We start from the raw sequence: 72,089 nt of genomic DNA, 5'->3' as shown, positions 1-72,089 counted from the left end.
TGAGTATGGCATAATCTTTCATTCCAGTCCTTACACAGCCTTAGCTAAACAAACAAAATCGTGAAGACGTTTCCCACTAAAAATCAAGCATTTAAAGTTCAATTAAGTCAACAACCAAATTATCCTTTCATTTTCACGGCTGAGCCTACCAATACATCTCAAATTACGTGTGTTCCCGTTTTATTTATCTCTTATTATATAATAATTTTGAAAAATACCCCCCGATTTTTCTATCATTTTCCATTATTTTGCAAAAATCTTAATTCAAGGAATATTAAACTTTTTAAATTTCAATTTCTCCCCCATCCCCACACTTGAGGCAAACATTGTCCTCAATGTTTAAAATTTAAGACATAAAATAGGGACGGTTTTAAAATTCACGTGACAATTTTCAAACCAGGCCTAATGTGATGGTGGTTATTACTAAATATACACAAATACAATTACACTTTTAACACAAAACTAATAAAACAAATAAGGTAACGAAATCACCTGATAGAAAATAAAACTCTCATGTGCAACTCTCGTGCCCTCGGTGATGCTCTCGGTGAACCTTACTTCATCAACTCTCAAAACAAAATCTGCAAACTCTCAAACATGTAGAAGCAAGCTTCTCACAAATGTTAAAAATATAACTCTTTTAAACCGTTTGCAAAACCATTAATTTTAAATTACCAACCGAGATTAATAAATTTCATAACCAAATTTGTTAAACGAGTAAAAATGTTAAAAGACCTAACTCACTTTCATAGAAATCACGGTTGCAATTAACGTATGCAACAAGCCCTTTAAACCCCCCGGTAGCCCGGGTGGACGAGTATGGTCTCGTGAGGGTTTATAATGAACTACACCCACAAAGTTCAACTACAAAATATACACAAGCAACCACCCACAAGAAGAAATCCCATCAAGTGTCCCATCCAAACCGCCCATAACAAAATAATAATAATAATAATATCAGTACAACCCATAAGATAATGAAAACATAATAAAAGAAAACCCAAAATATTGATCGGGACAGCTGCTTCCATCAACTCCTACTCCTCGTCAGACTCCTATCATCACCATCTCCACCAGCACCTGATCCTCCAGTACCTGCATAATAAAAATCACTCAACCCACACTGTCCATAACTGCCATACCAATATCCTCCAACACCAGCTCCATACCCACCAGATCCACCATATCCTCCTCCATACACATGTCCAGCATCAAACCCAGAACCCCCTATGTCAAAGCCACCAGTAGTAGGCGACTGCGGCGGCTGCAAAGTACCTGGCAGTGGAATATGTAGTGATCAAACATGGTTCTGAAATAACCCCGCGACTCATCCCTGTACTCTCTGAACTCGTCCTGATACCCATGCAAATCCTCCCGCATCTGCAACTGCTGCTGAAACATATAATCCAATGTCATGGGCTCGGGGTGCTGCTCCTGTGGTTGCCTTCTCTGTCGTGGTTGGGCGGGTGGCCTCTCTACACGCTGGCCCCGAAAACTACCCTCTGCTCTCAACTCCGCCATCCGCGGCGGATCACCATAAGTCATAATGCCCGCTTTTTGGGCATCGTCAAGTGTCACAACCTAAGTATATGGTCCCTCCATAAAATACTCTTCCAGATAACGTCCAAATACACCCAAAGACTGCACAATCCTCGTAATCATGGGCCCCAACGCCAATTGAGTCATGGCCGCACTCGCTCTCCGACCACCCCGATTAAATGAACTTAACAACAATGTAGCCAGATTCACATTCATACCTCCAATCATAGACATCAAACACATCAGATCAAGATTATTACATTTATCTTTCCCTGAATGTCGTCCCGTGAACATAGAAGCAACCACCCTGTGTAAATACTGGTGCAGTGGGTCCCGAATTTGTGAAGCAACAACACTACTCGAAGGAGCACCATCACCAATCGTACTCCAAAACGTAGCTAAATCATTCGTCGAAATCCACTGAGGCCGAGAAGCAGTTCACCCCGTGGTAAACCCCCTAATACTCTCCCGAAAATCGGGAGCCTCAACCTCATGCGGCGCATACAGACCCACAATTACCGCAAACCTGGGCACCGTAAACTGAAACAATTCTCTTCCCAACGAAAAACTAACCGCGTATGGTTCGTCAAAGTCTTTCGGATTGTACCTGAAAGTAGAGTAAAATTTGTAAACCAACTCCTCGTACTGCTTCTCCCCAAAGCTCAAAATATCTCTCCAACGTCCCGGTAACAACCTATTAAGTCTCGGAGCTTGACCAATAGTTTCCAACACCTCCCAATCAAACGTCCGGTGTCGGAATATCTCCAAATCACGAATCTGTCTAAGCAACTCATACTCGGGAGTACCAGGGAGAAATCGTAGAATGATGTGGTCCTCATCTTCTCCCCCAGTAATATCTTCGACCGCGGCCCCAAAAACCTCGATCTCAGGAACAGCGTATCTGATCGATGCGCGCGTGTACTGCTGAGAAGTGTTGTCAAACACATGCTGTTGTTTCGACCGTTTCCTTGACATCTGTAATTAAATATATCAAGTAAGTCCATGTCAATTGTCACAACGGGCGACAACCGTATAGCATTTCGGTCGCGGTTGTCCCCAATAATCTAATCATAACAAAAATTTTATTTTTTATTTTTTTTATAACTCAATGCAAAACAAATAGAGACTCAAACTAAATTCCTCAAAATCGCATGTGTAGGTCGTCACATAATCCTACCCGACAAGATAATCAACAAATCGACAAATGCTTGTCATTTCCAAAAACTTTTTACAACCTCCCTTTCCCGGAAAAATTCGTATTATTCAAAAACACACAACCTCACCGACACCTCGCAAAATACCATCTCAAACTCACAAACTTTTGATAAACTTATTCAAACCTCGACTCGAAAAGTCGCCAGAAAATTATTTCGGTGACCAAAAATCTTTCAAAAACACTTTCCCTTACCAAAAACCTTAACATTAATCTCAAAATCCCGACCATAACTTCAATACCCCGGTAATCCCGACCCGGAAACTTTCATCAATTGCCCGTAAATTTCGACAAGACCCGCAAACCCCAACCAAACATCAACCCACTAACATGCATTCCATACCCATAAACAATCTTTGTAATGCCCGATTCAAACCCGAAATAAACCAATTGCAAACAAATTTAAACACATACCTTTCAATCGGGCTAAATGTATTTGAAGAGAAAAGACAATGAAAGTGACGGTGGTGATGGTGGCGGCCGGCGACGGTGGTGATACGGGTGGTGGTGGCCGGATTGTAAATGTGTGGATAGGGTTAAGATAAAAAATCTATGGTGAAAGTGATGGGAGAATCGGATTTTTATAAAAAAAATTTCGTCAGATCAATCGCGAAGATGCAAGTTTGATCGTTGACTGTTTGACCATTGACTTTGACTAGTGTTTTGACTTTTTGGCATCTTCGCGATACGCGAAGATGCACTTTCCAGAAACCAAATTTTGTTTTTTATTATTTCAGCTTGAAAAAATGAATCTCTTGTGTGTTATTTGAGCTGATTTCCTCCGCCACCCGCTTCGGTCGCCACATACCAATCACGTACGTACCTGGGGCTCCCTCTAGCGACGTATGTACTCGCTTTCCCACACTCGATCCTTGCTCTACACTGAACGATTTGAGGAAAACTATTAGCTAACTAGACTCAATATACAAAAATAAAACTTACAAATGCTGGGTTACCTCCTGGTAAGCGCTGAATTGAATGTCTACAGCTCGACATTCCTTGGTTCTTTAATCAACCGAGTATGTCGGCTCGTCTGCCAAAAAGCAAACTTTTGACTCGTGTATCTCTTTGTATAAATTTGCATCCTCCAAGTAAGGCTTCAATCGATGACTATTCACTACTTACCTCAGATGATCATCAAAATCTTCAATCTCGACCTCTACAAACTTTCCAACTCTCTTGACTTGATAGGGTCCCGTCCACTTGCTCTTCAATTTGCCCGGGAAAAGCTTCAATCTCGAGTTATACAACCACACTCGTTGCCCTTCCTCAAACGTCCTTCTTCTTAGCTTAGCATCGTGAACCCTCTTCATCTTGTCTTTATATGCGAATGCACACTCATAAGCTTCATCTATCAACTCTTCCAACTCGCATATGTTCAATTTTCTTTGTGTACCTGCACACTCATAGTCTAGGTTAACATTCTTAACCGCCCATAGCGCACGATGGGCTAGCTCAACAGGTAAATGACAACCCTTCCAGTAAACCAACTGATATGGAGTGGTTCCGATAGGCGTTTTATAAGCGGTACGGTAAGCCCATAAAGCATAGTTTAGTTTATTAGACCAATCCTTCCGATCGGGCTTTACCGTCTTTTGTAAAATCTCTTTGATTTGCCTGTTAGAAACCTCCACTTACCCACTCGTTTGAGGGTGATATGGAGTGGCAATGAGATGGTTTACGCCATACCGTTTATGTAATTTGCCAAAATTAAAGTTTTTGAAATGTGAACCCCCATCGCAAATTATAACACGGGGGACACCAAAACGTGAAAAAATATTAGACTGGACAAACTTACAAACAACGGTATGGTCATTCGTCTTGGTGGCGATTGCTTCTACCCATTTAGACACATAATCGACCGCCACCAAGATATATAGATTACCAAATGAATTAGGAAACGGGCCCATGAAATCAATCCCCCAAACAAAGAAGATGTCGACAAGAGGATTGGTTGCATGGGCATCTCATCCCTCTTTGAAATACCCCCCATCTGTTGGCATCTAACACAATTTTTCACGAAAGCTCCTGCATCCTTAAAAATAGTAGGCCAATAGAATCCGCATGCAAGCACTTGATGCCCCGTCTTCTTGCCGCTGAAATGGCCTCCACAAGGTAAAGAGTGGGCATGATACAAAACACTCCGCATCTCCTCCTCCGGTGTGCACCGCCTCATTACTTGATCCGCTCCAACTTTGAACAAATCCGGATCTTCCCATGCATAGTGTTTTGCCTGCGAGAGAAAATGTTGCTTCTTCTTCTTCGGCCTAATCTTCGGAATTGTATTTGCAACAAGAAAATTAATAATGTCAGCATACCATGGCAAAGTTGAAACAGAAAACAATTGTTCATCCGGGAAAGACTCATTGATAGCCCTCTCGTCTTTCTCCTCTTCTTCTTGTCCCACAAGTCTCGACAAATGATCCGCTACCACATTTTCGCTTCCTTTCTTGTCGCGAATCTCCACATCAAACTCTTGGAGCAATAAAATCCACCTGATCAAGCGCGGCTTCGCGTCTTTCTTCTCCATCAAATATTTGACTGCGCTGTGATCTGAAAAAACAATTACCTTGCTCCCCCAAATGTAAGATCAAAACTTATTAAGTGCATATACTACCACGAGCAACTTTTTTTCCGTAGTGGTATAATTAACTTAAGCATCGAAAAGGGTTTTGCTTGCGTAATATATGGCAACGGGCTTCTTATCCACCCATGGACCCAACACGGCCCCGACCGTGTAGTCACTTGCGTCACACATGATTTCAAATGGAAGTGACCAATCAGGTGACAACAAGACCGGGGCTTCAAACAATTTGTTTTTAAGTACATTAAATGCATTAAGATACTCCTCGTTAAAAACAAATGGCTCATCTTTTAATAACAAATTACACAACGGCTTAGAGATGATACTAAAATTCTTAATGAACCGTCGGTAAAAACCGGCATCACCCAAAAATGCCCTTATCCCTTTTATATTAGTACGCGGTGGTAAATTAGATATAACTTGGATTTTCGCCCAGTCAACCTCAATCCCCCTACTTGATATGACATGTCCCAAAACCGTCCCCTCTTGAATCATAAAGTGGCTCTTTTCCCAACTTAAGACCAAATTCGTTTCCACACATCTTTTTAAAACTTTAGTTAATTCATTTAAGCATTTTTCAAAAGATGAACCGAAAATCGAAAAATCGTCCATAAAAATTTCAAGTGAATCCCCGACCATATCTGAAAAGATACTCATCATACACCTTTGAAAGGTGGCCGGGGCATTACACAAACCAAAAGGCATTCGACTAAATGCGAAAGTACCGTATGGACACGTAAGAGTGGTCTTATGTTGGTCATCGGGGTGAATAGCAATCTGATTGTACCCCGAATAGCCATCTAGGAAACAATAAAACTTCTGACCTGCGAGTTTCTCGATGATCTGGTCAATGAACGGCAAGGGGAAATGGTCCTTATATGTTGCCGCATTCAACTTTCTGTAGTCAACACAAATCCGCCACACGGTTACCGGTCGGGTGGCGATTTCCTCACCTCTCTCATTACGGGTTATCTGAATACCCGCCTTCTTTGGAACTGTTTGTGTTGGACTTACCCACGTGCTATATGAGATCGGGAAAATGATACCTGCATCCAGCCACTTCAAGACCTCCTTCTTTACTACCTCCCGCATGTTTGGATTCAACCTTCTTTGTGCATCATGAGCAGGTTTTGCCTCGGGATCGGTGATGATCTTGTGCATGACAATGGATGGGCTGATCCCTCTCAAATCTGCTATCGTCCAACCAATCGCCGCCTTATGCTCTTTTAGGACTTCCACCAACGCCTTCTCTTGCTCGTCTTCCAAATTTGCAGCGATGATGGCCGGTAAAGTCTCTCCTTCCCCCAGAAACACGTATTTCAGGTGTTTCGGGAGCTCCTTCAATTCAACAGCCGGCAGACTCTCCAATGATGGTCTTAAATGTGAATCAATGGTATCGGGTAACCGCTCCACTTGCTGAGACCATGGTGGTTTCCCAATACTCGCAGCATACAATTCCACTGCTTTCTCTTCTTCTTGCAACTGTAAGACATGCTCAGCGGTTCTCCTGCAACAAATAGCACACTCCTCTGTGGCATCATCCTCACTTTCGTGAGGGTTCAACCCGTCAATGACTTCAGCCGCGAAGCATTCGTCACTCACCAAAGGGTTAGACACGTTTGAAAACACATTAAGCCGAAGATTCTTATTACCAAAAGCCATGTCAACTACCCCAGTTCTACAGTTTATCAAAGCATTTTCGGTGGCCAAAAAGGGCCAACCGAGAATCACGTTCGGTTGCCGTTTCGGGTCAACCGTCACGTAGTCTAGAACCAGGAAGTCAACCGAGTAATAAAAATCTTCTATCATCACAATCACATCGGTCACGATTCCCCTAGGAAGCTTGAGTGTCAAGTCGGCCAACACCACGGTGGTGTCGGCTTTTCTAAGTGGACCAAAGTCGTACTGGTCATACAAGCTTCCCAGGAGAATACTCACCCCAGCCCCAAGATCTAACAACGCTCTAGTCATTTTAAAATCGCCCACTTGAATGGGTATAATTGGCGTTCCTGGATCTTGTAGCTTGGGTGGGAGGATACCCGTCAAAACCGAACTCACATTTGCAGTTAAGTCAACTTGTTTGGGCAACTTGTGAGTTCATTTTTGAGTACACAAGTCTTTTAAATATTTAGCATATGCAGGGACTTGTTTAATTGCATTTATGAGGGGTAAATTAATTTTTACTTGCTTAAATATTTCTCACATTTCCTCCTGCTGTGGGCCCCTCTTTCTAAGTGTTGATGAGGTTTCGGAGTTCACCAATGCCCGAGGGAACAAAACGGTTTTACTCGTTGAGCCCATCTCCTTGGCGGTTGGTGTTCCCGTCTTGGTTTTAGTTTCAATTTTTTTTATTTGATTAGATTTAGTTTTCGGTTCAATTTCAACCATCGTCACTTTTCCCATCTTCCCCCAAGTCCTCCACCACACCCTCAACAAAGGGTGGTGGAGACACCCTATTATTATATATCTTATCGCTACTAAGGGTACTTACCTGGCAGACATGGGCATTCTTACCACTCGAAGAGCTGCTACTCTGATGGCTCAGGTTCTTCAAAGTATCACTCGGCAACTTGGATGGATTTCTTTTCAAACTCGCCACTTCCTCAGCTAGCTGGCTCACCTGTTTATCCCTCGCAGCATTGGCTTTCTCTTGGAGCTCTAACCTTTGGTTTACACTTTTATTCTGAGCCTCCTGATCTGTCTTCATCTGCTTCAGAAAATCCATCATGTCCTTAATCGACTCCTCCTTGTTACCAGAAGAACTTCCTTGACCTTGTGTTGCCCCTTGACTTTGCTAACCCTGCTGATAACTCTTCTGATAAACCTTATTATAACCACCCGACTCTCTTTGATTATACCCGCTTTGACCGCTACCCCTTACATTCCCATATTGACGCTGATTCGACTGATAACCTGCTTTTTGGGAATTACCTTGAAAATTCGGGTTTTGTTGCGTGTTCGCGTGTCCGTAACTAAAGTTGGGATGGTTTCGAAGGCCCGGGTGATAGGTGTTTGAGTTCATAAATGCTTCATGAAAAGTCTCACCCGACCCCTGCTGAAAATTTCTGATGGAGTTTCGGGCCTCGGAAGTTCTCTGCGGTGTGTAATACTCGTCTAAGAATTGCTGAGCCAGGTCTTGCCACATATAGATACTTGCTGATGGTAAGGATAAGAACCATTGCTTTGCTAGATCTTTAAGGCTGAAATGGAACACGACTAGCTTGACTTCATCAGCAGTGAAACCTTGACTTGAGATGGTAGCACAAATTGCATTAAACTCACTCAGATGCAAGTACGGCTCTTCAGAAGCTTTCCCATGAAAAGAAGGCATCACGGTCAGGTTACTTTGACTTACTGAAAACGTTCTTCCTTCTCGGACCAGGATTACAATAGGAAGCGGGTTCGTGGCCACTTGTGGAATGAAGTGGCTTTGAACCCCCCGAACGGGCGGTGGAACAAATGCCCTCGGAACCCCATCATCGAACTCATATTCGGGAAACTGCGGCTTGGGAATCTCTTGTCGTCTTTGGGCTTGGCGGTTTCTCGGTTTTTGAACGGGAGGGGGTTGTTGTTGTGGTCTTCTATAATACTGACCCCCCCCCCCCGATCATCCTCCATCTCTTATTCATCCTCAAACTCATAAAAATCGTCAAATCCCCTCCGCCCATCATACTCGAACTCGACTCTATTGTGCGGTGGTTCAGACCTGATTGAACGATCATCTCTCATTTAATATCTTCTTTGAGCTCTCGGGTTTCGGTTTTGGTGAATGGGTGGGTTGAATGGTGGTAGGTCATGGATTGGTGGGTTTTGTGGGATATTTGGTGGAATGGGTTGTTCTCGATTGTATGGCGGGTTAAGGTTATCGGGTTGAAACACAGGTGGAACCGGGTAGGGGTTATCTTCTTGATGATTCATATCTTCTTCTTTCGGTCTTGAAGTTTCATCCCTTCTTTGTTTTGCTCGGTTTCTTCTCGCGGCTTTCTCAATCTCGAGATCAAACTGCAGCACCTCCTTGTCTCGAGCAAATCTCGTATGCATCAACCTAAGAAATTAACTGCACACCACAAACAAGCATACCCCGCGTAAAATCAACAAAGAAAGGGATTTAAACTAAATTACGCTAAATTTAAACTAAACTAAACTAGCACTAAGCGCGTTGAGTCCCCGGCAGCGACGCCATCTTGACGTAGGCTGTCGCGGTCTACTCAAAAACAATTAATTAAGACTTAAATACCTAAACTAGTACCGGTAAGTAAGGTCGTCTCCTCAGGGACTCAAGGAAAGTGCTAATTTAATATGACAAAATTAATTAATTAACTAAGGAAGACAAACAATGTCAAGCAGTTTTTTTTAGAAAAATATTAATTAAAACTAATTATTACTTAAAAAGATTGTAAACAATATTAATTAAAAAACATTCATTCTAGGTTCAGGTAATGTGCTAATCAACTTAATCCTAGTTTTAGTTGTCTTGATTGCGCAGTAATTACTAGACCTAGCAGTTTGATTGTGTGGCAAAATATACCCTAACCGAATTGTTGACACAATTGAACTCGATCTACCTAATTACCAATTTATATTTTATGAAAACTAATTAGGTGACAATAGTTGATGATTATAAATTCAATGACACAAGAGCCTAACCCTAAATGTTGATAAATAGAACCAAACAAGTAATGCACTAATCAATAATCGCAAATATAAATTGTTTAAACAATCAAGCACTAAGTTGAACAAGATAAAATCAATAAAAGCAAATCAAGTTCATAACATGAAGCATAATAAATCTGGTCTTAAGAGGATTTACACAAAACCCTAGCCTAGAATGAACAAAGGATTTAGTCGAGCATCGACATATCAATTAAACGACTTATCTTTATGAACATGCAAACCCGAGATGAACCGGAAGCCTTGGAATGGTAGGAAATCGCCCAACCCCACAGCCTCTTTTGCCTCTGGAAGTCGTTCTAAGACGAATGGGGAGGTTAAGGGGTTTATATAAGGCAAAACCTAAATTTTTGACCGACTTAAGCATCTTCGCGTATCGCAAAGATGTCCAGGCATGCTTCTTCGCGTATCGCGAAGGACAAAATAGTCGCGGCCGACATACTGCAACTTCGCGTATCGCGAAGTTGCCCTTCTTTGCATCTTCGCGTATCGCGAAGATGTAAAACTTCATATTTTTTATTTTTCTTTTCTTGAATGCCTCGTGATGTGTGCACGTCCAATCTCTCACTTCTCGATATTCATTCCAAGGCCGTAAATATCCTCGTTAAGCTTCATAGCCTCCAATGTCCTGAAACACGTAAACAATGCTTGAAGTACCAATGTTCATTTATTTATTTACCTAAATATAACTAATTAATATATAATAATAACTAACTTTTACCCAACCATCACGCATATGTCCCCAAAACATTTAGAAAAGTTGGTAAAATAGGGGAATGATAAACTCACCTTAGATTAATGACAAACGAATGTAAATACGAATAAGCGAGTTAATGAATAAGCGAGTCGTCCACTACACGTCAAACGATATAAACGATAAGAATCCGAAACTTTGAGATATGATAATATAAGTAAAAACGAACTCATTGCCGCTAGAATCAACACAAACGGACGTTTAGAACTCAAATTATGTTATATTTAAGATTTAAGCGAGCTGGTATTGACCAGAATCCGAACAGCGAGTCGGAAGTCCGGTTTTTGTTAGTAGCCTTAAAATTTCTTTATGAGAATAAAAATCTTCTGGACCGAACGTTGAATCCAACCAGAAGTATGAGAAAACGTTAAGTCAAACTAGTTGACTATTTTGTCCTTTAACGAGATTTAAACGATTTGACCAGTCATCACCCTTCAACCACCGAAATTGATTGAAGGTTATTGACTAGGGAATATATATATATATATATATATATATATATATATGAATGATTTCTTAGTTTACAACTTACTCGGAAAGTGAAAGGATCAACATATACGATGAGTCAAAGGTCGGTGCATAAGCAAAGTCAACCGAATAAGCGTGTATCTTCAACAATAATGCAAAAACCGAAGGATTTATGAGGAGCAGAGGCAAGTGACGGCTAGGTTTAGTATATTAGGGTATGAGGAAAGTTTATGATAGATATTATGAGGATTGTTTATATAGAAAACACTAAAACAAACCATATTTAATAAATTCACTCGTTTAGGAAACCGAATATGTATTTAATGACTAAATCAATGAAATAAGGTGTAGATTTCATGCATGATCAGTATTTTATGAATATGGACTTGTATTTTAGTTATAATAATTTTCTTGGACCTTAATTTACTTGATTTATGCCAAAAATAAGCGATTTGGATGCTAAAAACAAATTAGGAAACAAAATAAACTATTTAATGAGAAAATCTAGTACAATAACTATCAAAATTTGGCTTGGACACCAAGAAAACGAAATTAGACCAGCTATAACATTTCTTGGAGTTTAAGTTTTGTTAATTTAATCGAAAATTGGAAAATTAACAAAATTAGTCACTGTAGTTCCCGAAAATGCGATTTTTAGCCGTTTTAAACGATTTTAAAGGTTCTTAAGAATTATTTGGCATAATTGAAAGTTATAAAATTATAAAATAAGTTAAATACCAATAAATACAAGATTTAAATAATTAGAAAGATCCGAATTACGTTCCCGAATCGGTTTAAACTTAAATGAATACAAATACGAAAAATCCGAGATGTTACATTACGTCAATTAGAACTTGCTCGATCTGTTCAATTGCGACCTTATAATGCAATCGCATTCTCTAGTCCAATTTCCGTTTTTGTTTATGTATTCCTGATTTATCCACTAGTCAGTCTGGTTGGTTCTTTGCGCCTAGTTTTGGTGTAGCGTCTATATTTCGATTTATCCTCTTTTTTCAAGGATTTCATAACTGGACATTGAACCCATTTCATATGATGGGAGTTGTCGGTATATTGGGTGCTGCTTTGCTATGCGCTGTTCATGGTGCTATCGTAGAAAATACTTTATTTGAAGACGGTGATGGCGCAAATACATTTCGTGCTTTTAACCAAACTCAAGCTAAAGAAACTTATTCAATGGTTCCTGCTAATCGCTTTTGGTCCCAAATCTTTGGGGTTGTTTTTTTCAATAAACGTTGGTTACATTTCTTTATGCTATTTGTACCAGTAGCTTGTTTATGGATGAGTGCTCTTGGAGTAGTCGGTCTGACCTTAAACCCATGTGCCTATAACTTTGTTTCTCAAGAAATTCGCGTGAGAGAAAGGAAGGGCAATGAGGGCAATGGATTTAGGTCCACTCTTCCGAGAGGCCCGTAATTATTTAAGAAAATAATTATATATTATATATAATTTTGTTTAAAAAAAAGGCTTCAAAAGGACCGATTAGTTGGATGGAAAGAGTGGTAGACTATGGATTCAAAGGTCATAAGTTCAATTCTTATAAGTGGTGTTTTTTTTATTCCCACAAGTGGTATTCATTTTTTAAAGAAAAATTCTCACAAGTGATGTTCTTTATATATATATATATATATATATATATATATATATATATATATATAACTTTCATTTATGTTTTTTTATATGAGTAACTTTAGTAATGTGGCTCAATGGTAGAGCACTCACTTTATTAGTGAGAGGTAGAGGTTCAAACCTCACTATCACCAATTTATATGGGAGATACGAGGGATGACTCTGGCTTGCCAGGGCTCAAGTCCTGATCTCACCCGTTTTTACTGGCTCCTCGCTGTCGTGCCTGTTTGGCTGGCGTGGGGGTCGGGTTTTATCCGAGGAATCCCTCAATAAGTGGACCGCTAGGGGCTTCGTCCGTCCAAACTCGTGCCGGCTCGGGCTACCTTTAGCCAATGAGGGCCACGTACGGAGTACCCGGCATTACTTAGTTGGTCGTTCCAAAAAAAAAACTTTAGTAACTTGTTTATTATATATTTTTTTAGTCTGTTTTTGGCTTTTGAAAGATAACCATATTGGCAATATTGTCAAATTTTCTATCATATACATGAGAACGTGATTTTATGGGCTCGGTTTGTTACTTGTCCCGGGCCCTAATTTTTTAAAGATTCATGGATACGGCTCTGAGCATGCTTAGCCGCTATACCATATTTAAATTTCTCCTGTATAAGAGAAATTAAAGGGTAAGACTAATTATTATATAGCAAATTCTATAACCATCAAGAGGGTGTAAAATGAAAAGTGTTAGAATCACTCTAAATCAAGGTCGTAAAAGTCGTTAGGTGGCCGACTGAGGAGTTGGGTATACCTGTAATATTCGGGGAGGATTCGAAAATGGTAAATTTAAAGAAAATTAATTTTTGATAATATATATATGTCAAATATCATAAGTATATTGATATTTTTAACAAAATAAGTTAATATCAATATAAATAAGAGAAATAAATTTTAAAATACTAAATTATTCTAAAATTTATTAATCATTAACTAAAAAAAGTGATATTGTTTTTTTAATATTATAAAAATATGAATTATTTTTATTTTTTAGGTCAAAATGACCCAAGTTGACCAAATAGATGCGACTCCAGCTGAGCGTGACCAATTTGATCAATTCTTAGTAGTTAGGCGGAGTTAAAGAAACTCTTATCAACGTCATACCTTGTAGCAAGTACTCAGAAAATACTCGGCTTTGAGTACCTACTTTTACAACATTGCTCTAAACAGATGTCCTAGGTTTGAATCTAACTTATACACTATTTGTCCTTTTAATCCCCTTAAAGATCACATGTCAAGTGATGTGTTTTATCTTATCCTACTAGTTAACAAGGTATTGATGGAGATCGATAAGCATAATTTGATTCTCACGGTTAAGAAAAAGCTATAATGATAAATGATTGTATATAACTTGATTGGTTTGTATGTAATGGCGTTATTTCATTATTAAATGCCGTTATAATCATTCAAGTTGTTTGCGTATCCTCAGTTCCACCCTTCTATTTTGTGTGTTTGTGTGTTTTTTTTTCAAAACTTGTAGGGTATGTTTGATATGAGATAATGTAATGGATGTGGTAATGGAATGAACAAAGGAATTAAATGAATCATTACATTCCATTGTCATGTTTGGCTATCATGTAGGAATGAAATGATTCTTCACTTTATTATTATTTTTATTAGTAAATATTATTCTTGTTAATAATAATATTATTATTTACTAATAATAATAAACTGATAATATTTATTATTATTTACTAATTATTATTATTAGTAGAAAATAATAATAATATAATACGAATATTCATAATAACTAGTCTTTAAAACCCGCATGTTGCAACAAGGTTATTTAATCGAATAAAAATAATTGTAAAAACATTAAATGACGCATGCGCGTTGTGAAATATTAACTCACCAAATTTAAATATAATAATAATTCCAATATAATAATAGTTGTATTATAATATACAAATCAATAATAATATTAGTAATAATAATATACTATAATAATATTCACAATATGACAATCATTATAATATAATAATAATAACAATTATTTATTTATTTATTATTGTTGTTGTTGTTGTTGTTGGATCATTTCATTTCTTGAAGGAATGAAAAAAAAAACACTCTTTCTTAAAAGAATGAAAATCCTATAATCGAAAGGAGTTCCATTCCTTAAGGAATAACCCATTCTATTACCACATGACAACCAAACATGTTATAATTCATTTCATTTCATCCTCCATTCTTTCATACCAAACACTACCCTAAAGTCATTCTACTTTATAAACCTTACGTAGCTAACAATGAGCCGGAGATTTATTAAACAAAGGATATGGCTTGTCTCATTTTTAAAGATGAGTTCGAAACATGCTTTAAAAAAGTCACAAAATTCGCAATGAGCCTTAAGGTCTCCGATAATCAACTCTATCAAATCCTAATTGCGCCATACATCTTCGTTGCGGTTATGCGGGATGACCCGTGCAACCTCAGGGCTATCTTCAACACCTACCGGGTTAATAAAAACAGATGAAGATGACACCTTTTGATTTTGTTTTTGCTTGCCATAACAAGCGGTGGCGGTGGTGGTGGTGGAAGTGAAAAAAATTGGAGGTTTAGGTGAGTCGTGAGTGTAAAATGATTGTAAACCGTGAAGTTTTTTTTTTGTTGTTTTTGACTTGGATACTCAACCAAATGATCCAAAACCATTTTATACACTTGGAGGAGGTAAAAAAACGGGTTCCAACGGCTCTTTTGAGCTGATTAAATGCAACACCCCCTGTGGAACCGGTTATTTTCGGGTAGAAACCAGAACTGGTCAAAAACCTTCTTCACAACCACCAATCTTAGTGATTAACAAAAGACAGCAAGACAATTTGTTATTTAAAACTGAGCATCCAGTTGTCTTAAACAATCATAAAATTAATCAGTTATTCAAACACTTAAATTTGTAACCAGAGTAGGATTCAGGATCAAATAGGGCACATGTGTATGATGACAAATCCCACAACCACTACCATGTGCAAATGGAAAAAATGATAGCTGAATCCGCCAGTCACGCAATGAAATAAATTAATCATCCATAAATAATAATAATAATAATAGTAATAATAATCAATGTGCAATTACATGCGTCTATCCAACTCAATCACACCCATAACTCAATTTTGTCTTTTTTTTTGTCAAACTATAATGAACAGCCAACAAACAACTTCAAAATATCAAAAAAGAAACCAATAATGTGTACCCATTTTGGGCAGTAGAATCTATCACCAAATTGAACTCTGCATCAGACACGGAGAAGTAACGAGTCCCATATGGCGGCAATGGTGACGACAGCTGGAACCATGAGCTGGCTTCTGAGAACATTGAGGCTTGAAGATTGACTCTTCGCAGGTGCGGCTCGTGGAGGTGGTGGTAGAGGAGCGAGGTGCACGTGCAGCTTCATGCCACTGTAGCATGACCCTTTGCTACTAATGAAGTAGCGGTTGTGGGTGACATTGAGTTCCACTACATCTCTCCCGGCTCCTGTTGTGTAATTGTGCACCGGATGCTCTGCATTGCACGTTTCATAGTTGGTCTTGTTCACTTCGATTACATCGTTCTGGTTTCTGTCGTACACGAAAACTGCAAAAACCGAAATTAACAATAGCAACTAAGATCCAAAATATATCTAATGTGACAAGTAATACAATGCATAATATTCACAATTATATTTGGTTTTAACATATATAACATTTTATTATGTAATCCAATTCTCATATCAACTTAATGAAATCTAAAATCATATCTACAGTATTCATTGCACATTAATCGCATGAACAATAACCGAACCGTGAAACAAGCAGAGCCAAAAACCGACAAAACCGAACCAAAATTAACCAAAAATCAGTCATCGGTTATTTTTTGTACCCTAAGTTAACTGAAATTAACCGAACCAAGCCATTCATAATTTTATATATTTTTATATTTTTTGTATTTCTAGCTTTTATATATTAACCGAAAATCAGTTATTGGTTATTTTTTGTACCCTCAGTTAACTGAAATTAACCGAACCGAACCATTCATATTTTTATATATTTCTAGCTTTTATACCTCCATTTTATGTAATTCATGTTTTATACCACCATTTCATGTACTTCTAAGTAAAAAATTTAGCCCAAATTTGATTTTGTTTATTAACCAAACCAAAAACCGAAAAATTAGCCAAAAACTGATTGTATAATTTGGTTGCAGCTAATAACCGAACCGAACCGTGCACACCTCTACATCACATTTATCTTAAGAGAGAAAAGTAAGTAGCATAGTCTCAGAGTTTGAACAAAAGACTGTTTTCAGTATACCAACAAGACTATTATAATAACTTGTAATTGATTACTCAATAAGATAGTGAAAGATCCAGGGTTCCTATTAGTAGACTCTTTCCACAATTAACATATGCAGTTTGCAAAACCTAGAGAATAAATAATTATTAAACAATAAAAGATCTAGTAACAATTAGGTTCAAATGACAGATCTACGTGTAAGTAACAAAGCAAAACAGTAGATCTGAGAGATAGAAAGCAATACTTACAAAGCCAGTCGCCGAAGGTGAAGGTTTGGTTAGCGGCCCAAAGAGTGTAGTTAACGTTGGTAGTCCACCCCATGCTTCCGCCGACGATTAATCGTCTGGCGGAGACTTCCGGCAACATGATGACTAATGCAGCAACGAATGCGATAGCCACCGCCGTGGTAATGCTCCGCCCCATTGGAGTTTGTGCGTGTGACAATTAATTTCGAGGTGTTTCTAGAAATGTCTGGTAGTGTAATGTAATGTGATGCTCAATCTGCGGTTAGGTTTTATAGCACCAAAAGAGCGTCAACACAATTTATTTCAATAATAGTCGGTGCGCGTTTTTATTTTGTTTATCGTGTTTTTATTTATATCAGTTTCCTTCATATCGCGTCCCTACAATTTTATTAGTGGTTAGGGTTTATAATATTCATCTTTTTTTAGAGACGTTACTTGTATCATTTAAATATTGTAAACCCTAACCACTAATAAAATATTCTTTGTCTCGGTGGTAACTCTTTATAAGTTCCACAAGGTGCATCAATACAGGTAGTTAACAGTGTTGTAAAACTAGGCCTAGGTGGCCGAGTACTTGGCGCCTACGCGCTACTCGAAACTTCATTGCACCACTTTTCTTCTCCAAGGTCAAAAAAATCGAAATTGGCCCTATGCGGTCCAACTTGGACCTAAGCAGCCCAACTTGTTCTTAACAAAATTTTGACTTTTATTAAAAACACCCAATTTCTCCAAGATCCCACCATTGTGTTTTTCCCTTTTCGAACTAAAAAGCAACCTAACTCGCAACCACCATTGTTATCATCCGATTCAAAGTTCTAAACTTGCAAACCTCTTATTCAAGTTCCGTTGAGTTACGTCTTTCATCAATTTAGGCATGCTCTTGAACTGATATGTAAGTATTATTGATTGGTTTTGTATTTTTCGTTTGTATTTTGTTGAACATTTAGTAAACTTTTGATATTTGACACATATATAATCTCTGAAAATTTAATTTCTTTATAAAATACCATGTCCGAGTACTCCTCGAGTACACCACGCCTAGACCAAGGGCTCACAATTCTCTAGTCGACCGCCTGGAAGTGCTTAGCGACTTTTGCAACCTTGGTGGTTAATATAAGTAAAATAAGAGTCGCCCTATAAAAAATAAACTATTCCTTTTGCCCGTAGCTCGTGACTTTGTTTTTGCTAACAATTCAAAGACTCCCAAAGAGGCTTACATCTTGATTGGTTTCTAGCTCAAATGCTTCACAACGAAGTTAGGATGAAATATATTTTGTTTTGTGACGTCAAAATGTATTAGACCAAGTGTAGTGGGCGCTATGGAGGTGCAAAAAGCCCCTAAAGCGTCGGCGCCCCCAGGGCGCTATGGGGGCGTTTTGGGCTTCAAAACCTCTCCCACTTTTTGTACAAAATGCCCCAAAATTTTGAGGGTGGGGCCATTGAGCTAAGAACCAATAGAATTAAAGGAGGGGGCGCTTCCTCCTCCATCCATTACGTTTGGTCTTATGATATGATACCGGACTATATTTAAATTTCTATATTTATTATATTTAATATTTATATTGTGAGATACACCTAAGATGTTACAATAATTTTTCTTGTATTATTTTTTTTTTAACTTAGTAGAATACATTTTGCTCTTGAGTAATAAAAAGTAGTTCAACTGTATAGGGAAAAAGAGGTAACTTCTTTACCTTTGAAGCAGGTTTGTCAAGATCCTGATCTTATTTAAGATAATATTCTGTTACACAGGATGGCACCGAGATGAGAAGATTGCCTTGGGTTTTACGTTTGTGTTGTGTTTAATATTAAAGACCAATTGTTCTGACAAAATCATTAACTATTTTGAGTTTAAACTTGATAAAATAATGAGGTACAACTTATAGGAGATTAAATTACTAAAATAGGATATACCTTGTGTAATACACGGATGATTAAAAAAATAAAACAAAAAAAATTAATTTAAAAATATACGTAATAACATATCCTATAGATTCATAAGATATAAATAATCCTAAATAAAAATTTATAATTCATAAATACATAAAAACCTCATTTAGTACAACATTTAAAGTTGCATTTGTAACTTTGTTAATAATTCTACAAATGGTAATAATGTTATTTGGCATCTTAGGGGGTGTTTGTTTACCACTTTATGGAACCATTCGGATGCACCCATCTGAATCACACAGACATAAGGGTGTTTAGTTGTTTTAAATATGAGAAAATTCTTAAAAGAGCCCTTTAATAGTGAGAGATTTCAAATTTGTCAACTCAAAATCATTTTTCCAGATTTGTCCCTCCTTTAACGCATCGTCGACGACGTGTTAAGTAGTTCCGCCGACGAGATAGCTAACACATGGTCAACGACGCGTTAGGCATCCAAACACATAGTCAACGACGCGTTAGGCATCTAAACACATGATTAACGATGCGTTAGGCATCCAAACACATGGTCAACGATGTGTTAGGCATTGTTGACTTAGATTTTGAATGCCATTAAAGATGTGATAAACTTTTATGTAATGTTATAGTCATATATTGAATGATTAACATAACAAATTCATGAACTGCGTGTTTAGTTTCGCAATCTGTTGGTTAACTAACATCAAACAACTTTAAATTATCAAATTTGTTCTCCACTATATCATTTTATTGGTATAAATTTTCAATCAAGGGTGTTAACGGTATTGGGATACACCAAAAATGTCTCGTTATCTCAAACGGGTCGGAACAAATCCGAACTGTAAAGCAGCCGAACCATTTAGATAGCTGTAACAGGATACCAGAACCAAACCAATTACGTAGCTAAAACTGGAAATGAGAACCGAACTGGTTAGGTAGCTAAAACAAAAACAGAACCTTTTATGGCTTGGCGGGTTTGTATTTCCTTATCTAATTTATTTTGAAAATGGCCCATGTTAGCCCGAACCATATCATTAACGTTTCTAAATGAGCCGTTTTCGCCCGATCCATGTCGTTAATAATACATATATACAAACTATAACAAGATATTTGCAAATCATTAATACATATAATACATATATGTATCTGCAAATCGTTAATAATACATATATACAAACTATAATACATATAATATATAGATCCAAATCGTTAATAATACAAACTATAACAGGATATTTGCAGCACAATAAACCGATCAAAAAGAAAAAACATGCTGAAATTAATAATGCAAAATATACTTGTTATAAATGATATATGTTTGTAGGTTTATTGTTTATAAATGGGTGTCAACGTGCCAACACTCGTCTTTAAGCACGAAATCAAGTAATAAATTTTATAGAGTTAATATAAAAAATATGTTTATATATTTAAAGTGGTTTTATACTGTTTTTGGACAATTATAATCTGTCCAAACAAAACAGTACAGAAAATGCATGTTGCGGCCCATTTAAAGTGTCGGTACGCATTCATAAAACGTTTAAACGCACGTATATCTCTTAAACCGACCATAAACCTTTTATAATAGTTTTTATTTTTCATCATTTTAACATAAAAATAATATGTGAAAACTGTCCTGGCCCGTTTGGGTAGCAAAAACTCGTTTTCACACTTTTAAACGCGTTAAATGTGTAGTTAAACGTAAGCTTATGCAACTATTAACTGACCTGAAACCTTTTATAAGGGTTGTGGGGGGCCACATGGATTAAGTGGATCATCTCATTTGCATGCAAAGTAATGGGACAGTGGCCCGGAACCCATATGCGTCATTCGTGAAATTGTAGGAAGGACAGTGGCATACCTTTAGGTTCCAAAACAAGCAAAACAAACAGTGGCAACATTAATAAAATTTCAAGTCTCCCAAAACAAAACAAAACAAACTCATGCAACATATAATAGGATACTGGCATACCTTTAGGCTCCAGCTCTATCAAGTGTATATTGTATGAAGGACAAACAGTTTGGTAATAGGATAGTGGCATACTATGTTAGAGTTTAGAGGTGTCAATTTGGTTTGAGTCAAAAGTGTTTCCGAAGAAAATGTGTTCACTAGACATTTTAGGGAAAAAAAAATGTGTCGGTGAGTTCACGCGTTATAGTTACTTAATGTGCCTAAGCAGATTATTTTAGCTTATTAAATATGATTAAAAAAGTATATAATTAAAGTTATAATCTACATATACTTTTATGCATAAAAAATAGACTTTTGACATCTTTGATCTTATTTGGCCCGTTTCACTTTGACCCGTTTGAGGCAAATCACAACCCGAATCTACTCTTACCCAATGGCACTAGGTTGTAGGATTTATTATCTCATTTTTGTGTTTATAGAATTATAGTGGCGTGCGGGATACTATTGTTATGATTGAGGATGCTTGTATGTTATGTTCATTTTTGTGCTTGTAATATCCCCTAAGTTGTTGGTTGTTTACCTTCGTTGTGGTAATTTGTTTTTTTTAGAAATGGCCCAAAAAGAAATGGCACAAAAAAAGGGTAGGACCCGTTGGAGTCACGAGGGTATTGACAAAACATTTCTTGAAACATGTCTTCATGAAATAACACTCTATGGAGTTCAAAGAAGTAGCCTTAAACCAATATCATGGAAGAATGTAGCAGAGAAATTGAAAATAGAACACAACTTCATTGTGGATCAAAAACAAATGAAGAACCATTAATGATTATTTTAAATCAAAATTTGCTGCTTGGTCAAAGTTAAAAAACAAAACCGGCAACATTTATGATCCCGTAACAAACAGTTTTAACTTGTCGGAAGAATAATGGCAAATTGAGATAAAGGTATTTTCTTTGTATAAATAATAATTATTATTGCATTTCTATTAATCTTATAGTATTTTATAATATTTTTCACACAGACCAACAAAGTCGTAGAATCTTTGAGAAGTGTGCCACTTCTTTACCCCGAGCTTTGTATTCAGTTGTTTGAGGGCTCTACTTCAAATGGCTTTGACAGTTGGGGGCCATCTTCTACACTTCCTCGTCCTTCTGAGGAAGTGTCTACCCAAAATTTAAATGATATGGAGGATTTCGAATTCACTCAAATGGAACCCCTGACTCAAGATGTTAGTGAGGAGTCATCCGGTCGGTCTAGGGAAAAACGTAAAGTTAAGGAAACATTTAATTCAAAGCTAATAGAAGTTGGGGACCATATTACCAAGGTGGCAAAGATGTTGATTGAAAAACACAATCTTTCTAATGACATGGATGCATGCATGGAGAAATTGGAGACATTGGGATAGGGAGAGCTTGATGCCAAATATCAAACGGCGCTTTTGGTTTTTGGTGAAAGTGCTGATTTGAGGAAAGTGTGGCTACGAATTCCACCACACGTTTGTGAGCTATGGGTTAAGAATGCGGGATCGAAGCATGGATTGTTTTAATTTCACGTGTCATGGATAGGCTTTTTTTGGATCTTTTATGTTATGTATGATTTTCTTTGGATGTTATGTTAAGCTATGTAGGATTTTATTTGGATGTTATGTTACGTAGGATTTTGTAATGTGATGATGTTATGTTAGGATTATTTGGATGTTATCCTATGGATTTTATTCAAATGTTGGTAATTTTTATGACAGGTTGCCTATGGATTCGGACGATGAGATTATAGTGTTCATATTCCTTTGTTGGCATTGGCTAGGGTTAGCCTCAAGAAGACTTGAAAGGATAGGAGACCTGAATTCGGCATTGACCGGTCATGCATACATGCAAGAATTGTTGCATGGATCTTCTACGCAATGTTATGAGATGATGCGTCTTTCACGTGATGCATTTGTACTATTGTGCAATCATTTTAAGCAAAGAAGTTGGTTGCAAAGTAGTAGGTCAATAAGTTTGGAAGAAAAGATGGCTATGTTTTTTATTGTTATAGGACATAATGAGCGTTTTCGAGTGGTTAAACGAAGTTTTCAACACTCAACGGAAACGATCCATAGATGTTTTCATGAAGTCCTAAATGCAATGATGAATTTCGCAAGGGAAGTTATAATCCCAACATCTTCTAATGAATTCGCAAATACCTCAGAGCAACATAGAAAGCTAAAACAAATATTTCCTGGAGCAATAGGTGCGTTAGATGGAACTCTTATACATGCGGTTGTGCCTGCTGATCAACAAAATCGTTATAGAGGAAAAGGAAAAGGTGAATGCTTTCAAAATGTCTTAGCAATTTGTGATTTTGATATGATATTCACATTTGTATGGGCCGGATGGGAGGGCATTGCACATGATTCAAGAGTTTTAAAAGAAGTTACATTTAACCCAAGTTCTGGCTTCCCTTTCCCCCCACTAGGTAATTAATCATTCTTCAACTTTTATTATTAAATACACTATATTTTTTTTTGTAATAGTTTTGATACCAACGTTAGAGATAAATACTACCTTTGCGATGCCGAATACACAAACACTCGTGGATTTATGGCACCCTATCGTAATACAAGTTATTGGTTAGCCGATTTTCGACGGCAACGTGCGTTAACTAAGGAAGAAAGATTCAGTCATGCTCACGCACAACTCAGAAATGTTATTGAGCGCTCGTATGGTGTTTTGAAGGCTAGATTCCCAATTCTAAAGCAAATGGCTCCCTTTTCTTTTCCAATACAAAGAGACATAGTGATTGCTTGTTTCGCTGTCCATAATTTTATAAGGAAATGCAATATTCATGATCAGTTATTTATGGACTACGATGAGAACACTATCTTTTCTGATATACAAGGTGGAGAAAGTGATGGCCAGTTCGTTCACGACATAGAATGGGGTTCACAAGGCATTCAGTATATAACTACTTTGCGTGATGAGATTGCTACTCGACTAATTTCAAATTAATAAAATTAATTTTGTATGTGAAGTATTAACTTCTATTTGGATTTTCATTGATTTTGAAGTAATAATGTGTAATTTGGTTTGTATGTGATGTTTTGTATTTTCTTTTTATACTTATTTATCATTCGGGGTTTTAAACAAACAGATACATTTCATTCAACATAAATTAGTTCAGAGGGAAGATAGTCATTTTGTACAGTTATTCAGATGTCCAACCAAACAGACTTTAGCTTGTTCAGATCTTGCTGGCTCAGACTCTCTTAACCATTCAGACCTCTTTATGATTCAGTAATTACCAAACAGCCCAGTCGGCTACTAAAGTTGAATGACATATGAAAGAATGATTTTGTTTTAATAGTATAGATAGATGTTACTGGTAATTTAGATTCTAAGGCATCGAATTTTTTAAATTAGACACTTGATGAACCACTTTTAATTGAACTTGGTCATTTAACCTAGTTACTTATTTACTTCTTTTATCATATCAATATTAACACATTTTTAGCTTTTTCATTAACTTTACCATAAGTAAAGATTAGGACGGGTGAGTCTTAATGTCTGATCATATGCACCGCATGATCACAATGCACAAATGTGAATCAACACATGTCTTATACAAGATCATTTGCACCCACGGGTGTTTTTCTTTTGAAATGAGTATGTCGCATTGGTGTTGCCCATATTTCAGAACACGCACGTTCCCATAAGCAAACCTTAATGAAAACCTCATTACCATCGCACCAAAGTGATGATAGGATACATCCATGGATTACATGAAAGATTAATAGAGTTTAAGATCTTAAAAATAGATACCATTTAAGAATTACATGATATGACAAAAGGTGCTGATCTGGCGTTTGAGGTGGCTTCAAAGCTGGCATAGCTGCATTTTTTAAGAAATTAATAAAAAAAATAGGTTTAATAGATTATTATAAAACCCTATAATTGTTTAAATCTTGTATATATGTGATGACATGATTTGCCACATCATTATATCTACTACTAATACTAATACTAATACTACTAATAATAATAATTAAAAATAATAATAATAATAATTGTTACTCTACTTAACCTTTGTGCCATTACATTGTTTATCATAACAGCTTCTTTATTTTCTTCATAGTCTATTTTTAGAAAGAATTTGTGTTTTCACCTCAGTCAAATTCATTAATATTGAGATGAAAATACAGATTCACACTCAGTTCATAAAACACATTACATTTTACATGAAAATGAATTCAATCAAGTCTTCTCAGCAAGTACTCAACCTGCACTTCTTTTGTCAATGGCATGATCCACTCCCCATAAATATCAGCAACCAAACTCGGTTTTATTTTATAAACCGGCCCGGTAGCATCTTCACCGGACCCCACTGTCACTACTTGCCCGAAAGTCTTGGTTTTTGCTTCCACTCTCTTCTTTACCGTCTCTTCCACAGCCGGGTAGGTCAACTGGCTCATCAGCTTTTCCCTATCCTGCATGTGAAATTACCATTATACCCTTCATAATACCTAAAGGGGTTTTCATTATTTTATATAAAACACGCATAGAAACTCTTACATTTGCTTTGATGGCAGCTTCATAATCAGCTGGTGAAGCCCGGAATTTGGACTCGGCTACAAATTTACCGTAGTGAATTCTTCTAGACAGGGCCTGCAAATAGCATAAAGTGAAGTTCCATTTTATAAACATAAAAGACTATTCTTACAAGATTGGTGCAGTATTATAAACGCGTACCTGCAAGCACGTGTAGTCACACGTTGCGGCTAATCCACAATTACCATCATTTCCTTCCTTGACTAGGCGAGGGAGAAGATCTTTAAAGTATATATCCCATATCTTGCGGTTAATATTAATATCACGAGCACAAGGATGCAAGACCTATATGCATAACATATTAACATCAAAGAAAAAGAAACTGACCGAGTTGTAAACTAATATAACTATATAAAACCAATTACTTGTGGGTACTGCAAATGTGGCAATACAGGATCGGATAATTCATCTGGGAAAAACGGATGCTCGTCAGGGCTCTTGTATCTTCCAACCTGTTTAACAAAACAAGTGTTGTGCTTGTGCTGACATCAACATTTTTTTATAATAACTACCAAATTTTGGTATAAAATATAAAGGTATATTGGTTTTTATTAATCCCAGCTATCGCCTTTTGGCCGCCGTCGGTCCCAACTAACGACTTGGCTGCTGACGGTCCCAACTTTTAACGTATTTGTTCCCAACGGTCCGCTGTTAACAGAATCCTAACGCCGTAGTTGCAGGTCGCCGGAAAAATGTTTTTGACCGAAAAACTCATTTTTTTCTGGAAAACGCAACATTTTTTTCCCAAACATCTTTGGTAACTTTGTATCGGACCTATAGGAACCTTTTTCTAGTAAAATCCCCTATTATTGAGGTCGCCGGAACCCTAGAACCATCGTCGGAATGGTGCTCAAGTGGTGGTGGTTGGTTGGTTAGTGGTGAGTCAATTGTTGGTGGTGGCGGTGCTCGGGTGGTGTTTTCTGGGAAAAATGTGACTTTTCCGACAAAAACATTTTTCCGGCGACCTGCAACTAACGATGTTAGGATTCCGTTAGTCGCAGACTGTTGGGAACAAATACGTTAAAAGTTGGGACCGTCAGCAGCCAAAAGGAGATAGTTGGGATTAATAAAAACCAACATACCGAAATATTAAGTACCTGAGCATGGATCTTTTCGGTTTCTTTGATAATGAATTCGACTAAAGAACCCTTGAAGCCATCTATGAAGGAAGCATTGGGATCATACGTGTCGTGGTTGTAACAATATTGAGCTCTTTCCAAAAGGCTAAAAATAATGGTATCTTCTTGTTTAATTAGGGAGCTTCTTATGGCATCAAGAGAATAGATCTCGTTCTCGTCCACCTTGTTATCGTTTGTTGATCTACAACGACCAATCTATTTAGTGTGTCTAGAATAGGCTAATCAATGTTCTAGCTAGAGGAGGCAATCATGACCCATTGTTCAAAGTTCAAACAATAGGCGAATCTGGGTAAAACTAAATTGCATATGGGTTCATTTGGATCACCTTAAGTTGTTAGTCAATGAGTAACTATCATAAAACTTCTTTAACTTGAAAAAAAGGTCAAAATGGGTTAGCACCACCCAGATGCGAAGGTTAGTGTACCCCCACCCCTTTTTTGCGCTGTGGTGTAAAATTACCTGTTTTCGTCCCAAAATTTTTTTACGTAGTGTAAATTTACCCGTTTTCAACTTAAATTTTGAGCCCCCCCCCCCCGACGAACTCATCCAAGCTTCGCCACTGGCACCACCCACGACCATTGTTTGTCTTTGCCTACTTGTCGCCATCACCGACACTCCATCGCAATCAACACCACCAACACCGGCATTTTGCTTAAAACTCATTTTGACTCTAACCAAATTGGAATCTTCTCAATCTTCCCAGAAAATGCTAAGTATGGAACTCGAGCAAACTCAAGCACTCCGAGCAAGGTTTTTGCTTCCTCGAGCAAGATAACTTATCCGAGTAAGATACCCTTCAATGAATCTAAGTGTTAGTTTCGAGCAAACTACACTTCATCGAGCAAGGTTAGTTCTTCTATCAAGCATGGTTTTGTAACGAGCAAACCCTTGATAAGCCTTTGCTAAACTAAGTTCCCGAGTAACCCAGTGGGGTCGAGCAAGGATATAATAAAACAACTCATTTAAACCCGATTCCAATTTGAGCAGGCCCGTTTTGACCCCAACTAAATTGATATTGTTAACAGTTGATGAATCATATTAAAGTATCCATAAGAGTTGTAATTCATTGTTATTTGCAATCTACACATGAAACTTGCATTGAAATAAAAAAAGAAAAGAAAAATGAGAGAAAGAAAGGTACCCAAATGAAGCGTGACTGGTGCTGGTCAACCCTAAATTGGGCGTTTCCAACTTCCAGTTCTTCCACATTTGATTCAGGCAAGGTTAGTCTACAAGAAAGAAAGATTTTAATTAATAGGAGCCACGAGACGAATGAATATAATTATAATTGGCATATCTAAATCCTATAAATTAATGATTGATTCTTTTTTTTTTTTTTTTTTAAGGCCAAGAACCATGGAATGCTTATGTGACCCAACGGCAAAAGGTAACCGCTGGCTGGCCTAACCCAGTCATACGGAGCCTTTGAGCGCCTCCAGTTTATCTCCAGTTCCGGAGAAAACCCGCCTATCCGAAGGCCCACGGAGAAAACCCTCCAATTTTTCACAAACAAGCCTCATGGGCTTGGTACCAACGCTTTACCCACTACGTTCTCACGCTAGGCTTCACTCAAAGTAAATGCGATAATTCTTTATTTACACTACATCATCATCAGCGGCCTACCCTCTACTTTATGCATATGGTAATTTACTCATCACATCCAGTAACATTTTGTTGGATCACTTGTTGAAAGGTCTTGCAAATGAATTTACTATGAAAGATCTTGGACCACTTAACTATTTTTTGGGCATCAATATCTCACGGGATGGGGACATAATGTTTTCGTCTCAACACGCCTATGCCATGGATATTATTAAGTGAGGTAGTGTGCAGACTTGCAAACCGGTAGCCACTTCTGTCGACATGAACCCCAAACTTGGAATCTATGCCAGTTTACCATTTGAGGATCCGACTCTTTATAAAAGCTTAGTCGGGATACTACAATATTTAACCTTTATAAACCAGATATTACTTATGCAGTACAACATATATGCATTCATGCATATGCATGCTCCATGCTCTGATCATTGGGGCGCCTTGAAACGCACCATCAGGTATATCAAGGGCACGATCTCGTATGGTCTTACACTCACCAAAATACGGATCTGTCACTTTTGGCGTACACAGACGCGGATTGCGTCAGCTGTCCGGACACCCAATCATCTACATCGGGGTTATTGTGTTTACTTTGGTAACAGTTTAATCTCCTGGTCCTCCAAACACCAGCCAACCATCTCTCATTCAAGTGCAGAAGCCGAATACTGTGGGGTCGCTAATGTTGTCATTGAAATTTGTTGGCTCTGGAATTTGCTCTTGGAGCTCCGGTGTCCTTTATCTCGGGCCACTCTCATCTATTGTGACAACTTTAGTGCTATATATTTATCGAGTAATCCAGTTCAACATCAACGAACCAAACATATTGAACTTGATACTCTCTTTGTTCACAAACAAGTTCAACGAGGTAAAGTTAGAATTCTTCATATGCCTATTTGCTACCAGATTGCAGACATCTTCACCAAGGGTATCCCACGAGCTCTATTCGAAGACTTTCAGAACAACCTAAGCATCTGTTCGCCTCCTGCTTCGAATGCTGGGGTGTAATAGGAATAAAATATTTACTTAGAATATTTGTTCATATCTTGTATTATATTAGGAGATATTGCTTTATATACTTGTGATACATGTTGTAATTATATAAGGAGATAATGAATGAGAAGAGGTGATCGAATTAATTCTTTTAGTAATGGTCTGACCCCTTTATAAAAGGATAATTTGGTGTAGTTTCATAATCGAATTCATAGTTCAAATTCGCGGAAAATATGGCATTCTTTAAAAAAAAATTTGTCTTAATATCTTATTATTGATTTCGCTAAACAATGAAATACTTTAATTTAAAAGCGGCCTAATCACACATTGGTTATCAAGGAAAATGAAATTCAAGACCTACAAAATAGCGGTGTGTTTTATGAACTAATGAAAAGTTGCATTGTGGGACCACAGAGACAGTTCAGGGTGTGTTGCGAGGATAGATTCTTTGATGGGTTTTGTGGTTGGGTATTGGGTTGTTGCCCGTTCTACACTAAATGTTCTTGGGCTTATGGGCCAGAAGATAGTTTGGTAATTTATGGCCCAATGCAACTCTTCAACGGTTCTACACTTCTAGTTGAGTGAAGTCACTTGATGTATAATAATTGTTGTCCATAATTGATAATGAAGTTATTTGGTAGCATTATTAATGATACATTGAATTTTAAGCTTTTGAATAGACACTATAACTGTATAAGCTGTAGCTTATTAATTAATAGAAGAAAAACTTAAAAAGAAAAAAACTATTGTAATAAATTACATCATTATTCAAGGGGTATATGGTTGAACGTACACATTTATCTTATTTGTCGCATCTTACTCCTTACAAAGTTAAATCAAAACTTATTATATTCCACCCAAAAATTTTTGAACGAGTTTCTTTTTTAAAACAAATGTTCACACACACTTTATTTAAAAAAATAAGAATATTTTTTAACTAAATAAAAAAAACGTCTATTTTTATTATAAAAAATATAAAATATTTTCCAAAAAAAATTAAGAACATTTTGATGAAATTTCTTTAGCTATACTCCTGAATTTAGAGTATCGCTTAACGATGACGACGACGATACTCATGCAAAGCAGGAAATGCCAAATCGTCCAATGGGGAGGGAAATTTTCAAATCAATGGCCAAACTAAAGGGTAAAGGCATGTTTTAATCGGGTTATGATACAAGCAAGTTAAGACTCGCTGAAGACCCAACTGAAGAGGTATGCACCCGCCTTAACATCGAGCGGGGCGGATCAACCCACAAGATATAGACAAGAGGCTTGAAATCAGGATGTCATGAAGACACAAAGCCAAAACCTATGCGCGTGGCGCATATCACATATGTTCACGTCACATATGTTCACGTCACATATGCTCACGCATCATATATGCTCACGCATATCACATCTGCGCGTGGCGCATATCACATATGCTCACGCATATTACATATGCTTGCGCATATCACATCTGCGCATGAAACATCTGCGCGTGAGAATAAAGAGAAGACCTCGCGCATCCCCAGGATAGGCGCATATCACACATGCACATAATCAACCACGTCCTTATCCAAGTCAGGATAAGGACAACCATGATTGTGCTCATCAGACAACCTTCCAGAAGGTATCCTTTAAGGAATAAAGAATATGCTGATGTTGACAGCTGCCAATGAAGGGTGGACAACTCAGCAAAGCCCACGTGCTACCACGTGATTGCACATGGGTCAGGTGAAATACCTTGGTCAGAGAATATTCAATGAAAAAGCACCAGGTGTCCTAAGGACACGTGGCGCGAAGCAATAGGAGGAGGCCAAAAAGGCCCTAATTGAGTCTGAGCCCAATCATTGGAAACCCTAATACTATAAATACCACACCACCTCCACAAGGGGAGGTAAGCAAGAAAATATATTCTAAGTCCTTACTCACTTTCAGATTATTATTATCTTCTCCTACAATATCTTATTCTCACACCGGAGGGTTACACCAAAGAGGACCCCTTTGTCCCTTTCTGAGGGGTAAGTTCACGGTGCTGCTCGTTTTGTAGGTGGAAGAACTCATATTCCGGAAAACCATCGGTGATATAGCACACTCATACCCGAGGAAAGTTGATCGTATACTAGTAAATCGATCCACGTTTCTTCACCAACCTAGACAACCTAGGTGAAGAAGAAGATGATCAAGGGTTTTGATAAATTGTGCACTATTTTGGTTCTAATTTTATTTCCCTGATTTAAGTTTAGCTATGTATTTTTTTCTAATCTAATGCATGATTATTTATTTTGTTATATTTTTGTTTAATCAATTATTTTTATTTAATTATTTAAATTAACTCTGAAATAAAAAGAACATATTTTTTTAAATAAAAAAAAATTAATCGTGATATGAAAATAATAAGGTTGCATGTTGGAAGGATGAGCTGCAGTGTTGCAGATAGTCTTGGGGCTGTTTGGTAGCTTCTTAATGGTCATTAAGAGACTAACTCTTAATGGTTCATAGCTTCATAATGAACAAGAGGTAGCCTTAAATCTGAATGGTTAAGAGGTAACCATTAAAGTTACCTCTTAATCTTTAAGAGCAAACAACCTCTTAAAAGGTGTGAGTGAACTCAAATTGACCACACTTTTATCTTTTATGCCATTTTAAGCTTCAAACCCTAAAATTGTAGTTAAACCTTTAAACTTTAAGTTTTTTCTTAAAATACAATGTTTATGAAATTTTGAATTTAATGTTTTGACGTGCTTATTTTTATAACTTTTATTTATTTATTTTTGCTTAATCTTAAAAAAGACCAACAAACCGAACATGTGTCGAGATACATTTGGGCATGTTACAACTTTATTTTTGGGTTTTAATTTTTAATTGTTATAGCGAGTAGTGGTAACATACCGGCCTTATAACAGATTATATTATAATATATTAAATTTTAATTTTTAAATCCTTATAACAATATTTACATACCGTACCTGCAAGTTCAATTTAGTTACACAAATGATACCACATAACCTCCACTTACATACACAATTAACCACACATATATATTTCCATATGATGCCCAACAATTTTCATTTAGTTTTAAAATTAATCCCACAACTTTTTAATACAGTGACTCATAAGTTTCATTAATTACACAATTATCACACAACTTTTTAATATGATAACCCTAAAGTTCTATTAAGTTTACACAAACAAACCCTGCAGCTTTCTTAATATGATGTGAGCTGATATCGCAATGCTCAAATTTAAAGCGACTAGTTTATATAAGTTTTCAACCACTTTATTTATTTTAAACTAGAAAGGCCCATCATTGTTCATACAAAACTCAAAATTGTTTCTATGCGACCATGTATATCATGTCACTCGCGCCTAAACTTGGCCTTGTTTACTCACAAACAATCTAGTATCAATCATACCATAACAATGGTGACCTACATAGCTACTCTCTAAACCACATTATATTCAACCCAAATTATAGTATGATCAAGTTTGAAAAAAAAATTATTGACTTTAAAAAACTAATAAGTTAAAAATAAATGTTTATTTTTAGTTTTTTAATAAGGTTAAAAATCTATCTTTTAAAAAACCCAAATTCTGACTTTTTGAAAAAGCTAACAAATCAATGAATTATTTTTAAACTCAATTTCAAACATGCACTATCCACTATATATTGATTGTAAATAACAAGATATTTCACCCGGCGCATTGCACCAGGGTAGTTGGTAAAACCAACGTTGTAACCCGGACGTTGGTAAAACCCGAGTATTAAGACGGTGAGTTAATGCAAATTGGTCGGTATTGGATATGTTCGTTATGGTATAAACACCGGTGGTAAAATTTGAGTGTTAAAAACCCAAAAAAAAATTAATTTATCAAATTAACATATAAAAAGATTAATATATAAAAAAACATAATATTTAAAAGTGTGTTTATTTAGTTGGCAAACCCGGGCACTGGAAAAACTTAGACGTTGTCGGTTCCAGGTATTGAGGCGGTAAATCGACACAAATTCGGTTGATTCTGATTACGTTCATTACGGTATTGGAGCTACAAAACAAAGAAATTTATAAAAAATAAGGTGGACCAATGGCCAATTTTTTTATTTTTATTTGGGGGGGGGGCTGGTTGGCAAGCTTATGCGCTGGTAAAACCTGAGCGTTGAGACACGAATTCGTTTGGTTTCCGTCAGCTTCGTTATAGCACTGAAACTAAAAAACAGTTAACGTTTTGTCGGTTTCTTATACTATACGTTTGTTATGATAACTGAACTAAATAAAACAAAAAGAAATCACAAATTAATACGGTGCCGTCAAATGCCCAATAGAGCACCAGTAACACCAAAGTTTTTATTTATTTATTTTAAATTAATTCCATATTCCCAAAAACTCTAGAAAAATTTAAAATCAAGAAATCATTAAATTGGTAATGACGGTAAACAAGATCAGAAGGAATCAAGATCTGTTGAAAGATAGATACATAAATATGTAGGGATCTGCATCTTTCTCTTTCCACATATATTTGTTTATTTATTATTTCCAAACCCAAAATCAATTCCAAAATTCTTTTCTCTCTCTAGATATAGATTATATTATTTTATTATATATAATAACTAGTTTTAGAGCCCGTGTTACAGACGAGATAATTCAAATTATAAAATTATAAGTCAAACAAATAATTACATAGCATATATGAAAAAAAAATGTATTATATCTATACTTGTATCTATACAATGTGTACATAAATTGATTTTATTTATATCATAAAATGGTTTTTTTAAATGAACTTAATAAAAAAATTTCCGTGCAAAATCGTACCCGAGAATGCTTCTTTCTATTGAAAAATTCATTATCGATGTCATATATGCATAATTGAAAGAATTTTGGTTATGAACCAATTTCGAAAATAGGACTTCTCATACGATAGTAGTTCTAACCACTCAGCCTAAATACAAAAGAGACGTTACATTTATTGATATATTTATCAATTTACCACCCATCTAAAGAAAGTAGGATATTAAATTGTAACAATGGATGTTCTTCAAAAACTATGTTTTTCTGAGCTACACCATAAAAAAGATTTTGATAAGTTTCAGAGGGCTTCTCGACTTTGTCATAACGACAACATAAAAAATAACATGTTAACTCATTCAATTTTGTGAATATTTTGTTTCATTTGAGCATAGTTTTGTATGACATGCTTCCCATATAACGTTCTGATCATCATTTGAGAATATTTTGTTTCATGGATTACTTTGAGTACATGACTTTGAAGCTTGAAGCCACTGAAGACAAATACTATAATTATGTTCCAATAATTGTGGAGGAACAAAAAGAAGATGAAAACGGCCCGTTATCAAAACGAACAGCAAGAAAGGCACAAGGAAGACGGGGAAGACAAAGGAAAGATTTTCAAAAAGATATCCTGCCGAGTATCGTTTCGTTATCGAGGCGGGAAGTGACCAAAGATCTTCAAACATTTGAAGAGGCGCTTTCTGCTATTGGTGTTTGTTGGCAGTCTACTTCTGGTAAAAGGAAAGCTGCTGCTAGAAATGGTAAAGTCAGGTGGCGGTTGGTGGATGAATCCTCGTGCAGGCGGTCGCCGCCAACGGCAGGTGGCGGTGGCGGTGGCGAGGAGAGGGTTATGTCGTTGGAGAAAAGTCTTGAAGGGTGGGGGAGGAGGACGCGCAGACTACCGAGGCAAAGATGTCAAAACGGTGGTAATCATAATCAGTCTCTTGCTTTGAAATGCTGAGTAGAGATGTTTGTGCATAATTAAATAGACCTTTTATATAATGTCTCATCTGCAACTTATGAAACTTGTCACAAGCAAAGTAAACATAATCAGAATGGTAGTGGTAGTGGTAGTGATAGTTATGAAGCTTCTTGCATTTATGATGTGTTTAAAGAGCATATTATTCTAATAGAATGGTGTTTTGTAGAGGTTGTAAAAAGTAAACACTACCAAAAATGTGAAGACGGGTTTGGGTCAAAACCGAGAATCGTCAAGTATCGGTCAACATGGCCGAGCGGTAATTTCAAATATGATCTAGACCACATGAAAAGAGTCAGGTTTTGACTTTTGAGTTAACTGGTAACTTATTAACTTAATGAAAAGTTATAAGGAGATAAAATAAGCATTGACAAGACAATTAGACAAACAATGGTGGTTTAAGCAACATAAATGATTTTATATATTGACAAATAAAAACAGTAGAAACATGTTTATTTAATGATCACAAAATATTAAAAAATTAATTTTAATGTTGGCAAAAAGGTCCTACCGGGAGTTGAACCCAGGTCGCTGGATTCAAAGTCCAGAGTGCTAACCACTACACCATAGAACCTGTTTCTTTATAAAATTCATGAAATATTTAATAAATAATACAACCTTAATGGACTTGTTTATAGGAACTCTGAAAGTGTGTCTACAGTCAGCGCATTAAATTTAAGGATTCAGCTTGATTTCTTATTTAGTTGAGTTGACTTGCTATATATTTTTAAGCTCATTTTATATTTGGCATACTTGAAGTATCTTTTATAAATTGCTATATTTTTATACAAAAAAGTCAAAAGCTGTTTATAAATATAAACACTGTTATAAACTAGGTTTGTTAAATAGCTAACAGTCATACGATAGGCACAACCAATATATCTGTTTTTTTTTCAATTTGCAAATATTATCTAGTATTAACTTCACTTATAATGTTATAAAAAAAATATATTAACTTAGTAGAAAAAGAATATCATTTTCGTTTTTGATGTAACTAACATTTTATTATGGATTCAATTTAAGTATTTATAATTTATAGCGGTAGTCCGTGGCAACCATAAAATGAGCACACTAATCACTAATCAGGTGATCATTGACAGGATCCACCAAAGGGTATGTGGTAAAAATGGCATGACGGTATCATAACGTGTAAAATGATGTTTTTCTCTATGAGGTTGATGAGACTATTATTCAGAAGGATTAAAAAGATTAAATTCATCTGTAGTATATTATATATAAGCCAATAAAATTATTCTTTCTATTTTAAATATATTACTTGTGTGCATTAGAAATGTATTCAAAGTATCACAGAAAAGACAATATTATGAATATATTTAAACACCTAAATCAGATGTAAATAGTCAGATTTTGGGGGTTTTGAGTTTTGAGGAGTTTAACCCACTTAATAATACATTATGTTTGGGTGACATGTCAATTGCGTTTGATAGACATGTCATGTTTAGGTTCAGTCAAAACTTTTACATCAACCTGTTGAAAATAAAAATATATTCTTAAATCAAATAACTTATAAGTTTAACTTGCCAACTCGTTTACGACCCGCATGACATATTTGCAACTTTCTTACATGTTTATGGCACATTAACTTATATGTAACCTGTTTAACTTGTTTTTTATATAATTACAAACCGTCTACAAAAAAGCAACCCATTTATGACTCATTTAACTTATTTATATAGTTGTATTATAATCCATTTACAACCCAACAATCGTGTGTTCGGATTACATGATGTAAGTTCTATATTAAATTTAGGTTAAAGTTGTTGTATTTGACATAAGTTTTAACTTTTAACAAGTTAACCCATCAACCGATTTAACTGGGAACTTCCAATAACTAGATATTAAAGCCAAATATCACGTGGCTTTCATGAACCGCATCACGTATTGCATCTCAAATTCTCAATTGTGAGTTTTGTAGGCCCACTTGACACTTGGTGGGTTTCCATCCATCAACTGAACCAGTCTGTCATTTTCTTTTTTGTTTGTTGAAAGTGACTTCAAACAAAATCCAATAATAGAGTATACTAAAAGCTTCGAAATAAAAAGAAAATGTTGTTATTGAAGAAACACGGATTCAAACCGTAATAGAATTATATCTGTATTTTAACCGGCTAAAAGGTTATGAAATGAGATTAGGTTAATTGAGTCAAAGCTAACGGTTTTACGTCCTGTAAAACAAACCACTCGTTACAAGAAGAATAAGATGGGGGTCTTCTCGTAATCACCATCCGACGTGAGAATAAGTATTGTTCTTCTAGAGGGAGAAATCATTTTAGTGATTGATGTAATATTAGAATTGTGAATGAATATCTCATAATGGTTGAGAATGTATTTATAGCCGAAGGTGGGAGAAGATGATTGGCTAACTTGTCACTATCTAAAAGATGCTTACATTTACCCGGAGGGACACGTGGCTTATTCTGATAGATCATTGCAGCATGGCCATGTGCTAGGCCGTTAGAGAGTGTCCAGTTCTTCCTTCTTCATTGGTTATGCTATTACATGCTACTTGTTAAGGAAGTAAATGTCATTATCAAGGAATCTTTTGGTTAATAATTGTTTCGCCTTGCAAAATGTGAAGTCACCTTTCCTCTTGCCCGCGGGTGTCCTCGGCGAGCTTCTAGAAAGGTTATTTTGCAAATATTTGTTCTTCCGTCTGCGGGTGTATCCCGCAGCCTGCCAAGACTTGTCTTTTCTTCTCGCGGATTCTGGAAGAATGTTTAGACTCTGTTTCTTGGCAGATGTCTCCCGCGGGTAATCATATGAGTTAGTGCTGAGCACCGTTCGGTTCGGTTCGGTTATTAGGCGAATCCCAAATCGAAACCGAAGTAATCAGTTATTTGAATATGCAAACCGTTTGGTTTTCGATTTTCCGGTTTTTTGTTTTTCGGTTTTCGGTTATTTTCGGTTTTTTTTCAATTATGTGTTGACATTGCAAAAATAAAAAATAAAAAATGCATATTTTAAGTTTGTATAAGAATGTGCTAGAGTACCGCAGTCCACATATATATTGAACTAGCTTTTGAACCCGTGTATTACACGGGATTTGCCAAATAATAAAAATAAATAGGGTCTGCTATTTGAAATAAATGAACAACATTAAAGCTAAGAAGAAAATAAAATATATGATACAAATAATAAGAAGTTTAGAATATCAAATTTACAAATTCAAAAAAATATTTTTATATACAACATTTGACAAAATTGTTTTGACCATTTACTCATGAATAGTTATAATGAATAAGATGAGAGATTAGAGAATTAGAAGTGAAATTAAAACCCATTTTCAAAATTGTGTTGGCTCATGACCCATGGATAGGTTGGATAAATAAGATGAATATTTAAAAAATTAAAAAGGAAATTATAACCTATTTGCAAAAATTATTTTGACCCATGACCCATGGATAGATAGGATGATTGAGATGAGAGATTAGAGAATTAGAAAAAGAATTATAACCCATTTGTCAAAATAGTTTTGTCTCATAACCTATTGATAGGTGGGATGAGTGAGAAGAGAGATTATGCCAAGAATGAATGTGAGATTGCCACATCATCCTTATTATTTTCTTTTATTAGTATATAGTTAGATAAGTAGATTAGATTCAAAAAAACAAAAATAATCACGTGTTACGTGAAACTATACGAATACAAAGTTGCTAAATAGAGAAAAAGTGTTAAAAGTTTAGTCCCGATCTTCATTCATCATCTTATATATCTTAAAAGTTTAGTCTATTTCTCATCATCATGATAATCTTTATCATCATCAATCGGTTCGGTTTGGTTTTTTTTGGTTTTTTAAAAATGGATAACCAAATTGAAACCGAAATTTCGTTTTTTCAAAAAAACAAAAAATTAACCGTCGGTCAATGCTTCGGTTTGGTTTTTTCGATAATTCGGCTTCGATTCGGTTAATTCGGTTTTCTACTCACCCCTAATATGAGTGACCGCGGGATGTTAAATGAGCTAATGGTTCTTTATTGGTCCTTTCATGACCCTATCTCTATAGTTACGCACCAAAATATTTAGAGTAAAGTGCCAAAATCGTCCCTGTGGTTTGGTCACTTTTGCGATTTTCATCCAAAAATTCTTTTTTGTGCAACTAGACCATTGAAGTTTCCCACATGTTGTCAATTACGTTCAAATCGCTAAGTCTGTTAGTTTACATGATTAACTCAAGGGTAAAACAGTCTCTTTAAATTTTTTATTATTTTATTAAATTTTTAAACTTCTCTCTTTGTTTGTACAAGCATTGACTTTGTTTCCTTCCTCTAAACCCCCAACTGACTTTCTTTATGTCTTCAACCATTTCACATTTATTCTTTTTGTTTCCAACATTTAACTCACGATAACCTTTTCTGAACAAAATATTTGGGGGATATAGAAAGTGATTCAATTTGATGATAGTTGGTTAGTTATATCTACATGGATTTGGTTTCAGAGTTTTGGAAATCAATTTGATCTGTGAACACGAATTTTATGGACAATCAATTATTATTCTTACATCATTGAATCAGTAATATTACAAGAGAAATGATAAAAAAAAAAAAAATATAATTATGAAAATTTATATGTTATAGTTTGGTTTTTAAGTTTGAGAAATTGCACATTTGAAAAACAAGATTTGCCATTTTTTTTACCAGTAAAAGTTCAAAAGCTTGCTAATACATGTTATATTAAAACCCAAATTGTGTTCCTTTCACGTCATACTGGGTGAGGTGTTCAGTGTTCTTCTCGCGCTAGCACCGCCACTCCGCCACCTTCCCAGTTGTTGCCACCATACTCCACTCTTAAACGGGACTGGATTATTTGAAGAGTAATTTTCTTATTTGTATATGTAATATAATTGGCACAATTTTAATCGGGCCATATAACGGATTAAATGAACCTAAGTACTTGACGTTGACTACTTGTAATATATTGTTGTGATTATTATATACTCAAAGGTCGTCTTAATATTGTATTGTGTAATAATTATTTCTGGTTATATCTTGCAATATTGCTTACTTTATGATATTTTATAAAGTGAGCGGCAAAAAAAGGTCCTACCGGGAGTCGAACCCAGGTCGCTGGATTCAAAGTCCAGAGTGCTAACCACTACACTATAGAACCTGTTTTGTTTGACTTTTCTATAAATAATCTGATAAGAACGATAAAAACGGAGAACTTTTCTTTACATTCTTAGCTTAGCCATATATACGAGAAAATATAATTATGACACACGGCACTAACATTTTGTTAAGAAATCAAGTTGACTCGTTAATTCAGTAAGGTTCTTATGATCTAATCAAACTGATATAGCTTAATTGGTTATAACTAACTAAATCATCTGAATTAGTTAAGTTAGTTTAAAGAATTATTTGTGTTTTCGAATGCCTAAGGATGTAACCAACGCTTTATCATGTGAAAACAAATCCATGTATTTTAATAGAGGTATATAGTTTTGTTCGTATGCGTTATGTCACTATACTTTGCAAGCTTTTTTACATGTGTATTAAGGGTGGAAATTTCTAGGTCCATGCGTCCAGCAATTGGTTTAAACCGAATCATAAATGCGTGTTTCGGTCATTAGAAATCATAGTCAATTGGTTCACAAAAGGTGATTTGTTTTTTGTTTGATTGAATAAGCTTTAAAAGAGAATTTGAAGCTGTGGCCATTTTTCGCCTAAAAAGCATAGGAAAAAATGACAAGGCAACACATGTTCGCGCTGGCGTGCATGGATTTAAGACGCTAGATATTTGTGTCTATTTACGTTCACAAGTTTCTGGCAACCATACAAATAAATTTAGAGTTTTGAGTAGCCATAAAAGTGTCGGGAGGTTTATAACAAATGACATATAAACGATGAATGATAAGGTATGTTATGAGCATGTGAATGATGTATATGCTTAATAATGTGATTAAAGCTATGAATGATCACATGCATGTGTATGGTTTATAATGGTCTTCACGGGTATATCATTCATCATTATCCTTAACAATCCACTGGTTTACATGAATGATGGCAGTGTTCATGTGTTAGATTTAACTAGTGGCGGATTCAGGATTTTTATCTAAAGGGTCCTATTTTTTCGGTGTTTAGATTTTTTCAAATCGACGTTGTTCGAGTTGGGTCAAGGCGATTAACTTAATAAAAAACAATATTATAATAAAAAAAATATATGACCATTCTTCATTAGAAAATATGCATAATTTTTGAGTTTGTGTCAAGTTTAACCCGTGAACCAGTAAACACGATTTGTGTGTGGGGTAATGGGCGGTTGATAACATTTCTTTTCATATATTTTTTAGGAATAGAATAAAGCATCATAGCGATAAGACGCTATGAACTTTATCTATAGTCATGCAAAATTGTTAAATTTGCATCAATTATATGGGCTGCTTCTGAGATTATAAGATTGCTAAAATTATTGTATCGAATTAATGAGTTCACGGAATTAAAAAAATAAAATAAAAAGCTACTTGTTCTTTTGTGTTCCAATTTTTGCAAATAAATTAGTAGTGGGTCAATTACTCAATTTGGGCTTGGGCTGAAATCAAGTTTGATGCCATTTGAAATGAAAAAATAAGAATATTAAAAAAAAATTTAAGGCTTGAAACTATGATCTTTCACAAAAAAGACCTAAGGTTTTATCACTACAAAACATTAGTACTAATACTACGAGTTTCATCTACTAATTTTTATGGTGTTTCTTAAAAACTTTATTGTACCGCATCTAATAAACTTTTAAAAAACATTGAGGGTCCCAGATCCTCTCTATATGGGTCCTCCCATGGGTTTAACCATGAAATATGTCATGGGATGAAGAGCGTGACACTTATATATTAATAAGAATAATGGTTTTATAAATATTTGTATAAGATTGTATGGAATGCTGTGAATCAGTTGTGTTAAAAGAGGTGAACATTGTATATAACGTTTTTTCTGTGAATATTTATAAACGTGCATTGTTTGATTATGATGTAATGAATGCTTTTTAAAAAGATTGAACTATAGTCTTATCATCAGAAGCTGACGTTTTTAGCATGTATTTTAGGGTGATCTATAGTAGGAAGATATATAAGATTATAATAACCACAGTCACTCTATTATTATTATACAATGAACGAAGGGAACAAAATATGACATTCATAATGTGTTCCCGAGTTCATTTGACGAGATAAATGAAATGAAATATTTTTCATTCCTTTTTATTCTTTGTTATTTTATTTCCTTTTAATTCCTTCCATTTTGGAAGGAAAGAAATCATTCATCGTTTACTCTTTATTTCTCACATCTTTCATTTCTTTTCTTTTCCTTTATTTACTTTAATGAAACGCCAGAACACACATTTTGTTCTTTCCTTCCTTAAATGAAACTCGGGAACACAACAATTCCTTTCCATCATTTCCTTTTCTTTCCCTTCTTAAATGAAACTCGGGAACAGAGCGTCAGTTTAAGTTTTGTCTTACATAGTTAACCATTGTAAGTTTGACTAAGCATTTAAAGTCTTTCGTTGTCTGATGCGTAATTTTAATAAAATCCTCATGCCTAATTTTCAGGGTGTGACACCAGGTGCATTAAAAATTCAAACTCTTTAATATATTTCAATTAATTTAATTTCTAGTTCAATATCAGGCTAATTCAAGGTTATGTTCTCTTTTTGGATAAATTGTATTCTTTCAAAAAAAAAAGTAAAAAAAAATCACCAAAAAAAAACGTATGAAATAATTTCTTCTATTCAATCCGGGTAAGATTTCTTCAGGCGTGGTCCGCCTGGAAAACGAAAAGACCTGATGTCACACCCCGACTAGCACAATGCGGAAGCGTAAAAGGGGAATGTAACAGACACATCTGGTATCAACACATTGTTTATAAGGAAACATTATAAACTAATTTACAATATATTACATTTCTTTGATCTATCATTGTTTTACAGTCTAGGTGATACAAACAAAACTAGTTCGTTAACTATACGTCCTTACTACTAACGCCCTTGCTTCTATTCACATAGCATTAACCACACACTTCAGGCAAGTAACAGATCACCAAATTACTCCGATTTAGGTACACCTGAAAAGCAGTTTAAAACGGGTCAACTACTAGAGTTGGTGAGTTTCACGAGTTTCAAGAAAACAGTAATGAGTATTTACAAGTCAACACTTGTAATCATGAAATAAATATGTATGTATGTAAATGATGTAATTATGCTAAGTTACAGTGAAGCCTTGACTGTATGTGCTGCGTGCATCCATTTCCCACGCTCCATCAACCACTGTGGCCCCTTTCCGCCCACAACATGCCCCGGTAGCTATGTCTAACACTACATAGCCTGTTTGTATAAATATGGTCATGTGCAAACGACGCTATGTGACACGGCAACCAGGCCGATTCCGTTTGGGTTTGTCAAACCAATAGTACTATTCACAAGCTACCGGCTCGAAGTTAATCACTGTGATCGTGGGGACTTTCGTGTGTTAGCACTTAGATAATTCACATCAATACATGTTTCAGGTATGTATATGTAATCAAACATGCTTTTCACCCCAAAAGTTCGTAAAACAGTTTAAAAGTGGGGTCATGAAACTCACGGTTTAGTAGATAATCAGTACTGTATCAGCTTGTGGTTTGTTCGGTCCGCTATCAGTAATTCCTATAATCAATATTATAATAATATTAATATATTAATATTATTATAATCTCAATACTAAACTGGGCTGTATAACTAATCTGGGTGTAGCTGGAACGCCCAGAAAGTGGCAATAGGCTTAGGTTGTGATGTTGTTCAATGACTAATACTTAAAACCGAACTTGGCTCAGATTCCCGTTTTCCCAGCTGGGCCAAATTGTTCGTTTACGCGTTCAGAAAATAGTTATGGGGAAATAAGCTTGGGTAAAGGTATTGGTTAGCAAAATGATTAAGTTATAAAGAAGGATCACCTATTAGGGTCCCGGATTAGCCACGGGACTCGTTTCCGTTTATTCAGTTTGATTTGAGAAGAAACGCGCACAATCCACCCGGATTGTCCAGGTTTCTCATAGAAAAGTTCATTTTCACTTAATTAGTCCAAAAATATGATTTTTGATCACTCTTGGTGTTTTGGTATTCCCGCAGGTTCGTTAGTCGCGAACTTGCCGGTTTTTATAAAAACAGAATTTGTTTAATCTTTAAATTAGCATAATTAATTAACCGTTAATCATTAAATTATGAAAATTTAGCCACTTATCAATTAAAATATGTAGATTTTTATAAAAATATTTCTGGAATTATTTACTGATTTATTAATTTATAAAAATTCATTTTATCAGCTATATTTCGCCTGAAAATCGTCCGTTTACCCCAAACAATTTCCAAGAATTCCACAAAAATTCCCGAATGCTCAAATCATGTCCCAAATCAACCTGTATCAATTTAAAAATGTAAAAGTTCGTGCGATATTCTTTTCGGCCTAAATTCGGCTATAAAAATTCACACAAACGCATATAAACAAAACACCTTTAAACTTCTCCAAATAATCCCAAAATTCATATGTGATCAAAATACATCAAATCTGAGTTCCCAGAAAATTTTCATAATTTTTGAAGTATTTTAGATATTTTTCCCAAATAAACGTCCCAATTCGGTAATAAATTCGTCAAATATTCTCGGATGGTCAAAAAATTACCAAATTTGAACAGGGACTCAATGACATGGTCCCTGATGTCCCTGAAAAATTTCAAGGCCTAAAAATATGCACATCACAACCTTAACCTAAACAGCCCGTAAGCGAGTGTTTCGGCATTACCTTAGCGGGTTTGGCTCGTTTCCGACTTTCTAATCAAGTTTTCAGGTTCTTGTGCTTCTAAGAAAGCTAGGTACAAGTCCTATATCACAAACCAAACAATTTTTCATCAACATAACAGCCCTTAACTTAGGGTTTCGGCTAGTGCACAAAAACGAACTTTTGAACCGTAAAAACGCCGTTTCAACCCTTTAATCCGTGTTTATGGCAAAAAAAAACTATCAAAACAGGTTCCTTACCATGTGTATGATCAAAACATGTTAATGGACCATTTTTAGGATTTTTACACTGTTATGAATGATTTTTAGTAATCAAGACATGTTTTTATGGTATTAAACGAGTTTAAACAAGACAAAAATCGATTATTTAAGAACTCTTTACCTTGTTTCTTGCTGGTTTCTGGCTGGAGCAGAACTTGTGTCCAGAGTTTTCAAGAAATGATGTTAGAAATATCTTGTATCTAGTTTATATGTGAAAGGAAAAAATAAGGGGGTGGGGTGGCGGCTGCGGCCGGAACCCATGGGCCTCCCCTTTGGGCTGTTTTGGCCCAATAACCTGGTTTCTCAAGCTCAAATACGAAAAGCTCGGTCCAAATTTAGTTCGGGTTCGGTTTTTGGCGCGAAAAACTTATGGGTGCGTTAAACAGCGCGAAAACGAGTGTTTTTCGGCTAGTTTTGTGTAAAATTATAAAAACATACTATATGTTTGCAAAAATCAAAAATATTTTCACGGATCGCTTAAAACATTTCAAGTAAGTGTTTGGTAAGTCTTTTTCGGCTTAACGGATGATACAATGCTTGGTTTGTAACTATCTTTTGCGTTTAAATATATAGCGGGTAGTTAAACGAGCATATTTTCGTTTAACTTGTTTGCTATCAAACTAAGACCATTTTTCTAATATTTTAGCTTGTATAGATCGTATATCACTTATAGATGGCCCCCCGAGATATCTGGGTCATAACCCGACCCGTTCGGTTAATCGTTCGTTTGTTACGCAAAAGGCGTTTATTTGCTTAATCGGTAAATGCGTACTGAGGTGTACCTTGTTTTGGCTCAAATGTCACACTTGACCTGTAACTAGTGTTCCAAAATTCCTGACTAGGCATCGATTAATCCCTGATTAATCTCTAGTACCCACCCCACTGATTAGTTTTGCGCTAGTCGGCCAGTTAATCGGTCAATGGTCAAATCCGGCCAAAATCGTGATTAATCGGATTTAGTCGGCGTTTTCTGGCAAGGTTCCGCCCAAAATTGGCGGTTTCGACGAGATTCAGGCTAAATTTAACACTTTTCAATGAGATTCTGGCCAATTTCCGGCCAAAATGTATATGCGTACATGTAAAACTGAAAATTAAATATAAAAATGTGTATGCATATAAAACTAAAAAATATACACTAAAGTCCAATTCGATTAATCCTGTCTAATTAATCGCTAGTACTCACCCCACCCGCCCGACTAGCGACAGCGAGTTCTACAACGGTGTATGATGCCATATTTGAATAGTGAGTAATATTTGAAGGAGCGTACTGCAATTTATGGTTGTTAATTTGTTATCATCTCCTCTTATCATCATCATCATCACCACCGTCACAACCACTGCCACCCGCCACCGTCGCCACCATGAGCTCGTGTAAACTCCTCCTGTACCGATACTCTCTGTCTTTTCTCGAGTTGACTACAACACGCAGCATCCACACTTGTACTCACCTTCTCTCTCGCACTCCAGGTAAACAAATGCCTAATTCATCTCCATTATTATTATTTTATTATTATTATTATTATTATTATTATTATTGTGTCCGACCGTACACACGCAAACATTTCAATTCAAATCCCTAGGGTTTAAGCTTAAATCCTACCGTCACTCTCACTCCACAAGATCATTCAGCTCCGTTCCAGCTGCCGTTGCCGTCAACGATAGTTATGTACATCCAGAAGAAGATAATAATGAAATTAAACCACAACAACAACGTACGGTTGGAGATTTGATTTGGAGAACCTCAAACGACGACGTTTCAAGCTTCATGAAGATGGAACGGAGGACCGAGCCACAATCGAGCACCCGGTTTCCGTATCTGGATAAGTTTAAAACCGGAGACACGTTTTTGAGTAGTCGAGAGGTGTTGGATGCGGTTGAGTCTTCGTTGATGGAGCTTCGGAAGGAGCGGTTTAGGAATGTTGTGAATAATCGGACTTACAATGTGTGTCTGGTGGTGGAAGGTTTGTCGGATGCCGGCAATGTTTCGGCTGTGTTTCGTTCGGCGGACGCGTTGGGGTTTCAGTCGGTTCATGTGATTTCGCTAGACTGCAGCAAAAGGTGTTAACCTGATCTGAGGTGACTTTAACCTTTGATTTTGTCCATATCGATTGGATTAATCAGATATCGTACGATTGTTGATTGTGTTTATCAGTTTGATGAACGAGGTGTTAATCGCTTGATTTGAACATTTAGGTATAGAGAGCATCGGCATGTTAGTATGGGAGCAGAGAAATGGCTGGACATCGAGCTTTGGGATAACACTGAAAAGTGCTTTGAAGTTTTGAAGTCACGTGGTTATCGCATCGCTACAACACACGTCGGAATGGAGACGGTACATGTTATTATATGAAATGCTTTTGCAGACTTTTAGTGTTAAATTATGGTGAATATGTGTGACCTATTGACTATGTTCAGGTTTCTGTTTATGATATGGATTGGTCGTGCCCCACTGCTATAGTCGTTGGAAATGAGGGCAGGTAAGCAATTGATGTGTTTTGTTAAAGATTATCAGATAATTTGATCATAGTTGTGATGATTGTAATACTTATTATGCAGGGGGATTAGTGAAGAAGCTTTGAAATTGTCAGATATGCATTGTAGTATTCCAATGAAAGGAATGGTGGACTCGTTCAACGTCTCTGTTGCTTCAGGGATCCTCATGCACCATGCAGTCTGCGATAGAACTAGAAGGCTGGTAAGAATCTTGAAAAGTTTTAAACTTGATTTTAGCACATTGATTTCTTGATTGTTACATGTTACAATTTATGGTGGTTTTGATGTTTTTTTTTTATATGAAGGGTGGTCATGGTGATCTAACATCAGAAGAAAAGCAAATATTACTGGCTGAGTTTTCTCTACGACATAGCAGGAGTTCAATAAGCATTGCTCATGAGTACGCCAAGCGAAAGATCACAGCTTTACCCAAGCTTTAAGCATATCATTTGGATAATTGTCAAACGGTACGCTGTTTTTGAGCTTCTTGTTGAACTTTGTAGTTTGAAATGGTGCTCGAATGTACCTTTTTGTGACCCGATATATATCAAAGAAAACACATTATATATTCCCTTTTAAGATCAAACTTAGTCATAACTTCTGTAATGTAAATTAAACATTTTTCAACTCGATTAGACTAATAAATACAAAAAGGATATACAATTCAAAAAAATATTTTACAACTTGATTATACTAATAAATACAAAAAGGATATAAAATTAAAAAAAAGGCTCTCTCATCAATGAGGGGCATCGTACCATCTGGTGTTTGAATCGAAGATTTAGAGCTGCTTTGCATACTCATATCTTCATCATGGTGCTTCCTTTGTTGTGACTTCACAAATTCTTCAATTTTATGCTTCAGTTCTGTGTCTGGAATCAGCATACCGGGTGTAGATGTGATCGATTGAATGGATCCGTCTGCAATTTAATATAAACATTACAAAAACATCATAAATTGTAACAATTAATGAGATAATGTTTTGTATAAACAAGCATAAAGATAAAAATGTTACTGCATCGCTGAGAAGATGCCTCTGAATCACTGGTTGGCCAACTATGATTCTTGACGATGATAAGATGACTGGATTTTCATAAGTGTGTACTTGCAGTTTTAGAATTTACAGCACCCATAAGACGATCGTGATTTTATAAAACTTTGTACATCAAACACTGTAATAACAAACCAAATTACCTGGATTGGATCAAAGCAACTGCTTTGGCCGAAACCCGTATTTTTCAGGATCCTTTAAGCTTAATGATTTCCTTTGTGGGCCCACAAGGTGTAACAGGAAGTAATTTAACATGCTGGCAACTCTCTCAACCTGAAAAAAAAATCTACAGTAAGAAAACAAGAATATAATTCCGGGCTCAAAAGATAGTTTACCAATTCGGGTAGCAGAAAGGGAGCTGTAATTTGCTCCGTGGTGAAAGCAAACATGCTCATGTCAATCCTGATAATCTATATTCAAAATTAACCATCATTTAATTAACTCATAATCATAAAAAACATATATCTATTAAATACGTGTATATGTGAAAGAACAAACATTTTCTTGAGTGTGGAAAAGTCTAGTTCTCTCCTGTCTCTCTTGAGCAGGTATTTGTTCCCATTCAACAGTGTTGGACACTTTCGAGGCTTCTGGGAATACCTTTTTACGAGGTTTCTGGGAGCAATGCACGAGGATGATGTGGCCACTTTCAGGGGCAATCTAGCTAAAGATGTTCTTGGAGCAATTACAATTTAAGGGTTATGGACTCGTATCATATTAATCGTTTAAACGCTGCTTCCAAAACTAGCTTATGTAAAGCATGTCTATGGTCATCCCATCGCACATTCAAAGTCTAGAGGTTCGTCCACATAAACATGCAATACTCTCTCTTTGGCCATGTCAGTGCAACTTTCTCTCTTTAACCATGTCGGAGATAGTGGGCTGAAAAATCCAGCGTTGCAAGCACTCTGAGATTTCGTTTAAGGACTTAAATTGTACCTTTTATTTTAACTTTTGAATTTGTGTTAAGATTTGTTGAAGTGTTTTGATACGAGCCCACTCAAGACTAGTCTAGATCCTATCAATCTGGACCCAGCGCCCGACCCAATCCTAATCCGTTAGGCGCTGGCTTGAACCATTCAAAACATTTAAATTCTAAAGTCCTTTTCGTTATCTAGTTTCTTTATCTTTATTCTTTTTTCTTTAAGTTATTAAAAAAAACTCCTTTAAGTATGTTTATTTGAGATTTGAAAAGGAGCTACTATTTTAGGGTTGGTTTGGAAGTATTATTCACTTGTATGTTCTTGTTTATTTCCTTCCAATGATCCGATTTCATTCATAGACAGCCAGACATCATGTTTCCTCTTACATATGATTTTTTTAATATGAAATGCCAGATCATAGATTGTATATCATATATATAGTTATTATTTCCTCTTTAGAACGCTAACTCACACACTCATTAATTATACTATTATGTCTATCATGATATTTGAACCCTCTACATTGGGAGGAACACTAGTATGTATATACATTGATATCACCAGGTTAGAAGCTCTTTTAATATAATTACTTCACTTTTCTTAAATGAAATATTTTTCTTTTGACACCTTTTATGTGGTTTTTAAAATTTACGCTTTTTATATTTCATTTATAAATTTAATGTTTAATATCGCTTTTGTGTATTTCTATTACTATATATTTCTAATAGTTTGACCAATTGACAATATTTCACCAAGTATTGTATTTGACCACTGTCATTACACATTGTCTAATTCTAAAATCTTTCTTACAATATGGCTTGTAGTTCTTTCTCTTTGAAGGTTTGAATCATTTTCCTTAATGGGCATGTGGTTTTTTGCAAGTTTGGTTCATTTTCCTTAACAGGCGTGCAATTTTTTGCAAGTTCGGTTCCTTTTCCATAACGGACATGTAATTTTTACAGGGGTCGTTTGTTTGGCTTGATTAACAATCTATCTACTGTGTTTGAGGTTACAAGAGACTGCAAAATAGGGAAGAGTAGTGAAGCTGGTTGTGGAAAATGTAGCAAAGAAAAATTCGACACGTGCGAGAAGTATGAGATTAACCCCATTAATTAAAACATGATAAACAAATCAACCCTAAAACATTGTGTTTATTAATCGGTTAGACACGACACCCCAGAACCTAACTATTTTAGCGTTAATCTTAAACAATGACAACAAATTTTATGCAGGCATTCTTATCTCTAGCACACGGAAAAGATCTTCAAAAGATGTCGAAAGACTCAAGTCGAAACCAATGCATCTGTTTTATTTTACCCCAAAAACATATAACTGCCACTACACATTGAGCTTGCATTTGCTTCCAATCAACCTTTTATAACATAACCAATATAACTAGCAAATCATCTTTTTATATCCATCGACAACCAATACAATAGTTCACGAGAGAGTATCACGTTTAATAAGAATATGTAACAATCTTGGACTAAAAAAGATGTTGAAAACGCAGCTCATTTGCACATATGCCCATCTTACAGTCGTTGCAAAACTAGTAGTCCACATTCCACAATCACCTACCTGTTCAAGAAACATCAACCACAACAACATGTTATCAGTTTTGAATATTTGGCAAAAACTGATTCTTATTATCTAACAATCAAGAGTCAAAATGATTATGATTGATATTAAATGTGTAGCAAATTAGTAAAAAAATTACCTGAATGAACTGTTAGTATATCAAATCAATCAAATTCCGACGGCTCTTCCGAATCAGACAAGGGCAAAAGCGTACAAACACCAAGAACGTGTCCATTAAGGCACACATAATACTCAATACAATCTTCATACGCACCCAACCGACAGCTGGCACTTTGTGGGATCATCTTAGCCTGCAGCATACTCCATAACTTCCCTTTGCAATAAGGGCAAAACTCTGTAGGGTGAAATTTAGCACCCCTTCTTATAAGCATCTTACGCACCTTCGATGTGGCAAATGACTTAAATACCCCTCTAAAAAAACCCACATCCCCTTCGTCTCCTTGGTCTAAATGCTCACATGGGTCAGATACATACAAAATATCGGACCGACAGTTTGGCAACAGAAAGCTTTTCCCAGAAGTTCTAGAAAATCGAGTCCTGTAAGCAAAGTGACCAGGAATGTAAATCTTGTTAAACAAACCGTCTTTTTTGCAACCCGAGCAGTAAATAAGAAGCTTCCCGAGTGCACTCCAGTTTCCATCAACACTGTGGCTGCCACTCGATTGAAGATCTTGCATCATTTTAGGGGCCCGTGTTCTACAAAACTCCTTCCAGAGGACTCGTTTCACAATATCATCAAACCATTTGCAGACACAAGAAAGTGCAGCGATTATTTTGGGATTCCAGTTTAAGTGTTGAAGAAGTAGAAAGATCACATCTTCACTTAAATGTCCTTTTGTGCACATACAGCTTGCAGAGTGTATGCATCTGTACTGTTTGGTTATTATCATTGTCTGCACAAGGTGAAAAGTTGAGATTCCATAAAACAATTAGATAAATTAGAACATATAACATACTTGCAGAGTAAACAAAAAGCACTCATTTATAGAACAAATTCACATATATTTGCACTTAAGTCACAAGCATGATGCAATAATACAACCAACAGTATCATACTTCATGACATAATAGCATAGTTGTAAAAATCCCGACTAGGCGCCGATCAGTCCCCCGACTAGGGCTGTTCAAAAAGCTCGAGGCTCGAAGCTCAGGCTCGTGGCTCGCTCGAGAAAAGCTGGAATAAAACTAGCTATAAAAAGTTGATTTTAAACATCCTGAGCTGATTTGGATCATTTTTGTAACCGAGCCAAAATCGACCCAGGCTCGGCTCGATTTTAAGCTCGTTTAACTTCAAAATCGAGCTAGAGCCTAGCTAAGTTGCCTCGTTTAATTTCAAGCCTGAGCTCAAAACCACCCTGGCTCGATTCGTGAAACAGCCCCACCCCCGAACCTCACCAACTAGTCGCCGATTAATCAACATTTGGTCAAAATCATGCAAAATTGAAATATTTATGTATAAAATTTGGTTATATATATACATATATATATCAATCAATCAATCAATCAATCATGCCCAGTAAAATCCCACCGACAGCAAAGCTATAAGTAGGGTCTGGGGAGGGTGGGATGTAGGCACACCGTACCTCTATCCAAAGGAATAAAGAGGTGGCTTCCAGAGAGACCCTCGGCTCTAAGTACATGTGTATGAAGCAAAATAAAGGGAATCAAAATTTAACAGTTATATAAAAACTACTACTAATTATAGTAATATTAATAATAAGATCACAGTTTAACAGCTATATAAAAGCTAATAATAATTATAATAATAATGATAATATATGTAAGGGAAATACCATTATGGTATGTGACCTAAATAAGTTAAGTCTAAGCCCTAAGGTATTCAATTCTCTCTAAAAATCGTTAACTTTAATTCTACTTCTCCACGAATTCCTATCCTCAACCATGTCCTCGGAGAGGTTTAGGTCTATCAAAACATGCCTAATCCTCTCATCCCAAGTCAATTTCGGTAGTCCTCTACCCCTCCTCCCCTCTATAGTAATGTTTTCTACGGATCTAACAGGATTCGTCGCCTGTCTTCTCTTTACATGTCCAAGCCATCTCAATCTCCACTCTCTTATCTTGAAATATTACATATAAATACCGACCAACTAGCAGCCAGCGATTTCTACAACAGTACGTAATAATAGTCAACAACGTACGGTTTGGTTTTGGTTAATTCAAAGCTCGGTTATATTATAGACGGTTGCAACACGAATATAAATTTGGAAAAACAAAAACACACAAGGTTCGGTTCGGTTTCAGTTAAATGTCAGTTAACGAACACACATTAACCATAACCGTAACTGTATTGTGGGTTAACCATATATTTACTTAACCATAACCGATCGATAAGCACAAATAATGTACAACCTAAATAAAAAACCAGAAAAAATAAATAAGGAAGAAACAGTACAGAATCGAAGTTAAATACTTGCCATGCACCTCACCTCAGCTCATATGAAGAAGAAACCCTAACAAATTAAACCGCCTGCAATGCAAATCAATAAAATTAGGGTTTCGAAACACATTTCAAAAGTAATAGCATACGAATTGACAATTAACTCAACTAATTAAAACCTGCAAGTATCGAATTAACAAATTGGTACCTTATTATTAATATTATTATTATTGTTATTGTTATTTGGGTTTGGTTGGAGTGAAGAATGGGGGAGTTGAGTTGCAATTTGCAAATCTGATTGGATACAAAAAAAAAATATAATAAATCGTATTATTAAAGGAAAGGAAAGGAAGTGGTAAAGTGACATGCGGGTGATTTTAATGTGAGACAGATGGAAGATGCTGTCGGTACGTCGACGATTGTGATTGGTCTGTCGGAATGTGAGGAAACACGCCGAGTCAGCAGGGAAGAGTTGATTGGCAGTCAACAGTTGCGTCTTCTTAATTGGTTTCTTTTTGATTTTTTTAATTTTTATGTTAGTGTGAAAATACAAGTAAAGGCATCTTGATGAATATAAGAAAATATTTACAAAAATTGCACTGAAGAGCGAAGACTGCGATAACATTGACGAGTAGTAGACATGTTAATCGGGTTAGCCACGTTGTAAAAGTGGGTTGAAAAGGTTATACAAAGGTTGATCTGTTTAACTAAAACAAAATTGAATTTTAATCTTATAATTTTACAGTTGATAGATAATAGTTCAACATTTTTATAGTTAGCTGATAATAGTCTCATATGATAATATTCTTGCCACAACTCCCACCATTTACATTGTTTTTTCTCATTTGACACCCGTTAAAAAAACTTAACTTCATTAACCTTTATTTGAATTTCAAAATGATTTATTAGTTTTTTTTATCATAAGAATGATATGAATATATTGATGTAAAACTTACCTCGAAACGCTATTCCAAACGGTTGATTTTTGTTAATTGGAAGCTTATCGTTTCGTCGTTTGAAACATTATTTCAAGGTAAGTTTTACATCGATTGATTTGTATCCTTCTTATGATGAAAAAAAAAACTTTAACACAGTTGAAATTCGAATAAAACTTAAAGGAGTTAAGGGTTTTTTTTTTTTTTTTCAATTGAGGTTCAATAAGAAAAAAATAGTGTAAAAGTAGGAATGGTAGCAAGAATATTTTCAAGTAGGATTATTATCGACCAACTAAAAAATATATGGGATAATTAAATCCAAATTTCCTTAATTAAGCAGGTTGGTTGGATGGTCTTTAATTAAATAAGATGAGGAATGGCAAAAATGCCCGAGCCCGACGGGTATACCTGAAACCCGAAACAAATGGGACGGGTATACCCACAACCCGATGGGTATGGACCGGGTATGGACCGGGTATGGGATTGAGATTTAAAAATTTATGGGGGTTTGTGCCGTGTATGGGATTAGACGATACATGGCCCGATTACCCGACACATACCCGTTTACTTGAATCATATACCCGAACTTTGTATTTTGAAGATTGTGAAGTATATATATGAAAAACTATATAAAAATTATAGTGATATTATTTATTTGTTTTAAGTTTTTAACGCTCGTATACATGGAGTGTATTAGATTTTGATTTGTAATAATTATAGTATGAATAAAAGATATAAAAGAATTATAATGTAAAAAAATGTACTTGAAAATCACACCGATACCCGACGGGTAATTACCCGACAAATACCGACGGGTAATGGGCCAGGTATGGAACACGGTTTTACAAACGTGTATGGGCATGGGATTAGGTCGGCCCATTGCCATCCCTAAATAAGATAAGCACATAACTCCGAACAACTTCTATCTAATTACACGTCAACTCAAATACGACTTGTTTTATTAAATAGATCAAGCGGAACACGACTTATATATTAAGCGAGTTCAATATAATAAGTTAAACCTTATTATTTCCATGTTGTGTTCCAGTTTAATGTCAAAAATCATCACACTTGCTTATTATGGACAAACTCCTGCAACGTATTTGTTCATACAATCACCCTCAAATTCAAATTGTTAGGTAATCCTGTTTTTTAAATACATCTCTGCCTTAATTGACAATTAATTTTTCTATAATTTGTCTTCATCCATGGACATCTACAAAGAGAAATCTGCCAAAGTAAGTGTCACATATCGTATTTTGAAGCCCCTTGGTTGTCAAGTGACAGGCTTTTCGTCTCACTTATAATGGTCACTTGTCTTATCAAGGAAACGACCATAGTTCCCCGCCAGTGATGCTCGTGTGTCAAGACGTCAAGCATATTGGAGCACATACACTTTACAAATCGCTAAGGCTCTTCCAAGTGAGAATCAAGGCTAGCAATAGACCCAAAAATTCAAAAACAAGTCAAGGAATTACAGTTATCAAGCATTCAATACGTCATAAATGACCCTCAATTGTGATAGAATATAATAAGATAAAAAAATCCTTGGATATTCTTGTTTTGAGTTACATATATCTTTGCCTATTGGATTGCGTGTGTTGTTAACTTCTTATGGAGACATAAGCATGGTTTTGTTCTAGGGTGATTGGGTGAACGAGTCTTTAGCGAACTAAAGGTGGGCCTAGTAGTCAGCCTTTAAGAAAAGTTGTAGGTGAAGAACAAAAGGTGGACACTAGGACACCATATTACAATTATGTGGGCTTTATATTACTACTATTGTACTTAATTTTATACTGAGACAAAGATGTAAATATTGTTCAACCCAAAAGAATAACTTTATTATAGTTATAATAAGATAATAGTAACAACATATAACAGGAAAATGAAAACGAGGAGAAGAAGATAAATTTCAAATAAAGATGATAAAGTTGCTTGAATTTGATGACAACAAGTCAAACAATGCATGATAATTGACGGGTGGATAGTGTAGTAATTCTAATTAAAAACATGTGCGTTTATGTGTTATTTCAAGGATTTAGGTTACTACCGAATATTGGGTGTTTGTAGGTACAGGTGTTGAGAAAAGACGATTAGAGTGAAAGGAACAAGAGAGGCGAGACGGGAGGCGAGTAATTAAGAATTGAAGATAAAAGACGAAAGTGGTGCTAAAGCCACCGTAGCTTACGGTACCCACCGTAAACTACGGTGGAGTGTTTGCCGTAACATGTTGCCGTAGACAGAAGTTTTTTGGCATAATGGTTTTAAAGCCACCGTAAGCTACGGTGGCCACGGTAGCTTACGGTGGACCCTGCGCGCTGGTGACGGTTACAACTCGCAAAAGATGTTATAAGTGACTTTTGACATGCTTTTCAATCTATTCCGTACTAGACAATTGTTTTGGGTGATTTTGGTACTGGAGAACAAGATTTTGGGTACTTTTAATTGAAGACTAACACTATAATCTTTGATTGCTTTGGATCAAACATTGAATCGATGATACTAACCATGTGTGGCTAATCCTTTGATATTTCTCTTGGGATGTAAGGTTAATTGCAAGACACTTCATGTTATTTGTTCTTGAATTTGGATTGATTGTCTAATTGTTATGTTAGTATGATCATGATGTTTATGTAATTGTTTGTAGTTTGTCTATATTGTTTAAACCTAGTTTTGAACCACGCGTTCTTGGTGTCGTTGACAATTGAGATTTAGTGGAAAGAATTAGGGTTAATAGTATTGATTGATTGTTAAGTAACAACCTCGCGTTCTAGGAATCTGAGTACTTAGTTCTTAATTAATCACAAACAATTGCATTTACACAAAACCAAGATAGTATGATTTATCCATTGAATGGTAACGTAAGTGTTAAGTAATAACCCGAACCCCGAGAGGAATGCTTGTTTAATCAATTGTTTACAACTTTCGTGTAGTTTATTTAGCTTCTAAAATCAAATCAAAATCAACTTGAAAATTACTTTTTGTCATTTACGTTTATATTAGTTTAATTATTAAACTACTTATTAACACATATTCCACAAACTCCTTGTGTTTGATACCCATTTGCCACTATCTATTTAGTAGTAATTGGTTCAAATTTGAGTGAGTCTTCGACCTCACGTCAATAATCAAGTTGCATAATATATGTCACTATGAGTTTTCTTAATATACTTTTACTCAAATCCGCTTTCATTTGAACATTATTGTTCAAACATCCGACAAGTTCTATTGCTGGTAATTGTGGAAAGTTACCTTATCATATGAACACTTACTTTTGACTTTACAAAAAAGCCACCATGATCAAACTTGTCTTGTTCTACCTTCCACAATATATTGCTAACCTAACATGTTTGGACAAACCACATGTTCTACAACGAAGGCCTTGTAGAACATCTACCAAATTTGACGCAAATATGTTTTGACACGTTACCCATTCTAAGTTCCTAACCAGCCCGACTTACCACGCTTACCAATAACCATCCTCGGCTAACTCAGCATGCGTTTCATTTGATCATGACACAATTTAGTAAAAAAAGAACACATAAAAACCACATTAACATGTGTTTGATTTGATCATAACACTGTCACTTCATTTATTCATGCATAAGTTCAACCAAACATCAAAAGCAACCGTCTTTATGTAAAACTCCCATCACTATCATCAGGCTCTTAATCTAAAACTCTTAACAGAACCTGAATTCTTGTGAAAGTAAGTAACCGTCTTTTCATTTTCCATCAACCGGGCAAAGGCTTACCATCTTGTAGCGAGATCACGGTTTCAAAAGCACCAACCAATGCCTTCACTTTACTCTTCCTGCTCTCAACAAGCTTACTTGCGGTTTCTTCTATCACATTATTCAACAAACCTTGCGCGTCTTTCTTTTCTTGCTCGATTTGATGCTTCAAAACAACACTTTCGGGCCCGTTCTTGGATTCATTTGTTTCCTCAACATATTTCTTTTCAAAACTTCTTCTAGACACGCGCTGCCTATCTTCATTACCTTCCATTACTTTCCCTTTCGAGAATTTGAGCTTTCTTGGAATACTAATCTCAGACTGAACATCGAAACTTTTGTTTTTATAAGTTTTTCTTGAAATATTTTGACCGGTTTCATTACCATCAATAACCCTCCTTCTGAACTTGAGCCTTCTAGGAGTGTTATTCTCCAACTGAAGATCAAGAATCTTCCCCCTCATAAACCTTAGCTTTACGCTTTCTTCGTTTTTATTTTCAGAAATTACCATTTTACCCTTTCTCGGGATCTTATGATTCCCAACTGAAGTCACCATTTCACTAAAATTAGCGGTTTCGGACCTGTCTTCTGAAACTTCGGCTTCTTCATCACCAGTGTAATCAGACTCGTTTTCTGGAACCTCATCATCATAAAAGGACTCAGAGCTTTCAGATACCGGAGGCGCGATTAAAGCTTCTTCTTCTAGAACTTCTTTATCTGAAAAAAGTTCAGAACTTTCACAAACCGAATGGATGATTGTCGACTCATCTGCAACACTTTTGTCCGGAAAAGAATAAGAACTATTGCAAACCGGAGGGTTGACCAATCCTGTTGGCGATTGCATAGAGTCAAACTCCATGGTCTCAGGTTTGACCCCTTCTTCTACAACATTTTTGTCTGAAAACGAATCAGAACTTTTGCAAACCGGAGGGTTAACCAGATCCATCGACTGCTGCATAAAGTCAAACTCCACGGTCTCACGTTTAACCTCTTCTTCTACAACATTCTTGTCAGCCATTGCTTGTTTAGGCTCGGGCTTTCGCATCCTGTTTTGAATCTTTTGATCCTTCAAAGGTGTAACCTTTTTAATGACCTGAGATTTTTCCGCCTTCAAACTTGCAGCTCTGCTGAAAGAAGCTTTAGGGGACTGCGATACATTTGGTGTAACCTTTGCAGCAACCTTCTTACCAATACTCGTTTTAGTTGTAACGCCTGTACTTTTGAAAGTTTTAATGTCCTTTTTAAGCCCACCAATAGACCCTTGACGATGAAATGTTTTAACCTCATTCCTTATTGTTTTCCCGTTCGTTGATGATAAACTCGGTTTATTAACTTGCGGTTTCTTAGATGATACTAACAAAACATCCTTTTTGGCTACCTTAACGGGTTCAACACGCGTTTGGATTTCAACAGTTGTGGTTCTTTTAAACTTTATAGGGATTGCTGACTTTGAGTGTTGATGTTTCGTACCGAATTTACAGAAATCATGACACGAACCGGTTGAAGCCCTGAGATAATTCGGAACAGCATTTCCTTCTTCCCGGGCACCCTTTCGAGAACCTGTTATACCGATGGAGTGCCGTCTGGTTTTGCCGCCAAGAAGATTTGGACCGCCACCGGAACTGATGGATTTCCTTCTCTGGCTTCCGGTTTCCGGGTTCTTTTCGATTAGGGGATTCATTAAAACTAAAATTACAGGTTCAGATATTGATGACCTGAATATTGAATAATGATTAGTAAATAACGGAAATCAAAGTTGGATCATTATTCACAAACAAAGGAATTAATAATTTTATTATTCCTACCACATATGAATCAACTTCAAATTATAATTATAATCAAAACTCATCATATTAATCGACGAACAATTGAGCAAACACTTACAATAATAAACTTTTGATCGGATTCAAAGGAAGTGATTCGATTAATAACACAAGAAACCCTTTACAGTATTATGACGATAAAGCGATTAAAACAGCATTTCATTCATTTCATTTAATCCCCAAAACGAAAGATAATAATAAAAATACCTAAAAAGGATGAAACAGAAGAATTTGGTAAGTTTAATTGGTTATGTTAGGATGGAATGAGGAATAAATGGCATTAAATTGAGGGGAATTTGATCGTTGAAGCAACGTATTGAATTGAAAGAAAGAAAGAAAGAAAGAGTGGGTTTTGTTTTATGGGTTTAGAATGTTTGTTGATCAAACAGAGAGAATCAACATGTATGTATGTATGTATGTTTGTGTATACGAAATGTGTCTCGCTTCTAATCAAATTCTCGGCTTTATAACTCATCACACATGTGTCTTAAAGCATAAAAACTAAAATGAAATAAGAGCATCCACAATGTAACACACCGGTCCTTGTTTTAAACTATCAAAATTCAGTATGACACATTAGATTTTAAACTAATATACAAAAACTTTTATTTATCTTCTGACGGTTCTTCATACAAATCGCCACATTATAAACTTTTTTTTTCATTTATTTAATCTGTATCATGTCGTATTGGAATTAAGTGTTTTCTATTTTGTTTATATATTAGAAAATTAAATTATATAAACGCATAAAACTAAAAAAACAAATAAATAAATAGCCATGCACCCTTATAGTGATTTTTTGTTTACCAATAGAAATATACATATACCCACCTATACTTTATTTAATATTGATTAATATTAATTTTATTAAAGAAAGAGAAACATGTAGGCATTGGAGATGCCCTAACAACTTCTTGTGGTCACCCTGACTGTCCATGCCTTTCCTTTTCCTGCTAATCTACATCGATCAACCTCACTTACCCTTGGGAATATAGAAAATAATAATAATAATAAGCGGCCTTCAAATCAAAGTTTAAAATGTGACTTGCATTGGGTAGGGGTGTTGCCATGTTGGTCAAGCGGCCAGTGATCAAAATGGTGGTGATAGAGGGAAAATAGTCTTCAAGTGTTAGGGCTGATTTACATGGAAGGACTAACTAAAGGAGAGAAGGGGAAAAAAATAGAATGGGGGTTTCCTTCTTTTAAAACAAATGCCACCTAAAGTTAAAAATAAATTACACACAATCATCTTTTACCAATTACTATAAATGGAACAAAGTTTAAAACTGTGTGTGTTATAATAGAAATGTTGGTCAGTTTTTTACGTTAGTAATGGAAAATATGAATAATATGATAAATTTATAACTAAAGCATACAGGTTACAGTAGAGAGAGTAGTCATGACTGATGAAATGATCCAGACGACATTGCCCTTTAGGATGTATGTTAATGATGGAGATTAGGGTTATTGAGAAAACCGATTTTAGAGAGAGAGGGGGGGGCACACAAAAATCTTAGTGTGTGTTTAGGGTTAATTTATGATATTAATTATTCTCCTCATATATTTATATACGCCATAGGGAAATCCTTTATTAGTCAGTAAGTGTAATATAGTCTATCAATAATTACCTAATATAATAATAAGGCATAATTTAATTATTTTGATCTATTATTATATAAATAATAATGATGACATATATAAATATATATATTTATTTTTACATGAAATGGGCAACATATATCGCAATATAGAATATGCATGAAAATAAAGTTGTTATGGAACTAGATGTTGTCACAACAATGAAGTTGCAATATGCTTGAGGTGTCCAGCAAAAATTTTTACCTTCAGATAATCATTGGTATACTTTACCTAAGCATCTCAACTTTCGAGTTGCCTTAGCGTGGTGGCATTGTTAATAGATGAGACTTGATGCGTGCATAGTTTTTTTTTAAACTTCGAATGCCAAATTCTTTTAAAAATTATATATTATCTTAATATGTTGATTGGCTAGATCTATAAACTCTTGTAACTCGTAAGTGGTTGATTGATGTTTTCAAACTTCTAGTCAATATGTAAAGTTGTTGTTGGCGCATACATTTCTTAGCAAAACACCGTGCTACGACTGTTAGACTTAGATCCAGGAAAACATACGTTTCCTTTTCTTTTCCCTTTTTTTTTTGGTAAGAGAGAATTAAAAGACTCGTGTTGAACATGAATCCTCAGTCACCATCTCGTGCTTGTTATGTCATTTCTATTTCAGTTGCAACCAACATTGCAATCATTTCTTCACTATATTGTAGTTTACTTGAACCATTTTTCATATTAACTTTTCAGATGGTTCCTACAAGTTTTTATACAAAACACTCACATACCTTCTTTTCAATACGTCAAGGCATCAAATTAACAACCCAATCTAAATGTTGGGATGAATCATTGAAATAATTTCTATGCCAAAATAATATCTCAGACAACAAATAATATACAAAATTTGTTAATAAAAGTAATTATATAAACTTATTTTTTTAATTAAGTCTTTTGATGAAAGAAGTGATGACAAAAACACAATGTTTGTTTATCCGTCTATCGGATTGGACTGTGAGAGAGAAGTGATAATGTGATCGCCCAAAAGATAAAATAGTCGAATGATTGTTTTGAGGAGAAGATAATGAATATTTTGCACCTCCCGTTCATAAATAAATAATCAATATTTTCATTTTCAATATCTAAGAACACGTGTCAACCTAGGTAAATAATTAATTGTCTTGACAATAACATAGCAAAATATCGTGACAAGTTGAAAGTCGGTTGTTGTAGCAAAACTCCATTTTTTGGGTTGGTATATTCAAACACTACCCCTTTGGTGTATAAACAACCCTATACTGTTTGTATAGACTCGTATAGCCCACATTTATTGACATACGTACGGAGGGGACATGATGGCAGCTTTTTTTTCAGTCTATACAGGCCATATAGGTTTCCTAGCTCATATAGCTCACTTACCACATCTGGCCTATATACGACTCGTATAGACAACGTGTCATTCTGCACTTTAACCAGAGATTTATAATTATTTTCTGCTCTATACGAGCCGTATAGATTTGTGTGCTGCTTTGTAAAATTATACCAAAAGTTGAGTTAACACGAGTCAAAACATCTACATCAACAAATGAAATTATTTTTCTAACAACTATATTTCAAAAGCTTTAGTAACTCATATAGGTGTCATCCGGAACGAATCGCATGACAACATCTAAAATCTGTTACCCCGAAGCGTTCCTGTTGTTCGTAGTTGTTTGATTACACCATGGAGCAAAATATTTACTTTTAAATTAGGTGTTTCTAATTTATAACCAACTCGGCCATTATTTTTAATATTTTGTAATTTTAAAGCAATTAAAAAAAAGGCTATACGAGTCATGTAGCCATATACAGTTCGTATAAAGGCTATACGATACAAGGAAACAACACATGACACTAGCTGACACAAAATGACATAACTCTGTACCTATAAGGCTCGTATAGCCCCTATACAAGTCGTATAAGTTCTCCTAATGTTTGAATAACCTTCCTGATGTGTGTATAACCCAGGCTTTTTTTTTTTTTTTTTATTGGTATGGAAGTTTGGATTCCACGTTCATTTAGACTTTAAAAACCGACCATTGATAAATAATTCTTTTATTCTATTTTTTATACTTCCAATATAATATTCCTCATAGATTTGATCGAATATGCATAATTCTAAATGCAAGTTACAAAAATAGTCATTAGAGATTGAAATATAAACTTTACACATTCATGGATGTTTTTTGTTGGGACTATCAGGTATCAGTTGTGTTGTGTTGTGTTGACAGGTTGATGTATTGAACTTTTAAACGGATTAACAGGTTAGGCTATGTATTAACGAGTCATGTACAGATGAATTTCAGCCTCTAGTTTGTAATATAGGTAACTTCTTTTTATTGTTTTGGTAAACATAACTGATCTGTTCAGAGTGAGTTAGAAATATACGAAATAACAGAGTTGGTTTATCGGGCCACAACTCGAGATCGTGATTAGATTTTCTTTTCTCGCACTATTGCTAAAACTAGAGGTGGCAATATGAGTGGGTTAAGGTTGATTTGGGTGATGGGTTAGAATAGGTTTGGGCCAGGATGGGTTTTTTAAATAGAGTGTTATGATGGGTATGAGTCAAGATGAGTAAAGTTAATTCATCTTGACCCAAGTAAAAGATTAAAAGGTAAAGGGTTTCAAAAACCCTTCAAAAATATATTCAAATATTTTAATAAACAAATAATAACTTAAAATATAAATTGAAAACGCAAAAAAGTAAAATTACTAAAATGTTTCTCCCATCTTCCTCATTCATTAAAAAAAACTCGCTTTTGTCTTGGTTTAGGTTCAGTTTTTTCAGTTTTTTTTTCGCTTTGGTTTTGTTTTTTTCATTTCGGTCGATTTCGGTATATGCTCGGTTTCAATTTCTCGGTTTCTATTTGGTTATGTGGGTTTTGTTTGAAATAAAAATGGATAAAGCTTGTTTTAGTCCATTCTAACTCATAAACTAACCCATTCTAACCTATAGCAATAAGTCACTACATTTTCCCAACCAATCTTGACCTTCTTGCAAAATTTTTTTGAAACATCCTGATCCATTTTAATTTTAAAGTTATCCAAATTAATCTAAAACAACCCATTTGGGTTTGTTTTGCCACCCTTAGCTAAAACCAAGTTCATTTCATTATGCAACTCAAGATAGATATAAAAAATAATAAATTGGATATGGCTTAATGGTAGAGCACTCGTTTTACTAATGAGAGGTAGGGGGATCAAAACTCACTATCACCAATTTATATGGGAGATATGAGGGATGACCCTGGCTTGCCAGGGTTCGAGTCCTGATCTCACCTGGTTTTACTGACTCCTCCCTGTCGTGCCGTTTGACGGGCGTGGGGTCGGGTTTTATCTGGGGAATCCCTTAATAGGTGGACCACTTGGGGCTCCGTCCATCCGGACTCATAGCCAGCTCGGGCTACCTTTAGCCATTAAGGGCTGCATATGAAACACCCAACGTTACTTAGTTGGTCGTTTCAAAAAAAATTTCCCAAGGACGATTTTCATAATCCACCAAATAACTAATTTATGAACAAATATTTTTTAGACAAATACGTGAAATTTGGATCTTGAGCCGTTAAGCCCCACGTCGGTTATAGTTTTCTTCAACTATTTGTTATTTTATGGTGCCTAGGAAGTATCACATTTAAGGAATCAAGGTAACAATATTTTAATGGAAGTTAACAATTCATAAATAGACCGAACAAGCTCAAAAACAAGAAAAAGACAACAAATGCTAATTAAATAACATCCGGAATCTCTGAAATCACCGTTATCATCTAGCCATCGTTTTCATTGTCATTCATCTATGTATAATACAGGGATCCAAACGCGCCGAGCTGCTCGCAAACTATTTGAGATCGGCTCGTTAAAAAGCTCGATCGAGCCGAGCCTGAGTCTTAAAAATAAGCTCGTCTAATAAACGAGCCCGAACTTCACTTATCGAGCTCGAACCGACTCACGAACTGTCATTTATTTAATTATATATATATATATATAATAATAATTATTAATTAATATATATAATGTTATAAAAAAATAAATAAAAATAACTAAATAATATATATATTATTTTAGACATAATATTATAGTAGAAAAAATATATAAAAATAATTATAATTATATAAAAAATAATTGATAAATAGTAAACGAGCCGAGCCCGAGCCGAGCTCGAGCTTCAAAATTTGCTCACGAGCCGAGCTCGAGCTCGAGTTCTGTATAAGTTAAACGAGCCGAGCTCGAGCCTAGTCAAGCTCGGGCTCGACTCCGCTTGTTTGCGCCCCTATATGTACATATATCAACACTTTAATCTTTAATCCTTTTTTTTAACAGCAACAGTTATTTTTGTTTTTTTCCAACTATGTTACCACATGCCGTAAGTGAAACTAAAATCCGGAATTATTTTTTTTAAGCCACACACCTTTACCACTAGACCAAATTAATGGTTACTCGTGAAATTAGTGGTTATCTTGATAATCACTTCATAAGTGAGATTAACCACTTATTTCACGAGATAACCACATCTGGATTAAAGCATAAAGTGTGTGAATAAGTAAATTATGAATTCACCATACAATATTTATTTTAGGATAAAACAGCAAAAAACGTCCTTTATGTTTAAACATTTTTTCAGTAGACGTCCTTTTACGAAAGAAATGGCAGAAAACATACTGTATGTTTCAAATCTCACTCACGTTACGTCCTTTGGTCCTAACACAGTTAAATTTTTCTGTTAAATATGATCATGTGCAAGGCACGTTAGGATATGTTTGTAATTTCAACATTTATTTAACGATTAGAAATACAAACAACAAAAAAAAAATATTTTAAAATCAAATTCTCTCTCTCTCTCTCTCTCTTTCTCTTCATTCCAGATTTCCACCACCATCACCAACCAAAAAACCCATCTCATACCACATACCGGAAAAATCGCCGTATTTGAAGAAGCACCATCAGAAAAAGCAACTTGATAATCTTAACCCAAACCTCAATCACTAGTTTAACAACCTAGCTTCCGATGGGGTCCAGATTTTGAACCAACTGTTCATCACCTCTAGTACATGGAATGGTTGTTGGTTTTTTGAATTTATGTGTTTATAAGAAGCTAGGGTCTGATGGTTACTAGCGGTGGCCGGTGGAGAAGCGGATTTGGGAGTAGGTGAACAGTGACCGCACCAGCGGCTGTAGGAGAGGCGGCGACGGTGACGGCAGTGGTCTTGGTGGGTTTTTTTAACCTTCTTGTGTGGACTTTGTTACCTTCTCACCATTTACTCTTCCCTTTGTTTAATTTACCAGCATCTAACAACCCGGAGCCATACAATCTCGCCCTAGTTCCGATTAAGCGGAACCCTAGTGACAAATCTACATAATTCACAACCTTTAACAGAAAAAAACAAAATCAACCAACAAAAACCATTGTGATTTGTTTGGAAATTTGTTTTCTTGAATCCAAAAGGGTTTATTTTCTTGAATCTAAACCGTAGAAATTTGTTTGGTAATTAACGCCAAATAAAGAGAAGTGGAAGAAAGAGGAGTTGATTTATTATGCAGGGAGGTGGCGGCTGTCTAACTATGCAGTTGATGATGGAGATTTGGTTGGTGACGGTGGTGGTAGAAAAGATGGAGGTGGTGATGAAAGAGAGAGAGGATGGAGTTTTATTTTAAAGTATTTTATCTTTTTAGTTTTTATTTGTTATTAAATAAATATGAAAATTTACAAAACTATCCACGTGTAGATTTAACAGAAAAATTTAACTGGGTTAGGACCAAAAGACGTAACGTGAAAGAGATTTGAAACATATAGTATGTTTTCTACCATTTCTTTCGTAAAAGGATGCATACTGAAAAAACGTTTAAACATAAAGGACGTCTTTTGCTGTTTCGTCTTTATTTTATGAAAAATCTTGGTGTTTCACATGTAAAATTTTCAAGACCTTAATTATCTAATATATATATATATATAAAATGAAAAGTTTGATGTTGCTAAGTTGTAATTGGGTCATTTGACAAAACCTTAATTGTCTATAGCATTTTTTTTGTTTTTGTTTGTTTCGGTACCTAACGAACATAACGAGAGCTAACCGAACAATAATTTTTTTTGTTTGTTTTAATTCTGATAACGTAATGGACATGACAGGAACTGATCGCATTCGCATAGACTTACCGCCTCAACATCCGGGACCAACAAAGCTTGGGGTTGACTGGTGTTCGAGTTTATCGATTGACACCACCCCATTGGTCCTCTCGATTTTTATATTTTCCCCTTAGCTCCAGTACCATAACGAACGTAGCCGAAACCAGCCGAATTCGTGTCCGGTTACCACCTCAATGGTCAAGACCGACAACGCTTAGGGTTTACCACTGCCCAACTTTACCAACCAAACAAACTTTGTTTTAAATAATTTATTTTTTACATGTTAGTTTGACGAATATATTTTTTTGGGTTTAATGCTAAGGTTTTACCAGTGGTGTTCTTTATACCATAACGAATGTAGGATATTGACCAAATTCACGTCGAGTAACCAATGTAACACTCGGGCTTACCAACACACGATTTCATCGTTGAGGTTTTACTAACTGCCTTGGCGCAACGCGCCGGATACAACACTAGTTGTATATAATCGAAAAACTAAAGTTTGATTGTTGTGTATAACAGGTAAAATAATCATTTCAATATGTAAACACAAATTTTAAAGTAAATGTAGAGAAAAAGAAAAATAAATAAAAACTATAAAATTTGTCATTCATCTTTTAAAAACTTTTATTTGCCAATTAACAATATTTTAACATAATTTATATGCCGTTCAAAACATACTATAAAACAGTAATTATCACATAACTTTAAATAACCACCTTTTGTTACCGAAGGACCTTACATTTGTGTTTTTTCTTCTTTGAACTCATTATTAGTGGGAGTATAACGAGTATTTTTTCATTGACACGAAATATTATGTAAAAGAAATTAATAAAAGAAGCATGTGTAATTTATGACGGATGAAAATTAAGGATAACTAGTAGGAATTAAATGTAAAGTCGATGAATTTCTTTAAGTTATGTGTTACCATGAAAGATTACATAATATTTTTAACAACAAAGGCCGGACACCTAGGATCATCCTTTTGCCAAAAGAAGGAAATGCAGTGACCCATCCCATCCACCAGACGACTGGAAAAACCCTCTGGCTCAACCGGAAACATAATGCTCCGGACAAGACTCGAACCCATGACCTCCCATAAGAAAAGAAATGCTATACATAGAAGTTTAGCTAAATACCTACACTAGATGAATTATGAAAATCTAAAACTTAAACATCAGCTACAGGTTAGCTTTTAACCGAACCAATCCGATACGAGCATACATCGCCATTAGCATCAACTTTAAACATTTGTAACGCACACACACAAATACGGAATTCATCTGAAGTATTTTTCAATTAATATCACAAAATTTGACAAAAATATGCAAAACATGTACTGACTTGATGCCAGAATCCTCAAACCCAAAGCAATATGCAAAATTTAATGTGTGATTTACATGTCATTATAACAACATTGCTCTGGAATTGAAAATTGCAGCTCTCATTAAACCGAAAACAATGACTTATGTAATAACTAATAAACATATTTCTTCTCATCAATTTCGTCTTTTAAATCTCAATGAACCTCAATGTGTATATTATCTTCAGCATTCTTTAATCTGCTACAAGAGCAGTAAAATTGAAAACTTTATCACATATTACAATAAAAATGAATATTCTTGCCAATTATCATTGTTTTGGTAAAAAAACCGACCTGCAAATAACGTGCTCGGGCTTGATTCTCACAATATCACACACACGCATTTCTGCTGCTTCGCGTCACTTTTCACTTTCATTTCTGTTAAATGATAATAATAATAATAATAATAATAATAATAATAATAATAATAATAATAATAAATCTTAAGAATGCTCCTTTAAGACATTTAACAAATAATCATAGAGGCTAACCTTTTTCTTGAGGCGGTTGACTAACAACAACATGCATGGTTGTAACGCCACCAGGGACATCACACAAAGGATTCCTGCATTCTCCTACCGTTTTGCTGTTCTCTAATATTTTGCCGCCACTAATTAACTTTATGTCTTTTACTGTTTTTGGAGCATTATTCTTCTCTGCAAAATCATTAAACACAAACACTTTCTTTAAGTCACCAAGCAAAAAATTAAAAACCGGGACGAAATTCAAGAAAATGTTTTTTGTTTGCCATCACACGTGTACACGAGTCTTTTACACATATTATTTATCAAGATACAAGCTTTATAAGAAAACTGGTTACACTTCTTCAACGATGCAACCAGGGCGACGCTTCGTTAGGGCCCCGGTTCCCCCACCCCTCTTTTTTTTTTTTGCATAGAAGTGTAAATTGACTTCTTTTTTGGCCGAAAATTTGTATACATGGTGCAAATTTACCAGTTTTTGACTGAAAATTTGAGCCCGGAGTCCTTATTTATGCTTTTTTTAATACATTTTGACCCCCCCCCCCCCCCCCGAACTCGTCCAAGCTTCGCCACTTCATGCAACATAAGTTTATAAATTATCTTGATTTTTTTGGTACTAACCTTTTGGCCATTGAGAAAGGATACTTTCTTTCAATGATGCAACACTTGCACTCACCGGGAAGCTTTTAGGACCGATATCCGATCCATCAAGTAAACGAAACTTAATCTCCAATGAATCTTGCACTCCAGACATATTCCAAATTCAAAAGATTATACCTTTTCAGTGTCTAGACACCCAAAATCTTCAATCCAATAGCTAAACAATTTTTAACAACTCCAGTTAAATAACACAAAAGCTACACAAACAAGATCTTGAGCTTGATCAAAGACCTTCAATTTAAACCCTGAAAAGTTTCAAACTTTAATATCAAAAAACATTAGTGTGTGCTTTGAAACTGCATAATCAATCAAAAGTCAACCACCCACCATTTTTCAATTAATATCAAATTTTACATCTAAAAATCAAGAATCAGTATTACCCTAATCAAAGAATAAAAAAATTAAAACTTTTTGATATGGGTATTTCATAAAATCAAAGAATTACTCTAATCTTTAACTGAATCAATCAAATTAATCACCCAAAAAAGTCAACGCCCACTGTTTGACCAATAACTCAAGAAAACAAATTCCCACAAATTTTAGATATGGGTAGTGTAATCTTTAACTGGATCTTCAAATTGATCCCCAGAGAATCACAAAATAATGGTGAATCATATGCCCATATGAATATGATGAATGAAATAGATAAAGATATTGATGGCTTACCTGGATCAAGATTATGGTCCAAACCCAAGTGATGAATTCAATGAATTTGATTGAATACAAAAGTTACAAATGGAGAAAAGAAGAAGAGGAAGAAAGGAAATTGAAAGGGAAGAGGAAAAGTGGAAGGTTTGTATAAATAAATATAAAAATAAATATTAAAAACAGTTGAATTAAATTAAATTAAATTAAATGTTTAGATGTAAAAAATAATTAATAAAATGAGGACTAGAAGTGAGGAAATGGGTCGTCAAATATGGCCACTACTTCCTTTGAATATCGAATTCTATGGGGCAAGTTGACATATTTTGTTCTTCAAATATGGCTTTTTTTCTAATTTATTTTTGGCCTTTTGGAAGTCATCAAAGTAATATTATGTGACTTGCAAACCTACCCGAAACAAGCATTGTTTAAATTTTCACAAAGTTATGGTTGTTTTCTTTATAGTGGTTTGCTATTTTTACCATTTCAGTCTAAAATTTGAAATTTTGTCAATTTAGTCATCATAGTTTTAAACGTTAGCCAATTACGTACCCCATCTAACGGCATCCAACTATGCCGTAAGTTTAAGGGTATTTTTGCCTTTCTTCTTTTTATTTTGAGTTAATTGTCATTTCGTCCCAGCGTTTCGATACTTTTGGCACTTCAGCCTAAAGTTTGTCAATTTAATGTTTAATTTAATTTGTTTTTTTTTTGTCTATAACCCCTAAGAGCATACTCCAAGCTCAAAACCGTCAAGCATCGATCAAAGCAGGTCTACATTTACTCTATCGACAACAATAATCATGCCCCCCCTCGTATTTAGTTTCTAGACATTTCCTAAACTCTCCTCCATGGTGGAATTCAATGGTAAAGCGGTCAGGGTAATACCTTGAAACCGAATTGTACAGAAAAAACTAAAAAATCATTTATTTGATTAATGCATAATAGTTAGGG

At 35.5% G+C, this 72,089-nt stretch overlaps 4 protein-coding genes, 2 non-coding genes and 1 pseudogene across 8 annotated transcripts; 1 reads left to right on the top strand and 6 right to left on the bottom strand.

Annotated features, from left to right (window-relative positions):
- Positions 1–16,007: 16,007 nt before the first annotated feature.
- Positions 16,008–17,566, bottom strand: LOC143614971 (early nodulin-like protein 17). The gene is made up of 2 exons (XM_077088247.1): positions 17,381–17,566; positions 16,008–16,434 (listed from the first exon to the last, which is right to left on the bottom strand). The coding sequence occupies exons 1-2, from the start codon at positions 17,553–17,555 to the stop codon at positions 16,097–16,099; spliced, it is 513 nt and encodes a 170-aa protein (XP_076944362.1). The 5' UTR covers positions 17,556–17,566; the 3' UTR covers positions 16,008–16,096.
- A 7,716-nt stretch (positions 17,567–25,282) lies between these two features.
- On the bottom strand, positions 25,283–27,576 carry LOC143614961 (chorismate mutase 1, chloroplastic-like). Its single transcript, XM_077088242.1, has 6 exons — positions 27,506–27,576; positions 26,872–27,094; positions 26,140–26,226; positions 25,916–26,059; positions 25,739–25,831; positions 25,283–25,653 (listed from the first exon to the last, which is right to left on the bottom strand). The coding sequence occupies exons 1-6, from the start codon at positions 27,574–27,576 to the stop codon at positions 25,417–25,419; spliced, it is 855 nt and encodes a 284-aa protein (XP_076944357.1). The 3' UTR covers positions 25,283–25,416.
- Positions 27,577–35,752: 8,176 nt separating this feature from the next.
- Positions 35,753–35,824, bottom strand: TRNAQ-UUG (transfer RNA glutamine (anticodon UUG)). The gene has a single exon. It is a non-coding gene; the product is annotated as a tRNA-Gln (tRNA).
- A 4,481-nt stretch (positions 35,825–40,305) lies between these two features.
- On the bottom strand, positions 40,306–40,377 carry TRNAQ-UUG (transfer RNA glutamine (anticodon UUG)). The gene has a single exon. It is a non-coding gene; the product is annotated as a tRNA-Gln (tRNA).
- Positions 40,378–47,015: 6,638 nt separating this feature from the next.
- On the top strand, positions 47,016–48,570 carry LOC143614973 (uncharacterized). Its single transcript, XM_077088248.1, has 5 exons — positions 47,016–47,346; positions 47,482–47,620; positions 47,704–47,765; positions 47,845–47,983; positions 48,087–48,570. Exons 1-5 carry the CDS (start codon positions 47,054–47,056, stop codon positions 48,219–48,221), a joined length of 768 nt encoding a protein of 255 aa, XP_076944363.1. The 5' UTR covers positions 47,016–47,053; the 3' UTR covers positions 48,222–48,570.
- A 2,825-nt stretch (positions 48,571–51,395) lies between these two features.
- On the bottom strand, positions 51,396–53,842 carry LOC143614969 (EID1-like F-box protein 2 pseudogene; annotated as a pseudogene). The gene is made up of 2 exons (XR_013150388.1): positions 53,802–53,842; positions 51,396–52,247 (listed from the first exon to the last, which is right to left on the bottom strand). The product of XR_013150388.1 is annotated as an EID1-like F-box protein 2 pseudogene (transcript).
- A 15,421-nt stretch (positions 53,843–69,263) lies between these two features.
- Positions 69,264–71,193, bottom strand: LOC143614970 (membrane-anchored ubiquitin-fold protein 1-like). 2 transcript variants are annotated; one of them, XM_077088246.1, is made up of 5 exons: positions 71,157–71,193; positions 70,452–70,735; positions 69,840–70,004; positions 69,643–69,726; positions 69,264–69,547 (listed from the first exon to the last, which is right to left on the bottom strand). In XM_077088246.1, exons 2-4 carry the CDS (start codon positions 70,582–70,584, stop codon positions 69,671–69,673), a joined length of 354 nt encoding a protein of 117 aa, XP_076944361.1. In that variant the 5' UTR covers positions 70,585–70,735; positions 71,157–71,193; the 3' UTR covers positions 69,264–69,547; positions 69,643–69,670. The 2 variants fall into 2 exon arrangements, with proteins under 2 accessions (XP_076944361.1, XP_076944360.1); XM_077088245.1 differs by having other exon boundaries at positions 69,264–69,726.
- Between the last annotated feature and the right edge of the window lie 896 nt (positions 71,194–72,089).

The sequence above is a fragment of the Bidens hawaiensis genome, unplaced genomic scaffold, assembly GCF_021521415.1.
Source record: "Bidens hawaiensis isolate Kalapana, Puna unplaced genomic scaffold, B.hawaiensis_p1.1 tig00041610_1, whole genome shotgun sequence".
Taxonomy (NCBI): Eukaryota; Viridiplantae; Streptophyta; class Magnoliopsida; order Asterales; family Asteraceae; genus Bidens; species Bidens hawaiensis.
This window is presented reverse-complemented; position numbering and strand designations above follow the sequence as displayed.

Excerpts from the sequence above, each read along its gene's own strand:
- LOC143614971 (XM_077088247.1), bottom strand. The coding sequence starts at position 17,555 with ATGGGGCGGAGCATTACCACGGCGGTGGCTATCGCATTCGTTGCTGCA. Across the intron at positions 16,435-17,380 it reads CACCTTCGGCGACTGGCTTT|TTTTCGTGTACGACAGAAAC; the intron begins GTAAGTATTGCT and ends CGGTTTTTGCAG.
- LOC143614961 (XM_077088242.1), bottom strand. The coding sequence starts at position 27,576 with ATGAGTTTTAAGCAAAATGCCGGTGTTGGTGGTGTTGATTGCGATGGA. Across the intron at positions 26,227-26,871 it reads CCGAAAAGATCCATGCTCAG|GTTGGAAGATACAAGAGCCC; the intron begins GTACTTAATATT and ends TTTGTTAAACAG. Across the intron at positions 25,832-25,915 it reads GTGACTACACGTGCTTGCAG|GCCCTGTCTAGAAGAATTCA; the intron begins GTACGCGTTTAT and ends TGCTATTTGCAG.
- LOC143614973 (XM_077088248.1), top strand. The coding sequence starts at position 47,054 with ATGAAGATGGAACGGAGGACCGAGCCACAATCGAGCACCCGGTTTCCG. Across the intron at positions 47,621-47,703 it reads CACACGTCGGAATGGAGACG|GTTTCTGTTTATGATATGGA; the intron begins GTACATGTTATT and ends GACTATGTTCAG. Across the intron at positions 47,766-47,844 it reads GTCGTTGGAAATGAGGGCAG|GGGGATTAGTGAAGAAGCTT; the intron begins GTAAGCAATTGA and ends CTTATTATGCAG.
- LOC143614970 (XM_077088245.1), bottom strand. The coding sequence starts at position 70,584 with ATGTCTGGAGTGCAAGATTCATTGGAGATTAAGTTTCGTTTACTTGAT. Across the intron at positions 70,005-70,451 it reads CCTTTCTCAATGGCCAAAAG|AGAAGAATAATGCTCCAAAA; the intron begins GTTAGTACCAAA and ends ATGATTTTGCAG. Across the intron at positions 69,727-69,839 it reads TCAACCGCCTCAAGAAAAAG|AAATGAAAGTGAAAAGTGAC; the intron begins GTTAGCCTCTAT and ends ATCATTTAACAG.